Consider the following 60948-nt stretch of genomic DNA (forward strand, 5'->3'; position numbering starts at 1 on the left):
CGCATTGTGAACAGATGGCATAACCACGTGCCTCGTAGAGAACCACAGCTAAACAAAAGCACGCTTCCACACAATTCAATCCGGGTCTCGAGGCGTAGAACCCACCGCGGTCCATCGTCAGGTTGAAGCGGAGGTGCGCGAGCGAGAGCCGCCCCACTGCGAGGCGTCCCACGAGGAACAAGGGGCGAGGAGAACGGGTGAGTTGGAGGAGCCCCCCCCGCTGCCAGGGTCCCGGGCCGCCCGAGGGTCCCGTCGATTTCGGCAAATCGATCCGCGCGAGACGCCCTCCGGTCTGCCCTCTCTCCCTCTCCCCCGCCGTCCCGTCCCGCTACGGGCCGCTTCTCGGAAAAGAAGTCGCTCCCTCCAGACTTCCAGAAAGCGGGCTCGATTTCCTCCCGCGCGAGCTCGTCCCTTACAAAGGGAAAGGCCGCGCCACCCTCACCAGCAACCCTGATCATAGCAATCATCATTCTCGCGGACAAGGTTCCCCCTTGTCCGCGTCCCGAAGCAAATAGGGAGTTTTCGCAGGCCGTTTTCGCCATTCCGCAACGCCCTCCGCAACCCGGTACGATACTTGGAACTCTACAGTCAAGGCTATCGGCGCGCAGGCGCAGTAGCGGCTTCTTCATTGCGGAGGGCTTAGCGGACGGCGAAACGCGGTCTACGAAAGCTCCCTTGAGACAGCGCCATGTAATGGTCGCGCAAAAGACAGCCTGAAGTCTTCCTTGTATGATATGCAAAACACTGTCTGAGGGTTGGAACTGCGGGTTGGTTTGCCTTGGAGGTGCTTCGACGCCGGTTTACGCTGCGGATGAGAAATTCAGTCGGTGCACCACCGCCGTCTGGGGCTTTCACCCTGCATCGCGTAGTAGCGATACACACGACTGCAAGCCCGACTCTATGCTCATCCAGATCGAAACGGGGCGGGGACTCAACCCATGGGATCTCTCGGCTTTGCGGTGCGAGCTTTCGCTCCACGTGCTCCGACACGCGGTGCGCTAACGAGCTCGGTCACGGATCCCCCCCGTCCGTGTCTCCTTCTTCGTGACCGTCTCTATTTTTGCTTACGAGTTTCCCCAGTCCTTCTTGAAAGTAGACGGCGATTAAAACGAACTCCCGCGACGCCGTTTTGTTTTAGACGCGAACCGTGGTTGCTAAACGCGCTCAGTGAATAGTGCCAGTGATTAACCGTCCCGCTCTTACAAAAACTAAAAACAAACAATATGCAAAAAAAGTTGCACAATTTAAAGGGATATTGGACCGAAATTTCGAGCTCACAAAAAAGGCTGGGCGGATAGCCTATCCGCCCAGCCTTGTTCAATCAAAACGAAAGTGACGACCAGAACATCGGGCAACCGTGACTCATGAGTTTTTCACGGAGCTTTCGGATAGCTTGGCAGGCTGTGTTCGGCGAACACTTATCCCGCTGTTCTTAGAAAAAAATATCGTAGTACTACTAGTTACTAACTAAACGCTAGTAACTGCTTGTCAAAACTGTCACTATACGTTCTCAGTAACTGCAGTTAGTAACGTTATTAGGTCAAGAAGCGTGTAACGGTTAGTAACCTCATCAATAGAACCTAGTATCTTTTGCTATACCGTTAGTGAATGGCACCAACTCTCACAAGACCTGTAGTAACCGCTACTACCTACAAATTAGCAACAAAAAAAAAGTATTATCGCTGGGATAGATTTCATTACCACGCTGGGTCATAATACATGCACATTTGCACACATATGATAGATTTAACAAAGGCAAAGAATTAGAAGTTAACACACACACACACACACACACACACACTCACACACACGCACACACACACATGACGACACGCTAACCCAATCGCTGACCCCAATGGCTACACACGCGTCCTTCATACTGATCGTTCTAAACAAGTCGGTCGGTCAGTGACCACCTCGTCCGTGACCGATGTTACAAAGTTGGTGCCGCTTCCGCGCAAATATCGTTCTCCAAGAAGGTTGCTAAACATTCCTATGAATGTATCTCTTACCAAGAAGTAGCGGTATACACGCAGAAATTATTTGCAACAGTCGATAAAACAGCCCTCCCGTAGGTTCCCAGCAGCCATGTCCCCGCTTTCCCGGGTGGCAGCGGCCGCAACCACAGTGGTGGTTACTAGATCAAACTTTCCAGCTAATAACAGCCGCAGTTACTACCTGTCGTGCGTTTCAGTTAGCAAATAGCTTGTAAACAATAGTAACGGTGAGGAAAGAGTAGCAACTGCCGCAGTTCCTTACCTTCACTAGCTTTTTTTTTTTTCTTTTTTTTTTCTTCTTAGATTGCGTCGTCGTTTCAGTCGCTCTAAATGCAAGCAACGCGACTGTAAGAACCAGCCTTCGCGTTAACAAGGCGCCGTGACGTCCTTAAAGAAACTCAGCTCGTGGCACATGTCTCGTACCATAGCCTCCTCTATATGCACAAAACCTGGCAGTTCGACGACGGAGCCATAGAGAGCCCGGTCGCACATTTGGAGCGCGAGGATCTGCTAGCACAGCACATTTCTTGGGGAGCCTGGTCAACGCACAGCTTTTGGAGCGGCGAGTACCCAAAACATGGTTTTCAAACTCGACGAGAAAAGAAGCGGTAGCCCGAGGAACGCGAGAAGCCCGAGCGGACATTCCATCGCTCGGGAGAAGTGTGCTTCGGCGTCTCGCCGCAGCGGGGCGCCCGTCACGTGGCTCTCGTCTTATCCCGTTGTCTACTGCTCTACCTTTTCACTTTCGGCGGCCGCGTCTAGTGGCGATCTGCCAGGCAACCCTCTCTCAAGAGCGCGCGCCGCCCCTCGTGAGGTGACACAATAGAGATCAGTGGGTGACAGACGGGTTCATTTCGGCGCAACACGCTTATCCCTGTTCTCTGCTTCGGGGCACGTAAATGAGCGTGTCCCCACTTTGACCGGAATACTGCGACGCCATCTTTACCAGTCGATATTTCCCTGCATTCGACCGTTCGTGGAAACGAGGAGTCGCACCACCCTCTAAAGCTGAGGTCGAAGTGCTTAGACATCGTACCGTTTTCAGATACTGTATGAGGCGCCTTTCTTTCATCTAGGACACATTAGTCGCTCTCTGCAGACCTGTTCCACGCATTATGTATAAAGCAGACATACGTGTGACTTATAAATACCAAAACTCATCTTTAAAAACAAATATTAAAAAACTTACACAGTTGTAATATTATCTCCTCGTACCTACTCCACGCGAATCTTCCATTTGCTGAAAGCAGTGCTGTAGGGCATCGAGTGATAAGCCCTTCGTGAGCTCCGTCGCTTTTGCCTGCACGGCATCGACAGAGTCGAACCTCGTTCCTTTCAACCCAGATTCGATCTCGGGGAATCGAAAAAAAAGTCAGATATGGGGCCAAGTCAGGTACGGCGGATGTTCCAACACGGCGATGCTATGCTGAACTACAGGAACGACACGACTGACGTGGCTTTGTGTGCCGGCGCGTTGCCCAGAGGAAGGATCCACGAATTGCTCCTCCACATTTCATGCCATGTCGTTCCTGGCTCAGCAGAGCATCATTGTGTCGAAGCATCCGCCCTACCCACCTGATCCGGCCCCATCGGACTTTTTCATCCCCAAGATTGAGTCTGCGTTGAAAGGAACAAAGTTTGACTCTGTCGATGCCTTGAAGGCAAAAGCGACGGAGCTCACGAAGGGCCTATCGCTTGATGACGTACAGCACTGCTTTCAGCAATGGAAGATTCGCATGGAGCGGTGTAGGGAAAGGAAAAGAGGAGTACCTAAAAGTAGACATTACAATTGCGTAATTTTTTCAAATACTTGTTTTAATCGTGAGTTTTGGTATTTAATAGCCACATTCGTACTTCGGACATGCTTGAGGACGTGGCCGCAGGTAAGATGGTCATCGTGTCTACGGCGGAAACAGCGTTTTTTGTACCATGTGGGGAGCCTGGTTCACACACTTGCGACTGGTTACGACCGGACAGGCTACAAGCCGGTTTTAAGCCCCATTAGGGCTGCTTATGACCGGATGCGCTGCCGCGCATCGGTCGTGAGCAGTTCGCAAGTGTGTGACTGCTTCTGTAAGCAGACGCGAGAGGCTTAAAACTAATTTTTAGCCTCTCCGGTCGTAGTCACGCGCAACCGGTCGAATAAGCAGTCACAAGAGGCTAAAAAATAACCGGTTTTTAACCTTATCGTGTTTACCCCATTAGCTTTTAGCGGTACAGCCACCATCTAGAAGAAATCAGCGGCCGTTTAAAAGCGGGGCATAGTTCGCCACATTCATGCATTATTTATATAGATATATGTATGATGCGCGTAGATTAACGGCGCAGCGTCACCACTGGCACCTTTCCAAAGCAGCAATGTGTCGCGAAGTGAAAGCAATAAGGGTCCTCCTTGGACGGTCCCTAAAACATAAAAGGAGGAACGACCTCTCCCGCTAACGACGTCGCAAAAAGACGGACTGAAGGAGAGAGAAAGGGAAATAATAAAGGAGAAAAAGAAGAAAAGGAAAAGAGAAAGAGAGATAGGGCAAAATGCACGAGCAGACTAATGAGCGGTCGGCGACAACCTCGACCGGAAGTAGTTGTCCGAGGGAGACTCGCTTTATTCGTCACTTCCGGTTCTTGTGCAGCTTCCACTTCCGGTCAGACGCTGTCTTCCGGTCGAGGACTAGCTCTTTTCCGAGTAGACCTTTGTCTTTCTCAGACGTTTTTTCTCCGCACACTTCGATTTTTTTTTTTTTTTTTTTTTGCCGTAGGAGACGAATGCAAGCGCTGTTGCTGTTCTCGCTTACTCTCTTCTCCGCAGGGCAGATTGTTTTCTGGTTCGAGGATTAAATAAGAGCTGCGTTAAAGTCCTAGTTGGTCGCAGACTGCGCAAGAATCGGATCAAAACAGTCGCGTTTTTAAGCGTCGGACTGTCGCGCTGCCTTCCCCGTCCAGAAAAAGAAAGAAGACCAAAACCAACTGTCCAGAGCCGAAACATCTCACGGGAAAAATACGAACCCCAATACAGGCTGCTGAAAAGACCTATTAGAGGCGAAATGTTTCCGTGCGCCGCTCTATGTATTTATCCCTTCCTATCTCAGACGTGGCGACCCGGATCTGTCGAATGCCCGTGATCCTGACGACTTATCCCTCAGCTGATAACGGTCAGTTTGTCAGCGCACGCTCGAAAGCAACAATGTCAAACTTGATCCTCAGAGCTGAGAGAGAACAAACTCTCAACAACTACGCCACAGTAAGCTCAAATAAAAAAAAAAAAAAAAGAAAGACGTTTACAATTACATGTAGTGCCGAATTAGAGCGCAGCTCTTGAAGAAGCGGAGGGGAGGGTACTGAGAGGAGGGTATGCCCGTCCTCCTCATCCGTACCCTCTCCTCCTCCTCATCCCTCCCCCTCACCTCTTCCCTTCTCCTCCTCCCCCTCCTCCTCTATACTACTCCCTCCCCTCCTCCCTCCTCTTCCCCGCGCGTTGCTTCATGGGGCGTTTCCCATAATGCAACGCGAGGGAGCCTCGTGACGCCAGGAATCCCGCGCGTTGCATTATGGGACATTTCCCATAATGCGCCCCGCGGTTACGCCGACGCTGCTCAAGCCGGAAACGGGCGCCTAAGAGCTGCGCTCTAAAACAGCTACCGCAGCAACGTTTGCCGGGATAGATGTCTATCAAACCAACGAGAAGATGAATTGCGGAGAGGAAGCCACGTAAAGAGTAAAGCGCGATGAGGCTGGCACGTACACACCTCTTCCGTTTACTTTCGTCCCCATTCAACATATCCGGTATGGGCGACGAAACCAATAATAAAAGATTTCAACCTGCATGTAGTAAAAAGATAGAGATAAAGCAAAACAACAATGGGTGACGGTTACGCTTATATCCCGAGTGTCTTCTATCTGCGTGGAGACGCCAGAACGATGTTTTCGCCCATACTGGAACGGACGACATTCAAGATGCCGGCGCCCTCAAGGAAAACGTGTGCGTATACTATCTCGATGTATTTCCACCGGAGAGGCAACACTAAATGTGACGTGATGCGCGAGTGCAGCGCAGGGGCAACAACAAAGCTGAAGTGTCCTCACTAGAGGTTGCAAAAAACATCCGCCAGGCGGCGATCGCCAAACGTCTTGGCGCCACTAGAAAAGGTTTTGGTCGTGACGTCACGGAGAGGCGCCACCAAAATAATCTTTGCTCGTGACGTCACAGACAGAAACCAGAAAAGGCCACCCCCTTATGTGACCTCCCGACGTCACGGCAAATTAACACCACTTAGAAGTTAGAATAATCACAAGCAGTGTTGCAAACTCAAAAATTAAAAACCCGTAGTCGGAATCCCGAAAACCGCTAAAAAACCGCTAAATCCAAAACACAGCGCAAAACGACTTTTTACACACTTTTTTTTTTGGCTTTAATTCTTGACAAAGTTATAAGAACAGTATAGATCCTATCAATGCTATCTTAAAGGAAGCTTTCCTTTTGTTTTGACTAGAAATCTGTCACGCCACTCGACAGTTCACCCGGGTGATCCGAAGTCGAAATTGCAGAGTGAGCGCATACGAACATGGCAATGGACCCTTTAGCAGTGCGTGACTAGTCAGATCCGTTCAACTCGTAGAGTCGTCTGCTACCAGAGGAGAAAGGTGCAGCGGTCGAAACATGATTCTTCGCTGCAGCGTGCGCGACCAAATACACATTCTTCGCGGATAGTTCTGTTTTGAAATAGCGGCACCTTGCTCGTCTGCTATCACCAGGAACCTCCAGCAGCCAGTCTTCAAGTTTAGGGTCTTATAGCCAGTCTTTTCTAAACTTTTGAGCGTAGTTCACCACGCCCATTTCACGAAACAGTGACAACAACGTCAAAGGAAAATTGGAACATTCATGCTGTTCAAACGTGCGCGCAAAAAACAGGGAGGCACGTTCCGACATTCGTCGCCTTAATGTTTCGATGACGTCACAGGCGTTACTCTCACAAACCAGAACATTACTGAGAGTAAGCGAAGACGACTGTGGCTTATTATCCTTGTCTTTATGGATATGAAAGGCGCATAGTTGACAGTAAATCGATATAATTTGTATATCGCTAAAAAACCGCCAAGGTTTCATAAAACCGGCTAAAAATCCCGCCGCCCGCAAAACAATAATTTATCCCGCTAAACAGAACTAAAAACCGCTAAGTTTAGCGGGAAAACCGCTAAATTGGCAACACTGATCACAAGCTGCGAACGGCCTTTTCCACGGAGCGTCATCCCACCCGGATGGCGACAACTCGGTAACTGATCTCGACGCCTTGCGTCCTTCCACGCCTCGACTGGACCTCACTTTGATGATGTCGAAATGTTCATCACGCTCTTAAACGCGTCGAAGCTGACGGTGTGACATTCCTCCTATTTCCGGTAAAGAAAACCGTATGAATCATATGCCCAAGACGCCACGGTAAGCGTTTGGCCAATGGTGGAAGACGGGTCGCAGCGTGACGCTTTTGGTCACGCTGCGACCAAAAGCGTCGATACGGGTGCACCGAGATCATTTCGTACGCCACGCTGGTAATGTCTTCGCCAAAAGCAAAAAAATACACTGAAGCAATTGTGAGCAACGAGTAGGATTGCGCCAAATGTCGACTATAGTGCTACAATGTGCACTATTTTTCACGATATTATTAGCGCTTCTCTTTAAACGAATGTTGTCGTGGTACAGCCGGCTTCAGTCAGCGCGTGCCGCTCTTGAAGCTGTTCCAGCTGCAGAAAGATATTCAACTCCCAGCACACGGCTATAAAGTATGTAGCCGCGTACTCAAGCCCGTAACTCTATAAATCATTTCAAGCATAAGCGAGAATGTTTCCTGCGACACTAGTTTTCTCGGCACACAGCTCGCGCAAAAACACCTCGAAGTGGCTGGCCTCTATTGCTGCCCGGGAGCGCATTTTTTTTTTGTTGTTTTTTCTCCCGTAAAAACAAGGGGGAAAAAGAAGCTTTCCGCCGCACTGTTCCTATACAATCGAATGCGGAGCACAGATTGCTACCCATTGCAAAGAAACTTTCAACCTGGAAGCTGTGAAAAAAATAATCTCGATCGCTGGCGCCCAGATCGTGGCTATCCGCGTCACTTGTTCGCCGGTGACTTACACGGATAGGGAAAAGTAGGGATTTTTTATTGTTGCCAGGACAGCCTCCTGGAAACCTCGCGGAGTAAGTTGAAATTTCAATACCTTTTTGGGAAACTTTTATTTTTATCAAATATCTTGGCTATTAGACGAGAAAGGGTTATTGATGCGGTCTGCCCAATTCCAGCCAAATCGAAGACTACAAAAAGAAAACGGCGGAGCTCCCTTTTAACCTCATTCCATTACAGTGGTACATCGAAGGGCGGAATCAGCAGGAGTACCGCGTCCCGGAATGGCGTCCCGTGCAGGCCACACACGGAGGCCACCCTGTCTTTCGATCCAAATACAGGCTCCGCGTTTATCAAGCCTCTGTCACGCCGCTAATTACATCGCATAGAAGGCGTGTTTTTCCCTCATATAAAAACGGTTGGCAGAAGCATACGTACGTACGTATGCTTCTGCCGTTTTCGTCGTCGCGCAACACTCTACTGTCAAGGCCATTAGGAAGTTTTCGTAGACCGCGCTGGTCCCCTCCGCTAAGCGTTCCGCAACGAAGAAGTTGCTACTGCGCCTGCGCGTCGATAGCCTTGACTGTGGAGTTCCCGCTATCGTAGCGGGTTGCGGAGGGCCCTTGCGGGACGGCGAAAACGATCTACGAAAACTCCCCGGTGAAACCGATCTACGAAAACTCCCTATTGGCGCGCAGGCGTAGCAGCGGATTCTTCGTGGAGGGCTTAGCGGAGCGGGAAACGCGGTCTACGAAAACTACGGCAAGGCGCTTTAGCGTCAGTCACACAGGTGCGCCGTTCACGCTGCGACCCGGCACGCGGATACAGTTGCACAACGTGTCCCCGCTGTCTCCGAAGGGAATCCCCGACCGATAGACGGCTGATCGCCCCTCCAGATACCCGCCCTCCCCGAAATAGACGACGCCCGGCCGCAGAGAGGAGGAAACGGATCACTCCGAAAGCGCCACGAGCAACGCTTCACCCCAGCTGAGTGTGTGCGTGTGCCCTATCGCGAGCAATGGCAGCGTGAACAATAGTGCGCCGTGTTTCTTTGGCGTAAAGACCTGTTGGTTTGCTTTGCTTATACAAAAAATGGAGCAAACAAGACTAAGGATGAGAGAAGACGTACACGGACAGAGCGCTGTGATATGTTTGTCTTTTGTCTCAAGCCGGGGTCACACTGCTCATACAAAAAACAGCCTGCAAACACGAGTCAGCGCAATATCCCTGGTTCGAATGCCGGGTGCCCAAGTTTCCCCTCGAACTCATTGCCACGCGGCATTCATCTCGCGGTGACTCGCATTCGAGTCTCCATGCAGACTGCCTTTCGAATGATGTATAAGCGATGTGATTCCCGACTCTACAAGTAGCGCCATGGGTCGACAGCGTGCGTTAGGTGCAACCATGTAAGGCAGCGTTCGACACTGCAGCACTGCAGCGTTCGAGAATGCGTGAACCACTGTCGTTTACCAGCGTGTGCCGGCATCTATCGACGCGCGGTAAAAAAAGTGTCCGAAGGAGATAAACATTTTTAATAAATAAAAGAGAAATGCAGCTCCCACACACAGGGTCCCATCAAAACAGCATAAACGCGTTTTTAATTATTCATTCGTTGTTACAGATGCTTATTTGGCAATGTAATTCTGTCAGACTATAGCGTCTACGAGCAACGTGAAAAAGCGTAATCACCTGGAAACGAAACGCGACCAAACAATATTTGATATGGCTCGAAGGCCCTGCCCAAACTTGAGAGCTACACGCCTATGCACGGGGCTCGTGTTTCGGGCCACCACTGGAAGCAAATGGCGGCGCGGCGTGAAGTCCCCCGATACAATTCACGCTCCGGTTTCTCGCAAGTACCGCCAACACCGCCAACCATGTTCTGCGGACGCGAAAAGACACGTGCCACGACGAGTGGGTGCTCCGCCGCCATTCGCTTCCTAGGACCGCACGGGGCATGGACCTCGCGCATTGGCGCATCTTACGCTACTTGTTGGACGAAGGCGTCGAGCAGCTCGAACGCAGCACCAGAATAAGCGACCCTGGGAAGCAAACGGCGGCGGAGCACTCGTTCGTGACGCGTGACTCGCGAGTCACGAATTCGTACAGCCATATAGCCTTCTGTATACTAACAAAGCCTGGCAGATCGCCATGAGACGCGGCCGCCGAAAGTGAAGAGGTGGAGCGGCAGACAACGGATGAGAGGAGAGCCACGTAATGGGCGCCCCGCTGCGGCGAGACGCCGAAACACACTTCTCCCGAGAGATGGGACGTCCGCTCGTGCTCCTCGCGTTCCTCGCGCCGCTTCTTTTCTCGTCGGGAATGAAAACCATGTTTCGGGTCCTCGCCGCTGCGAAAGCTGTGCGCTGAATACCAGAAATGCTCTCTGCTACCAGACCCCATCGCTCCGAATTTGCGACCGTGCGCTCTATGGCTCCGTCGTCGAACTGCCAGGCTTTGTGGGTATAGAGGAGGCCATTGCACAACATTGGTGGTCGGTAGTTGCAGGAAACGTGAAGCGTGAATGTTTTCGAGGAGCTTTAGGCGTACCACGGCGTCCGCGGAACGCATCCCCGACAGATGGTGTTCAGCGTCCTATTCCGTCCGTGCACCGAGAGGGGTCCCGAAGCGGCGACAAATGACGTCGCAAAGGCACCGAGTGTCACGCTGTCGGATGCCGCGACCCTGGCGGTCGGACGTCGAAGTTCCAGCAAAACTTCCCGAGCAAACGTAGAGTGTCGCCGTCGTCGCGGCGTCCCAAAAAATGACCGCCTATAGCTTCCGTGAACTGCCACACTGGAGAGCGACCAGCAGCAGAACAGGCGTCTGTCACATCAACCACCGCTGCTGTGACACCACCAGGATCGCGACCGGCGACAGCGTGACGCTTCAATGACGTCATCGGGCGAAAAACGAGGAACCATTTTTTGGGGGCACGGTAAATTACTCACCAGTCGGAGACCCGTTCCAGGCACCATAACTACCGATCGAAAACTTCCGAGTAGCGCCAGCCAAAAAAAAAAAAAAAAAAAAAACTTTTCTTACTTTTTTTATTCTATAATACCGAAAAAATTGGGAACCAGCGTAGCAACGAAATGACTCTCCCTAGAAAGTTTGCCATCAAATGATAGGAACGTAAGAAAAAAAAAAAAACGATGTGGGGTTTTCGGCGCAATGGAGGTTTCGTCTAAAAGAAACTATACTTCTCAAAGTCGTAACTGCGCAACGAAATGTCTATAGCTACCACGGTCTTTTTTCTTCTTCATTTTTACGCGTTTTTTAATGGGAAAAAAAGAGACAGACGGGTGCGGCGTCATGAGTCATTAGAAACGAGCGAAAAAGAAAAAGAAAAAAACCGACCCGAGCTTGGGCGCCGCCACCTCGACGCTGCTTAAAAATAACGCACAAACGATCCGCTTCGAAGACTCGGCGTGCTGCTCGTAGAAGCTCGGCAAAACACACCCATTACTTACGGCACAGTGGTAAGTTGGGCTAGTTGGTGTAGCGTAGTAAAACGGTAAAAAACGGCGCGAAAAATGACACGGACAGGGAAGGTGTACACACGCAAAGCGCTGACTTTCAACTGTTTATTTTGAAAAAAAAAAGACGCCGACCGGCGTGGTCGCGTACTATTGAATGCGTCACATCGCATCACATGACCACCACGTCGAAAACTGCCGATAAACGCAAGTTCACAGTCATGTAAACTTATCCAGGCAGCATTGACACTTTGCTTATTGAAATAAAAAGGCTTCCATAAGCTCTCTAGCCGTCTGTTGGCGATGCTTTCCAAGGATCCTGGTGTCGATTACAACGGTGGTTTACACCCACACCTATCGTAGTGCACCGCGGAGTTTCCTGACGGTGAAGTCCTCACTGAGCACGGATGTTCACGCAGTATGTCATTTACACAACGGCCTGTTTGGCCGGTGTACACCTTCTTACACGTCAGCGGGATGCAATAAACCACCCCTCCCACGCAAGAAACAAACTTACTTCTGTGCTAGCACATCCAGGGATAGGGGTCCGGCCTCTGTACACCCTTGCACACAAACGTCCCAGCTTACAGGGACCCCACAAAACAACATACGTTCTCTTCCCCTGTCTTTCTTCTTCGACACCGTTTCCCTGCTTTTACCGCAGTCTCGGGTTTTCTACATCAGGAATGCCGTGCCGCTGTGCAACTTTTTTTTATCCTCTGCGCAACCTTGCGGATGTAGGGCACCACAACAGGATTCTGTGTATTCTTCCTACCCATATTATCCTTCGGATTACGTACCCTCTCCAAGAGCCTCTTGAAAAGGGTTTCGGACCCCCCTTCCCCCTTGACCCCTTCTCTGGAAACAACCCCCAAGAAATCTTTCGCAGCGGCGCTTACGGTCTGTACCCTTGTGAATACAATAACAACAGCAACGATAATAAGGATAGTAATAATAATAATAAATGTTCAATGTACTATCCAGGAACAACCTACTGGTCTTGGTACAGCACACTTGAATTAAAAACACCATACGTAAAAAAAGCGCAGAACATGTTTTACACTAAATGAACAAATACAGGACACAGTTGCAGTTCGAAAAGAAGTACAGAGCACAATATAGAGACATTACCAAAGCGTCCAAATTTTAAGCCAGAGAAAGATAGTTCCCTACCGCGAGGGATACACATGTATACTCTTTAGCCGCGTTCAAATATGAACAAGTTTCTAACAAAGTGGTCAAATTCCCTGCTGTGTACGAGCTAAAAATATCGAGGATTTCAGAGTAAAGGATAGAATACTCAGCCTGTCTAAGGATCGGGGTTAACTAACTAAAGTGTCGACAGATATAAAGAGATTATTATTATTACTATTATTATTATTATTATTATTATTATTATTATTATTATTATTATTATTATTATTATTATTATTATTATTATTATTATTATTATTATTATTTGCACGAAAAGGTTACCCTGGGTAGCGCGCGACGCTAAGCAGAAAGGTCAGAACCCGTACGAAAGTGCGCCTGCCAACCCAACAACCAGGATAGAACATCGAAATAAACAATAATAAAAAATACACAAACATCGAGTTCAACGGGGTTTCACTTCACCACTGTCATGAAGCATGCAGGCAAATACAAGTTTTGCTTACGTGAACTCAAACAGATGGCCGTGTCGCGTCACAATACAATTAAATTACTTCCCTCGAGACAGGCACCCTAAACCAAAAGCCCGATAAGTCCCGCCTCTCCAACTGACAGGTTTGAAGATCACAGGTGTACGAGGTCGGGAACGCCACGGTCGGCGAGTATACAACGGCGGCGTTCGTCCGTTCCCGATTGTTTCGAAATGGAGAGTAATTTATAACCCGCTAAGTAATGGCGGTATACTTCGAGGAAAAGGATACATTAAACAGCACCGCGGGACTTGCACAATCTAAAGCACCGATGTTTTTCTTTGTGCCGTTTTAGGTGTCTACAGAAAACAGCTTGGTTAACAGCGACGTGATTAGTTCGAGTAAGTTTGAAACACCTTAAAAAAACAGCAAAAAATCATTTGAAAAAAAAAAAAAGGAAGCGCCGGAAAATACAGGGATTAAAAGAAAGATGGGGCACTTTTGCATTTGAGAAAAAAAAAAAAAACGCTTGAATTACGTTCATTTGGCTTTTAGAATAACAGATATCAGAATTATATTTCAATGCGACGCGTCGGAGAGCCATAAGAGCAATTTCAAAATAGGGCTGAAGCCCCGCCTCGAGCCTTGGGCAGCCAAAAGATCCGTCGATGACGTCACGTCCAGCGACTTTCTTTCGCCTTTTTTCGCGTTTAACGATATTTGCGCAGCAAATGGTTGGGGTATTCGGGTTAGCGGGGTAAAAATATACCTGAATTCACTTCAAACTCATTTTATTCACGAAGCTCCGTAGCTTCCCTTTAAGACGAAGGGAAGCAGGACAAGGCGCACTCTCAACTGAAGTTTATGGTAAATAACATGTTAATGTCGCCACCAGAAAAGCAAATTCGTCATCCTTACCTGCTCAGCTTGCGTTTCAGAAATTCGAACTCGTTAGGACGTGTCACTTAAACATCTCTTGTCTGGTGTAACTAATTCCAACTGCCTCGTGCAATTCTCTCCACACTTCATCGTTGTATCTCGCGGACATTTTAGTGTCATTGAAGGCCGGGGTGCAAGAGCATCTGTTTCAATGAATTGCAAGATGCCCCGAAGGAGTCGTTCTTGCGGATGCGACGTGCTCTTTTGGAGAACAAGTATATGCACCCCCCCCCCCCCCCCCCCCCCCCCCCGTTTTTCTGTCTCATTCATTCCCCAGTCAAATTCGTGAGTTGGTTTCCCCAACTAAAAGACAGCGCTTCTTTCCCTTCCCACTCCTGTGCAACCACTTGCTGGCATCCACTGCAAAAGCATAATTAAATTGCTAAGGTAATTTCATTCCTTTTCCATAGATGGCATGTTACACTTTAGGATTATAAGAAATCAGCACATTGACGATAAATATGCCGTAATATATCCGACTGAACTCCCTAAGGTTAACACCAGTAATGTTAATTTAACCTTAATTTAAACATCACCGATTGAGCCCCCAAATAGTGTGTGTGTGTGTGTGTGTGCGGGGGGGGGGGGGGGGCTATAGAAAGCTGTTAAAATATAAGAACTGCTTGTGCAGCCCCGCTACACCCGATCAACAATGACAAAAAAAGAACACGGACAAGTTGATAATCTAACTGCAACCTGAGACCAGAAAAAAAAAGAGAACTGCACAGAAAGATTTAAAGGGAGCTATTGTTTTAATTAAATAAAAAAGAAGACAGTTACATACCAACAACAACACTCTCCTAATTGTTAAAAACACCTTCTCACAAAAAGAAAAAAAAAGCGGACAAACGAACGGATCTATACAAACTGCGCTGGGTGACTCCGAACTGAAACCACAATAAAGACGGTTCACCGGCCCTTTCCCAATCTATACCCAAGTCAACGAAGTATCCTTACATCTCAAGGTAAAAAAAAAAGGAAAAAAAGAAAGCAAAGCTACGAGTAATGGTGTACACAAATTGCCAGGATGTCGCGATCTCGTGATGTCAACTCCGTGGGTGTAGCTTCTCCGCAACGCACCCATGCTCGGTGGGAAGCGCACTCAACGGAGCTATTTAGCTCGTCCGAACAGAGTATGAACAAGAGAAATCACGAAACTTTCGTGTACTGTGTCATGTTCCATACAAAGATAAAATCGAATAATACGTCACTCTAAGTAACAATCAGTGTTTTTTTTTGTTTGTTTTTTATTTGCGCAGTTTTTTTGCAGCAATCCAGCAGTGACCATGGATCCTGATCCATTGGCTCTGTATGGGTCTGGCAGTGGTTGTGAATTCTAGCCCTTGGATATGGATGTTGATCGCAGTATGCATTGCCATTTGTATCGTTTTTGTATCAACAAAAACAAATACAAAAATGAACACAGAGTAGCGACGCCTGAGCCACTAGTATCTGAATTGACAAGGTGAAACAAACTTTTGACGCAATAACGTTGCCGAAAATTCTCGAATACGTTTTAGAAGCAGAATGTGACAGAAAAAGAACAATGGCGTTATAATCACATCACTTGCATTTCGTTCCAAACAATTTCTCAAACTTGTCATTGTTACCGTCACAATGACAAGGCAGAGAAATCGATTCGACAAAAAAGAAAAGTAGGCCCTAAATAGCGCGATGTCTCGCATGCTCATGTCACAGACGCGCCACTCCCACGTACACATTGAACAAAAAAACAAGCGTACATGGCAGGGCATTGAAGTATCACACTAAAAGCCGACGGCTCCGTTCATGAGCCATTGCCATGTGTCTACCGGCTGCAGTCCTACGCAAAAACAAATGCGTAGTCTTGGTGTAACAAATTTTCGAAACACTGGGCGAATCATCACGCCCAAATTATATCGAGCCCATGCGCTTCGTTGAAAACTGAGCCGGTCGGCACTGATTCATTATAAAACAAAGCGAAAAAAAAAACAAAAAAAAAAACGGGACACAAGACACACAAGCGCTTGTCTGTCGTACGTGTCTCTTGCGCCCTCTTTTTTGTGCGCTCTGTATTATGAGGAATCTATACGCTTACGTACAAACCGAGGGTACTGGTTTTAGCTGCGACGATGCCGAGGGTGTACCAGTCACGTGACCCTTTCCTGTGTTTTTTTGTTTTTTTTAATATTTGCTTGCGACAAGCGGAAAAAGGGGGGGGGGGGGGGGGGGGGGGGGGGCGTCGCTTTGTACCAGGCACGTCATTGCTTTTCCGATGGCTGTCCAAACAGCTGTACTTCTCGTCTGTTGTCCAATAAAAACTAAACATCCTTGACAAGTGCTGATTGTTGGGCAAGTTGGTATGTTTACGTTAGAAAACATGATTGCGCTTTGAAGACGGGGACATAGGAAGGACAGACACCACAGAGCGCTCTGTGGTGTCTGTCCTTCCTATGTCCCCGTCTTCAAAGCGCAATCATGTTTTCTAACGTAAACATTCTTTTTTTTTTTAAGTGGAGAGTTGTATTAGCGACATCAGATCCCTGGGTGTGTGGAGCGTGGGGGTCGCGACGTTACAATTTAAGGCCTGTCCATACGGGACACTTCACAACTCGTAAGAGAACAATTTTTTTTTTTTTTTTTTTTGGGGGGGGGGGGGGGTGGGTTACGTGCCAAACCAACGACGGGCATCTGGCACGCCCCAGCGGAGGACTGAGGATTAATTCCCGTCGGCGAGTAGCTAAGATTCGGAACCCCAGAGCCTTTCCTTTCCCCGTTTTCGGGACCTGAAGAGAGGCGGAGGCCTCGCGCGATTGGCCGACAGCCAGCGGACCTCGTGAGTGGTTGTCCAGACTCACGTGATGCGCATGCTCAAGGCCCCCGTGGAGGACACGGGCAAAATATGACCACCCCCCCCCCCCCCCCCAAAAAAAAAAAAATGGCCGCAAGCGTAGCGCCGCACGATTTATGTCGGAGTTGTATCGCCTCGCGATTTGTGAAGTATCCTGTTGGAACGGGCCTTTACCCGCTCAATTTAACGGGGAACTGCTTTTTGCTTAATATAATGGCGATATTTTTTTTCGTTCTGACGATTAAAAGCGCTAAAAAGACAAAGACCCAGTAAAAGGAAACACACACACATCGAGAGCGCACTTGAAATTGAAGTCTAATCCGAGTTGATCAAACAGAAAAAAAAACAAAAAAACATATATGCCTGATCAACAGAACACCCATGTCATGTACGCACATCGTCCTACTAATCACCATTTGCTCTTACTAGCTCGGCCTATCAAAGGACCGTAAATACGCCACTTCTGAATCACAGATGGCAGTCGATGGGGCGCTCACGCACGTATACCGTAACAGCACCCCTTTATAAAATAGGCTTTTGAAATTTCTCTCGCCACTTCGTTTCGGTTCCGTCCCAAGATAATTGTTTCCTGAAACTTTGGAAAACAATCGCATGTATTGCAGTGCACCGCAAGATTACCCCCGGACGACGATCTCATTGCCAGTCCGTGCTCTCTTGGTCGATCGTTTTCGCAACGTCCGGACTGTCTTATGCTGTTAAATTTATCGTACAAATTGTGACGTCATGCATGACGTCACGTGATGTTCCTTAACGCTGTGACGCAACGTCAAACATTTCCCCGATAAACATAGAGGATACATTTTCCCACTCATTTTAACAAGTACAACAAAGACAACAGAAATGTTTGTAATGCAATTAAATGCAAAGGTGCAAGCGAGCTGGACAAGAATGACGAAAATAATCCCTGGAGAAGGGGATGAAGGACAAACAGAAATCTCCGAACACAGCTAGCTGATTGCTGCGCGACCGAAAAAAGAAAATCCACCCAGAAATGTGACGATCGTGTTTCGACAGGGTCGGTCTGCCTTTCAGGAACGGATACAATGGTTTACGCTGCAGGTTAGAAATTTTGCCGGAGCAGAACGACTCTAGCCTGGGGTCTTTAAAAAAATACTCCGACGTTTTTTTTTTTTTTTTATATATAGTTTTTGATTTGCGTGCAAATTTGCTAAACACACCAACAAACATCGCTGAAATAGTGACCTAAATATTAGACTAAAAAATATATCGTCTTTTTTTTTCGCGAAGTTATTGAATTTGCGATTTTCGTCCTCACCGTAATTTTCAAAGTTAAAACCTCTGAGAAAATATGGTAAGGATGCAGGCGAACTGGTGAATATTAACCAGGTTAAATTAACCTGAGACTGGGGTAGAGAAGAGACAAAAAAAAATAGACAGGGCGACGTCTCAAACTCAGCTGCGGAGTTTGAGACGTCGTCCTGTCTGTCTTCTGTCTCTTCTACCTTATAATGTTTCTTCTCTACCCCAGTCTCAGGTTAATTCAACAGGCCAAAGACCTCTACTGGCAACAATGGAAAACTGACGTCAGGGGAAGGCATGGGTTCACTCTTTGCACGGTAGACTTTGTTCCCAACTGATTCGAAGCAGTTTCATGGTGACCAATGAGTGCTATGGAGGCTCGCTCCAGCACCCGCGCAGCAGCCCGAAACAAATGCTCGGCAGAGTCCATTTTGTAGACTGTTCGCTCGACCTGCGAGCCCGTCTTCCCCTGATGCCACGGCTTTGAAAAGCGCGGGTATATTTGAATGTTGGTTATGGCAACATCTTTACTTGCCGATTTCACAATTTAAGACAAAATGTAATAATGAAATCTCGTTCACGGAGAAATTTTGGAGACCAGGGCCCGTTTGCTCGAAGCACTAACCGCGGTTAAAGTTAGCCGCAGTACCTAGGAGAGGGATTTTGAAATCACGTGACTGGCTCGGTAGGGATGCGGGGAAACATGGCGACGCCCCAGTGAGTGAGCGCCACTCGCTTTGGAACTAATATGTCGTTGTAGCTGCAATATCGGGCGCGTTAGTCAGCAACGAATGGGGCAGGAGGCTTTCGCTTTGCCTTACCTCACTTAAACCGCAAAGCATGGGCAATGACATCGCCGCATTTTTAGATAGTGTTTCGATTCTGGGCACTCCTAAGCCTAAATAAACGCGATAATTGTCGGCATGGCAACGTCTTTGGAAAGCGGATTGCTTTGATTCAATCGGCCGGGTATTGATAGCACACAAAAGCAGACAGCGTCCCAACAGACTTTCTTCTATATTATCCAAGCATCGCGAGGAGAACGCTGGAGGTGTAATTGTACGGTCCACGCGCGCTGGCCTTCTTGTTATATTCGAAGTAAAAAATCATAATAAGGCTTTAACGAACGCGCGTGCAAGGTAAAATTTGTTTTATACTTTTTGCTTTAGAACGGTTACTACTGCAGACGCCAGCATGTGCGACGCGTGCAACTACAGTCGTAGCATGCACCACGGTGCTTGGATAATTTAGAAAAGAGGTCTGTTGGGACGCTGTCTGCTTTTGTGTGCTATCGACAATCCGCTCTCCAAAGACGTTGCCATGCCGACAATTATCGCGTTCATTTAGGCTCAGAAATGCCCAGAATCGAAAGACTATCTAAAAAATGCGGCGATGTCATTGCCCATGCTTAGCGGTTTAAGTGAGGTAAAACAAAGCGAAAGCCTCCTGCACCATTCGTTGCTGACTAACACTACCGATATTGCAGCTACAACGACATATTAGTTCCAAAGCGAGTGGCGCTCACACACTGGGGCACCGCCATGTTTCCCCGCATCCCTACCGAGCCCAGTCACGTGATTTCAAAATCCCTCTCCTAGGTACTGCGGCTAACTTTAGCCGCGGTTAGCGCTTCGAGCAAACGAGCCCAGAAGCTAAGTTTTCAGATACCAGATTTTCTGAACCAACTATTTTAGACTTTCTGAAGAATGCCAGGTCACCCCTTTAATTATAAGAAAAGTGTGAAAGAGATTTTATTAACAGATGAATAAAACAACAAAAAAATACGTTCTAAACTTCTGGGATGATAAAAGCATGTGATAGCACAAAAAAAGTGTAATTTTTTAAAGATCTGTTGAAGCAAAATGTAATATTATAATTAACTAGCCCATCTCTGTTCGTACACCACTGGTTGTTTCTTATTTGTTTTCTTTTGTATCTGTTTTTACTGTATAGCAGTGAAAGCATATCCCTCTCGTGTCTCTTGTTTTGCTATACCGCTGTTGCCAAAAAGGGTGGCGCGGCCTCGTCAGGCACTTAAAAGTGCCTTTAGCCATGTACCCTGAGACTTTCTGTAAGGCTGTCTCAAATAAACTCATACAAACAAACAAACAATAACATAACCATTCTGAGCTTGGCGGTACGAAATAGAATACCGGAAAGGGTAAAGACCGGTGATTCCGAAAATATAGTCAATTGGTATAGCTCAAAGAATCGCCGGCCGAGTACCCGTTTAACGTGCTTCAGGTAGTCATGTCACGCGACAACGCAATGTCCACACGTTTGCCAAATTTGGAATTGTAGTGAATAATGATTGCGTGTAATGTGCGGGTAAACCTTTTCATTTTTTGTTTTTTAGAGGCGCACAGAAGGCCTTGGTCCCTCACGTAGATTCGCGAATGGTGGTCACGTCCCGGCACTTCCGGAAGTGTGTTTTTCTGAGAGACGCGAACGTTGGCGGAGCGGATCGAACATCGACCAAAGGGAAACCTAATAAAACAGAGTCGATTTTGAGCCACGGTTCATCTCAGTGCAATATCGTTTCAAAGCGAGCACCGAAAAAAAGAGTAAAATAAAACAAAATCCACACGTAGGTGAACGTCGAGTGATCAGATGAGCACTACAAATATTATATTTGTAACGACATTTCTAGCAGAAGGCTTAAAACACGATAAAAAACAGAAAGGGGGCGAGACACACTGCGGGTGAACATTCTTTCGACTAACATAAATTAAAAAAATAAAACACCGTTCGTTGCGAGTTGAAAGAACGGACCCGTCTGCGCCTCGTCCTTTCTCTGGTTCATAAGTTTCTGCTGGAAGTGTACCAACATGTTTGCGCGGCAGTGTAAAATTACAGTGATCCGATTGGCCCGAGCCGTTTTGGAGCAGGAAAAAGTACTTTCGGAGCACGAGCACACACCTCATTTGTATTCGCACAACCGCGAATACTACGTGTTAAGATTCGTGTTTAACTTGTGAAGCGCCTAAAAAAACGGGGAAGACGAGACAGGACCAAGCGCTAACTTACAACTGAAACGTTTATTGAAACACACTTGATCAGGTGCGGCGCCTTAAAACGGCAAACTATCCCAGAGAGTTTTTTTGTTTTTTTTAAGTTGCAAAAACCCTAGTTTTAAAGGTAAAAAAAGAAACGCAAGGGAAGCGGCCGAAAAAAGAAAAAAAAAAGAAAAAAAAAAGACAAGACCCATGGTAATTTCCTACGTCCACGGGCTGTCCCACGGCATAAAAAGACTCGCCGCACACTTCGAGGTGCCCGTGGTGTTTTCTGCACCGTCAAAATTGTCCAGTTTCTGCTCATAAATTAACAACAAAAAAGAAAAAAAAAAAAAAAAAGAGGCTTGCGCCAAGAAACACGCTGCGCAGTACATTGAATCCGCAATGTCAGCTGTTTACGAAATACCTAGTACTTGCGGAAAAGCGTACATAGGGCAAACGGGGAGGTGCATCAACGATAGGGCACGCGAGCACGCCCTATCTGAAGTTCCCCATCGGGTAATCTAGCAATTCACTGTGATAGGTGTCCGTGCGAGCCTAATCTTGAAAAAAACAAAAATAGTTGGAAAACTAAAAAAAACTAAACTGAGAAAGAATTGTTTGAGGTCTACTGCATTAGAGTAAAGGGCGAGGGTTGCTGCGTGAGTGCACCGTCAGTTGCACTTAACTGAGAAAGAGTTTTCCTTTTTGTGTCGGGAGCCTGAATTTGTGTACAAATAGTAAGTGCGTTTTAATAAACGTTCAGTTGTAATTTAGCGCTTGGTCCTGTCTCGTCTTCCTCGTTTTTTAGGCACTTCACAAGTTACATGTACCATCTAGCCCACCTATCCATTTTACTAAGATTCGTACGTTGGCCTGACCAACTAAGAGACACGCCTACTTTACCTTCTCACTTCTGTGCCAGGGTTGGATCCAGGGGGGGGGGGGGGGGGGGGGGCCCTCCCCCCTTTTCGGAGGGCAATCTGACATGGGTGGACCCGCCGGAAGCGCACATGAAGACTCCCCCTAGAAAGAATAGTATCTCTACAAACTTTCCGCCCCCCCCCCCCCCCCCCTCCCCCCCAAAACAAAGTTCTGGATCCGCCCCTGTTCTGTGCACCCTTTTGTTAGCATCAACTGCACGGCAGGTTTCATTCCCTCAAACACAGAACTAGCTGTCTGGTTGCACATAAAAGCACTATGCATGGCAACAAGATGCTGATTGATGAAGGACAGTAGACTCCTAGGAATGGTTATTGTAGGCAGGAAATAAAACAAAACCAACTAGTATATTCACCTGAAATAATGTTAGAATAGAGTAATCTTGAGTACACAAGTTGATGTTTCATTCAAGTTCAAAGGTTGTAATATCTTTAACTTAAATGTAAAAAAAGAAAAAATTGTCAATGGATTATGAGCAAAAAAGACGTTTTATACGTAGAACTTCATGATAACAAAAAACGGCATGTGAACGGTATACAAATATAGCTTTTAAAAACAATCCAGCCGAACTGGTTAAAGGGGCACTGAAGTCGATTCTGAGATCGTCCTTTGTGGTGACAACTCAATCAAGCAAAGCAAATTGTTGTGTGTGTGTTTATACAGCCTAGAACTTGGTCTGTCTCAACGGGCCACTTCTCTCCCAGCTGTAGATGACAGCCTAGAACTTGGTCTGCCTCGCCAAGCGACTTTTCTCCCAGCTGTAGATGAGGAATTTACAGTACAACCTTTAGCGTGCATCACGAAGTAGTGATACACGACCGCACGCCGGTACGATGCTCATCCAGATCGAAACGGGCAGGGGTAAGATTGAACCCAGGATCCCTGGGTTCTGCAGCGCGAGCTTTCGCTCCACGTGCTCCGAGCTGGTGTGCGCTAGACCACTCGGCCACCGATCCCCCGACAACTCAATCTAGACGCTCTAAGCATCCGAACAAGCCCGAAATCACAATCGTGCGTAGATTATTTCCTTGTTAAAAGCGTGTTCAAAGATCGCGACACGCCCTCTTTGGGAACAATTTTCTTCCGAGCGAAGTGGTCGACGAACGGCGCTTGTCGTCGAGTTGCAAGCGATGGCTTCGCCCGCGGAGAAAAAGAGAAGTCTTTTCCCAATGTGTACCTATCAGACTCTCTTCGAAACGAGTTATAATAAAATCGCTCGGAATCTGCGCATATTGTAGGGCTTTCATTGGTCCACACAATGTAGTCCCCGAGAAAAAAAGAATCCACATGTTTCTCTAACGCCGTGAGATGAATATGCGGTTTTGTAATACAGGACTTGGTATATCCGGGAATTAACACCTTTTAAACAATATAAGATCAAAAACTACCTTTTAAAAAATGACTTCAGTGGCCCTTAAGGTATTTCCTAAGCTTCCTTCCACTACTTCGTATAATTTAGGTTTAATTCATTCTATTGTGACTGTACCTCGAACACATATAAAGCCTATATAATATATATATATATATATATATATATATATATATATATTTTACAAAAGAGTGACACATGAAAGACAGAACACAGACAGCACATCTGTGTTCTGTCCTTCCATTTCAACAAAAACAGCACATATGTGTTGTCTATTTTTTTTTTTTAACGAAAGAGTGACGCGTAAAATACAGAACACAGACAGCACATCTGTGTTCTGTCCTTCATATGTAACTCTTTCGTAAAAAAAAAAAAAAAAAAAAAAATGTATGCATTATAAACGCGCTTCCTAAGAAACAGTACCTATATAAGTTGGCAGCTAAACAAGCGAGTTGAAATTAAGCATAAAAATATAGAGGAGTTCATATAAGGTTTATTTCAAGTACCCTCAAAAAACGTCGAATTTGAAGGGGAAAAAAAGATATCGTCAGAATATCGCAGTGTATTTTAAATAACAGCGACAGTTTTATTCCGAAATTTTTACTGCAAAATACAGTTGTTCAACAAGCACTCACAAAGTTCTCCTCCTGTTTGATTTTTAATAAACCCGACGCCTGCGTGTTTAACATAACATAACCCGCTTTGGGGGAGTGCTTCGCCTTAGCACGCGGGTGCACTGCGGCGAAGCAAGATGAGCACAATCGCTATGCTTACTTCGCGGTTGCTGCTTCACTGTTTCACTCCCACCACACGAGAGCGCGGTTGGAAGCGCACTCGACGAAGCCGACTTACCCGCCAGGGCAGACTGCCGAATACAACTCGACATTGCGAAAATTCCAAGTATTGCCAAAGTTTGACAGAGAGATCGAATCGGATCGTACGTCATTTACGGCGATAATCGAAAGTTTCGAAAATACGCACAACGCTACTATATAACGATCCGGACGCGTAGCAAGGAGTAAGCTATTATATTTTCGGTATTCATAAAGTGAAATCAAGTTATGGAGCAATGTTGACGCAGATTCCCCACATTTTGGCTAAACGTAGCGGTCACTGCAGTTACTTAGAGAAGATGAAGTAACACAGAGAGCCACGGTTGTCTTAGCACGCGCGAAACTAAACAACACGGTAAGGAAGTTTCTCCGCGTATAGCGAGCGGAAAACCAATCACGTCGCTGCTCTTCGGGCACTCCCCACCAATGACATTACACGTGTGACATTAGGGCTTGAGAACGTAATCGACGCTGGGACACTTAAAAGGCTACTGAATTTTCGAAAAGATACACGCCATAAAATAACCCCCCCCCCCCCCCCCCCAAATTCACATAAAAAAGCGCAAACAATTAGCAAAAATATCTAATTATCTCTGCGATCCTTGCAGAGACAAGCACAAACGTTTCACTCGCTTCTTGTCCGCACATCGCGATTCTTTTGGTCTGTAATTGCATTCTGACCTTCGTCATTCGGCGGGACGATGAAGGTCATTCCAGCGAAAGACGAAGGTCAGAATACCTTTATTGTTCGCCTTCATAGGCTATAGACCCCTTTGGAAAGTCCCGTGCCCCTAGTGAAAAGGTCTGGAACACTGCACAATGGTGGAAAAAGCGACACCACAGAATGTGAGGTTCTAAAACTACATAAGCTAGGAATTAAGTGCCTATAGTAAAGTTTCTAAGGTTCCAACATTGGCGGTGTCTTTTGTGTCCGCCATTCTGCAGAGATTCCACAGCTTTCAACAGAAGGCACACTTTCGAAAGAGGTCTGTACCCGCGTGTTCCGTAGAAAAATGAATGCTCGCAAGCTTGGTTTTCTCATTATTTTGAAAGGTCAAATATGAGCCTGTCAAATAAGAAAAATGAACAAAAAGAGGACGCCCAGAAACTTTAAAAAAAAAGAAAAGAAAAAGTGCACCAAATGCCACGACCCTTGATCTTTTGTCAAAGCCATAATTTATGAGCTAACACGAGCATAACACTTTAGTACTCTGATCCCATTAACTGTTCAGCAGAATGCCACAACCTAACGTTTTCACGTTGTTCGTACAAAAACGCGCGCTAACGATCTAGTTTCACGCGAAGAAGAAAGCATTAACACCGCTCGGGCATTCCCTCAAATACCGTTTCGTTAGCGACCGAACGGATGAGTGAATACAGATGAAACATTTGAATCGGGCGCCGGCTTGTGCTACCTGTGAACAGTTGTGAGATAAAATACGGCAAAGCTGTGATAAGGCTACCACACTCTCCACGATTATAATTATTTTTCTCCCGCTCTCACACTCGCCGTTCGTTGAAAACAGGATAATCGAATTTATGATGTATCCTCTAAAAACCCACCAGCTTCTTGCTGCGAAACGCAGACGACACAAACGTATTTTTTTTTAATATTAAGTACAGGGACTTGGTTTAACTCGAACAAGTTTGTAGCAATTGGCTTAGTAACTTATCACTGTGGCCAAAATATGATCAACTGCTTCTTAACACAGATAAAACAAATTATGATATATTTAAACCAAAGAATAAGCTTCCTGTTCTATATGACTTAAACATTTTTTTGTGGCCAAAATATGATCAACTGCTTCTTAACACAGATAAAACAAATTATGATATATTTAAACCAAAGAATAAGCTTCCTGTTCTATATGACTTAAACGTTTTTTTTAAGGTTCAAATATTAAAGGCGTAACTACACACAAGTTTCTTGATGTGGTGTTCGAAGCAACGCTTAACTGGACTTCCCACATCGATAAAATAAGATGCCGTATATCGAGAACGATTGAGTCACTAAATAAACTCGGAGGATCCTTACCGAAGTGGTTAAAATTGCAACTATATTACTCACTTGTTTATTAATGGTATGGGGAACAACTACACCAACCAATATAAATAAAGTATTTTTACTGCAAACAAAAAGGCTGTCCGGTTTATTGGGAGCCTAAAGAGATATGATCACACAATGTCTTCATTTCAGGTGTTAAATTACTAACTATAGAACCAACTCTGCTCCTAATTTTTTTTATTAATATTTCCTATCAAATCAGACAGAACCAATCACTTTTCTTTAGCACGCATACAAAAATCCCTGGAAATTACAGTTTACGACATAGCCAATATATAAAAAGCAAGGTCCGCACTAATTATTGCTGCAACTGACATATCTCATTCCATACAACCTAAATACACACCCCACCATAGCTCCAACTATGGAAAATACTAGGTCAATCGAGACATTTAAGAATAGCCTAGTAACCTATATTTTAAACCTTTCGTGACCTACAGTTTGTACTCCAATATTTTATATTTTCTCATTTTTAAACCAAATTGATATTTTATGAAATGCTGATGTATGTGACACGTGTAAGAATTATTCTTTATCCCCTGTTTTTTGGGGTTTTTTTAGATATTTTTTGTTGAGTGCTGTAAAAACCTGGGGCTTGGGGTCCTGTGGGAAGACAAGCGTGTCTTCTTTTACCCTAGACCCCCCCCCCCCCCCCCCCCCCCCAGACTTTTTCGTCTGAAATACAATACAAAAGGTAACAGATACTTCACTTTTTCCGAAGGTAATATGTCGGACCTTGCTCTTTCTACGCAACGCCTGCGTTGCCTGGAGAGGCTCAGAAATAATGCGGCACGATTGAACGACCAATGTACGTGTCCATACACCAAGCATGTGTGCGTTTCTTTTTTTTTTTTTTTTTTTGTCAAGATTCCTTCGAAGATTTACACGGTAAGAAGACGAAATGACATCCCAATATCAGTGTGTAAGCATAAAAATAATAATAAAAAAAAAAAGCTCGCGAATTTCTGCCCCATGCGAGAGCGCGGAAACTTAATGAAAACCCTCCACAACCTTTACTTATTTTATTTTCTCTTTCTGCGCGAGAACCCACGTGTTTCCCCTGCAGCAACATCACACTTTCCACATGTTTCCTAAAAAGGTAAAAAAAAATGAAAAGGCAGTATTTTATGGTTATTAAGTTAGACAGCTTTCGTACGGGTTTAAGAACCCAGCCAAAATGTCGGCTGCAACGCGACCTCAGCTTCCCATTGTCTCCCGAAGAATGCGGGCCCCTTCTCGGGTATACATCTACACTTTGAGGACGCCGCTGCACACCGACGAACCTCGCTCCTTCCTGGACAATGTCCAGCACGGCGGACAAAAATTAATTACTCGACCTAAAAAAAAAAAAAAATGTATACAAAGGTATTTTAACTGAAATGACTCTGTATCGAGAAAAAAAAAGAAGAGGAAGCTCTCGGAGTAAGCAGACGTGTGCACGCAAAGCTCCTGCTCCCACCTGCTAAGCCTGACGAAGAATTTTGTGGCGGCCGGCAAGGCCGTCACGGCATGCCCACCAGAAACGGACCACAAGCTTCAGGAAACAAATGATACCACCATCACCACCTACACCACCGCCGACCCCGTGAACTCAAATAGAGAAAGGAACACCAGGAGAGACCCAAGACTCCCGGACCATATTTACTCAATGGAGATGGACAAAGAGAGTGGCGACGACGACGAACTCGCTAGGATCGCTACAGGCACCGACTGCTATCGGCATATACCCGGAGACAAGGTGGACTTCCTTAAGGTCAGTCACGAAAACGCACAATACCTTATTGAATGTCTCAACCACGCCGCGAGCATCAAGGAATGCATGAGCAACCTCCCGACCATCACAATGGCTGTGCAACTACTTCAAGCCATCGACCTGGAAACGCTGCGCAAATTCGCCGAACACAAGACTGAAATAGAACATTTTCTACAAAAGAAATCTTCTGGAGACCAACCAGCAGAACTGACTTTAATTGATCCTAACACAGCGACGCAAATGGCGAGTGTGCCTACACTAAAAGAAACTGATGACGTGGCGATGGCAACACAGAGTTCTGAATCGTCTTTGAATACCCAAGGAGATGAAGGCAGCTCACAGCTGGCGTCGAAAAGAAAGAAGCGAAAAGCCACCAGTGTGCTTTCTCAAGACCTGCTTCAAGAAGAGCAGGAAACAGAAAGAACCGACATTACGGCGGGCTCCAAAGACCCACCTGCAAACGTGACTCAAAAGACGATGTCACAAGCAGTCCTTATAAGACCCACCTGCAAACGTGACGTAAAAGAGTTCTTACCGAAGCATATTAAAGCCGCAGCCCACTCGACGGGCGTGACATCGTGGAACAACATAGCTATCAAATACAATGAAAAAGCCAACATTATCGCTCTCGTCACTAAAGATAAAGAGGCGGTAGAACGACTTACACAGATCACCGAAATCGGCACTCCAGACGGAGCTCTGAAGGTGCAGGCACTGCAAGCACAAGCCCCCAACCAATGTAAAGGGGTCGCATACTTTAGATACGCAAAAGATGACACCAACGAGACTATTCTTCCGGAGCTCGAATGCAGGACTCATAACATTCTGGGAGTACATATCGTGGGACCCATGAGGTCCACAGCCATCCTCACGTTCGAAGGTAACACAAGACCGCAGTACATCAGATACTGCGGAGTAACCTGCAAGGTCTACGAGTACAGACCAAGACCGATGGTGTGCCTAAATTGCCACGCGATTGGGCACAAAGCTGACATTTGCCCCAGCAAAATCCGCCGCTGCGGAGAATGTGGAAGGGCACACAAAGAAGGCGATAACTGCGGAATGCCGCCGGAATGCTACAACTGCAAAGGTCCTCACACTGCGATGGACAAGAGATGCCCGAAACGAGCAATTCCGCCTCCCGGCAAAAACCTCCAGCGAACGAAAAAGTCACAAACAAAACACGGAATCGAACAGTTTAGCAAGGATGAATATTCCTGGCCTCTGCTACCAAACACTAGTGATGCCGACACGATAACGCCCGGGGCGTCGGGCAAGCCGTGGACAATGTTAGTGGCCGGTACTTCGGCAGGAGGCAAAAGTTTACCTCCAATAAAAGGGAACGACCCTTTTTCCCACATCATCAAGGCAGAAAGAGAACGAATAGATGAAAAACTACGATCTCTTGAAGACAAGATGACAGAAATGAACGCAAAGATTACCGAACTATTCAAAGGTATGACGGGACTCATCAAGGCTTTCAATGCCAGAGCATAACTATGCGAAAGGCAAGAGCTACAACAAGAAACGAAGGCCTCCGTGGATCCTTCAGTGGAACTGCAACGGCATCCGTTCCAAAACAGCTGAACTCAAACTAAGAATCGAAGGAGCGGGTAAGAACGCTCCTCTTGCCCTATTACTACAAGAAGTAAATACTCAGAACATCAACATTACTGGGTACAAAGCATACCAGATACCGACAATCCTGAATCAACAGAACGGACTACACAGTCCTAACGGGACAACTGCTCTTCTAGTTAGGGACAGTATCCCACACTCGCACATCGACACGACGGATATTTGTGACGAACACCAAGAAATTGTAGCAGCGCGGTTACACACCGCCGAGGGAAAACTCATACTAGCCTCGGTCTACATGAGACCACAGAAGAAGGAAGACGAAAGTATGAATTGGCTACAAACCTTAATCAAAGAACGAAAATGTGATGAGGAAATCATCGTGGCAGGTGATTTCAATGCCAAGAACACTATGTGGGGATATCGACATAACAACTTAAGAGGAAAAAACATAGCAGAACAGGCAAAAACCGCTACTCTGAGACTTCTCAACAACCCGCATATACCCACCCGCATCGGACAAACATCAAGACAGAGTGACACCTCACCAGACCTCACTTGGGCTTCAAGTAACGTCGGGGCGCGGTGGACCGTCCTACCCGACAGTATGGGCAGCGACCATCTCCCCATCCAGATTGAACTGACGGCGGAACGACACTCAGACGCCAGGAGACAGTCAAAATTCATCAAATGGGACAAGTTCCGCAAAGCATTTTGTGATCTCGCGAACGACAGCGAGCTAGGCCTCCGAATCACGGAAGCCCTCCGAAGTGCCACCGAAATTTATCAAGTTAAGTCAGGCGACCCTGACCCAGACCTTCACCTGCTTAACCTCTGGGCCAGTCGTCTTCAAGCCCAACAACGCTACAGAAAGAACAAAAAAGACTGGAGATTCCGAATTAAATGCAACGCGGCGACGGCGAAAGCCAAGAGATACACCATCCAGCTCAAGAGATCTCGGTGGCGCAAACACTGTGACGGCTTTAATACCAAGGGGGGAGCAACCAAGATGTGGCGGACTTTTCGCGCCTTTACGGGCAAGAAAAAAGCCAAATGCACCGCCCAAAACCTCGCACTCAAATTGGGCATATCCGAGCGCAAGCTAGCTGAAATAGCGAGCGATTATTTCTTCCCACAACCGCAAAATCCCAAAGACGTCCCTGCAGACAGACCGGAGTACCATGATAAGATGGACATGGATGCTCCATTCAACATGGGAGAACTTATAGAAGCATTGCACGCAGCCAAGAACTCTACACCTGGCCCTGACCATATCACGGTTGCTGCCTTACGCAACTTACCTGAAGTGGGAAAAGAGCAACTGCTTCGGTACATCAACGAAGTATGGGAGACCGGGAGGATACCGGCGGGGTGGAAACACTCCACCGTGATACCTATCCCCAAAGCAGGCAAGCCAACCGATTCGATTCAGAACCTGCGACCGATATCCCTCACTTCTAATTTGTGTAAGATAACCGAACGTATGATCCTGGCTAGGATAACCTGGCAGCTAGAATACAAGAAACAAGCAGACGGCGAAGAACCGGCCTTTTCCTCGGTACAAACGGGGTTCCGGCCTGGCCTTGCAACCGTCGACAGTATCGCCCTAATACATAAGGACATACTGGCAAGACCCCCGAACATGTACCCAAGGACAATAGTTGCAGTCGATATAAAAAAGGCATTCGATACCGTACCTCACGATGCAGTGGTCCAAGGCGCCATCAACCGGGGCCTTAGAGGCCGCTGTCTAGGTTTTATAAAATCGTTCTTAGAAGGCCGGACGTACGAAGTCGTAGTCGGGGAAGAACATGGACCAAAGAAGGAGAACGTAATCGGAGTACCACAAGGAGCGGTCTTATCACCAATGCTTTTTAACATGGTAATGGCAGATTTAGCCTTCGCACTAGAGAAGGTTGAAGGTCTGGGTCATTCAATATATGCAGACGACATTACTATCTGGTCGAATGAACGAGACGTAGAAGAACAAAGAGAGATACTGCAAGAGGGCCTGGACATCATCCACTCTTTCCTACAAAGGGTGGGAATGAGGCTCTCCCCAGACAAGACAAACTGTGTTACCGTAGCAAATAAGAGAGGCAGGAAAGAGAACGGAACCTGCGACAGAATTCATCTAAATGTCAACGGCACCCCCATACAAAGAACCGACTCTGTCAAAATCCTGGGAGTAACCTTTCAAGAGGATGGCAGAGCAAGCAAATGGTATCGTGGAATTAAGAACCACTGGAAAGCTACACTGGGAAAAATCAAATTTGTTACGAGCAAGTCATGGGGAGCGCAAGAACAGACACTAAAAAAACTAGTCAGAGCCCTGTTAATATCAAAAACCACCTACGGAATTAATTACCTCCGCCTCAACAATGAGCAACGAAAGGGTCTAGAGGTACTTAACCGTATGGCGATGAGAGTCGTCACCGGGTTACCGAAATGCACCAAGATAGAAGAACTGGAAACAATCGCCGGAATGAACTGTCTCAGAGATATTGCTCAAGAAGATAAAATAAGCCAAGTACTTAGGCTGCAAAAGACTACAGCTGGCAGGAACATCCTGATGAAATTAGACATTGAGTGCCCGGACACACCTATCTCGATCCCCCCGCCACCGTGGGAGGATGAGACAGTCGTGGACACGAAGCCTTTACCACAAAACCTAAGCAAAGAGCAAATGGGGAGAAGAAACACAGCAGCTAAGAAACACAACTGTGACCTCCAAAAATTACTTGAAGACCCTGAGACAGATATATATTATACCGATGCATCAAAAGTACAATCTCAAGTCGCCATCGCAGCACACAGATTCAAAGACCAATTCACGGTCACAAGAACGCTAAAACCAAGAACGGGGGTAAAACAAGCGGAATTAATGGCCATCCAGCTGGCCATCGAAACCGCAGCTTTTAGCCCAAGCAAGAAAATCTACATTTACACAGACGCCAAGAAAGCTTTCGAGGAGTATCGTAACCCCTCGAGCAGAAGTAAGACGGTGCAAACCGTCAAAGCAATTGCACGCATCTACAGAAGCGAAGGAAAACGCGTAACCATAAGGTGGATCCCGGGACACCAGGAAATACCCGGGAACGACGCCGCGGACGCTGCCGCACGGGTCTCCCTCCCTCCTCATCAATTACCCGGCCTTGGCACTGACTTCGACGACGTACAAAAGTTGAACACTGGATCTCCAATCCAACCGGAAGGAGAAGAAGAAGTCGACCCCTTGGCACTCAAGGCTGTCGAACGCTAGGCACGCCGCGAGCGGCTCGGGAGCCTGCTCCGAGAAGACCCGCATCCCCTCCCAGCGGATAACTACACCCGTTGGGAGAAAATATGCATTAGAAGATTACGCACACATACAGCAATGGTTCCTAAACGCACAGCCATTTTCAAGAAAAGCAGATTGGCAACGAAACAGCACGATGCAGAACTTCAGGGCTCACAAGCAGGACCCTCGACCCAACCCAGGAACGAGAGCCTTTGTAAATACTGCGAGGAGACCGCCTCGGAGACCCACGTCTTCTGGGACTGTCCCCGCACTGAAGAGATGAGACGGAAAGCCCTAGAGGCATTGCCACACCAAATGCGACCGAATAGCCTTGAAGAATGGGTCCTGCCCACTGGATCCCCTGAGCATCGCAAGGCAACCCTCGATTCCCTCCTCACATACGTGAAGGAAGCCAAACTCACACAATTCATCTAAAAAAAAATATCATACCATAAACTCATCCGCTCAAAGAAGATGACTTAAGTCAAGATCGGCGAGCGTAAATCACCTTTTTATAAATATAATAAAGACATTTTCCAGCCAGCCAGACTCTGTATCGATCCTCTGAACAACAACGATTCGGAACAGAACTACTGCGACAATATATCCTTTTCAGAAGTGTGCGCCGTCTCGTAGCCGTCGCGCTAGTTATCCCAGTCCTGCCGTTGCCTGAGGAGCTCGTACTCTCAGAATCTATTGGACACGAGGGTGACGTCAGTGTTCGGCGATGACTCGGACCCAATCAGTCGCTTCGTGTCCGACAAATGGCGACCGCACTCTCCGAACAAAAAATAAAAAAAGAAAAGGTGTATTTTTCACTCTTTGTCCCATATAACGCGCCCCAAAACTTCAGTTGGACGTAAAGCGCCGCTGACGTCGAACTGGCGGCTTAAACTTCTGCGAGGGGCTCGATAACGGTGCGGTATAACTTATTAAATTACTAAAGCACGCATCGGTGCCTTCTTTTTGGCAGCTTCTTGCCGAAGTTTTTGAGCGCCGACCAAAGCCCTGCACGTAGACGCTGTTTACTTCTCAAATGTATTAAGTGGCTGCCATAGCTGCACGGTTGCTGAGCGTGAACTGACGGCGAGCTTCCACGGTTGTTAGGCAACGTGCATTGCACACGGCATCGAGATTCGCGGTCTTAGCAGCCCGTTCTGAGCATGACCAGTGAACAGCGCGCTCAAATATGGCGCCCATCTTTGCGAAACACGACCCAGAACAACGAGGCACGCGATGAAACATTTTTTGACAGAGAAAATGCGGGCGAGTTGGTAAACTTCAAACACCGTAAAAAGCCCAACACACACACTCACACACAAAGGGGGGAACATGTACTTTTTTTTTGTCTCGGAGTTTCACAACGTTAAACGTTCTCAATATTTTCGTGTTTTTCATCAAAAAAAGAATTAAAATAATAATAATAAGAAGAAGAAGAACTGTTGCGAAGCTGGCTTTCCTGCGTACTTATTAACCATCTTTCATGAACAGAAACGTGAGGGCGCAAACGGAGCTGGCGCGCAGATTACTATCCCAATCACGAGACTGTATGTTCGTGTCGTTTTTTGCTTCCTGCAGTCTCCTGGTTGAGTTATAACTTATAACCTCCTTCCATTCGTTTCCGACGCTGAGAAGCCCGCCCTCGGGCTCAGTAACTATATCAGCAGCTTTTTTTAGCGTACCATCAAAAAGTATCCAGCAGTAAATGTAAACTTCAAATGCTCGTCGTGCCCCTGCAGTTTTCTTTCTTTGTATATTTACTTGACTCGGGAGAGAAAAAAGGGAAAAAGGAGACCCTGCTCGTTGATTTGGATTTTTTTGTTCGTCAAAACGAAACTTGGATGCCAGGTCGCCAAAACGTATGCAGACGAACGCGTGCGTTCAGAAAGCAGCGATGTTCAATCAATTCGGGACACATGTAATATACATCGACGCCCGTCTTGCAAAAAGGTTCCGTCGACTTTGCCGAGACTTCTCCACGGACCCCGGTCGCTGCAGACACCAGTTAAAGAAAGGAATTCGGCGATAACGCACGAACTTTCACCTTTGCCGCCACAATCTTCGCCGTTACCCCAACAACGGCGGAACACACAGAACGCACCCGTCCTCTGATCCCGTCTTCGTATTGTTCGCCGTTCTCGATCCCCAACCCCGGGCGCAAGGCGCGCTCGCCTTACGCCCGGGGTTGACGAAAAATTGACGAAAAAAACTCGTTTATCACAAAGCCCGCAGTCGTGGCCCAGTTTCACGACGAAAATACGGCGAGTCGGGAGAGCTAGGCTCTCAATCGAACGCGAAGGTCACTTCGTTTTAGGTGTAAACACTTTTATTCCGGCCCTTTTATCGACTAAACGAGGTCAACGGGACCAATTCGTCGGGTTGGGAACGTGAAACCGCTTCGTTGGAGACATATGCGGCTCCAAATCGCGAACAGCTCAAATTTTCCCGGTGTGCTTTTATCGGAAATTACAGCACGGATGCAGTAGCAGACGAAACTCCGCACGAAACACGAAGCGTGCTGTCCGCTCGAAGCATCAACATAATTTTTTTTCGGGTAGCGGCGGTTGAGGTAAACTCTGTTTGCGGACAGGGGCCCGTGGATCGGGCGTGGAAGGGGCACTCACCTGTTGCACCAGGGGAGCGATCGTTCTTTCGATGGACTTTATCTTGATGTCCTGGTCCCAGGCATCCGACCCGCCGCCGGCCGCTGCCATTTTGGCCGAAACAGACGCCAGGGCAGGGCGGTGGCGCTGGCATCGCGCATGCGCCGAGTTTTTGCTTTGAGACCAACGACTACCGAGTTGAAACAAGCAACGATTCTCTTTCGGAACAGGAATATAACCGATTACTTATTAATTCGGCGTAGTGTTCGCGTTTTTAATTTAGATTTGTATTTTGTCACGTGACACAAGCGAAAAGTCTTGGGTAGTATCCATTGTGCTAGTACAAGCAGTATCGCATACATACAACCGCTGTCCTGCTCCCCAAGTGCGTACAATTGCGCACAAAGAATGCAATCGACATTCATATTTCGCTATGGTCCAGCTGAGTTTTTATATTTACGCAGATAAAAATTATAACAAAAGAGAAGCGTATTTAACGTGTTCTTAGAGCAAAACCTCTCTAAAAATAATATGAGTGAGGTAAGGGAATATTGGACGCCAGGAGAGGGTGACATTTGTGTATTCTTCCGCCGTCCCAGGTTCGTGTTTTGCACGTGGTTGTGTTTACAACGTCGACATGATGTTCGGTTGATCAAGGAGTCGCGGAGAAACGTGCATAAAAAAATGTCACTGAGATATGTAGGAACGGAAGATAGCCTTTCTGGTTCCCAAATCTGCAAGATACCCCTTTCCGCCTTCGTCGCGAAGAAATGGACGCCTGGCTCGCCGGCCGAGATCACTGTGGGCAACGAAACATTTGTGTGCCTTCTCTTTCCCCATCGCTACACGAGCGATGTAGTTTACGTTGACAAAACTGTCCGGCTACAAAAAACCTGCGGCGAAGCAACGATCAAACCGGGCCCAACGTGCGTTCACGTAGACACTGACATCAAGCTCTTCGGCAAAGCCGAACCGGCAACCGAGGTGGCGGTAAGCGTCGTGTTAAACTCGGTTCACGACCTCGTAAGATGGCACGGCGTCCACCGCGATCGCTTGCGCCATTGGGTCTCAAAACTCCTACGCAATTACCACGTCCGACCGGGTGCCGTTGTTCGAACTTGTCCGCGCACACAACCACTGCCAGGCTTGTGCTCGATCTACTCTGTCATCATCGAAGCGATCGGTTCCAACGTCGCCGTCTGCAAGGTGACCAGTGGCTCGAAGATCTCCGTTTCTAACGTAACGTACTTCTCACCCAAAGACCCGGTCCCGTTTCCCCAAGTTTGGGAGAAAGCGATGCTAGAGCCCGTGTCGCTTCTCAAGAAACTATGCACGTTCCCTTACAAGTTTCCCGAAACACTCAAATCGGTCGGGCTTCGTCTTCAACGAGGTGTTCTCTTAACGGGACCGCCCGGTACCGGCAAAACGAGCGTGGTCCGGAAAGTAGCGCATGACATCGGCGCCCATCTGCTAACCGTCAGGGGCCCCGATCTTTGCCGATCGTTGCCGGGCGAGAGCGAGGAGCTGCTTCGCGGGATATTTCGGGAAGCGGTGATCTTGAGCGACGTAGTGCCATGCATCGTGCTCATCGACGACGTGGATGTGTTGTGCGCCAAGAGGAGCTCCGGAAGCAACCAGCACGCCAACCGGCTGGTGACGCAACTGCTGACGCTTCTGGACGGGATGGAGGACAGAAGGGGTGTCTTTGTTGTGGCCACGACTAGTAGACCTAACGCCATCGATCCTGCCATGAGGAGGCCTGGCCGGTTCGATAAAGAGGTGAGCAGTTTGTCCAGGAGTGAGGAGAGTGACTACATGTTGTTTTTCCCTGAAGGAGAGCACATGATCGTCCGGACATTCATAGGATGTTGAACTGATACAGCGTCATACAGTGACCACATATACAGGGTAGCAATCAAACCGGTGGCAGTCAATTCGTCGAATGACGTTTCTTTGACAGATTGTTTCATCGACAGCTTCCTTCCATGCACACTGGCACGGCTGCTGGCAGACAGATGGTAGCTTAGCTCGCCAAACCCTTCGCAGTTCCCACGAGGCTTGCCATAAGTTCGAGCCTGAGATTGCATTCCATTTTCCATGAGCAGAGTGAAATGGGGGGTTGACTGCACATAGTGTGGCCTCTTTTGAAGACTAGGATTAGGGTTTGCGAATCTGAGCTCCACTATTTGAATCAATCAATCATTGAAAAAAACTATTGACTGATTGAAATAGTGGAGTTCAGGCCTGGGTGGCCTGAGCTCCGCTATATTTTGGCAAATTTATGCAATAAATTTTGCAAGGTCTTCCACAAAATGTTAGTATTGAGATTTTGATTTAAGAAAATGAATCAATAAAAAGGTTTTTACAAAACGACGCAGGTCCTTATATGTCCTGTGGACGTCCTATTGTGGGACTTGGGGCAGCATCATTGAGTGGCAACGTGTTGCTTTTCCCCCCAAAAAGTGCACAGCCAATCGACACATCCAGAACCTCCATATGACGTCGGGAGTGGTCACGGAAGTCCCGAGGACATTGTGGTCCGTCGAAGTATTGGCAGTGTTGTCGCTCAGGCATGCAAGACTGCATTGTATGAGAGATAGTTGATGTCATGCCTGCCAGAACTGTGTTGCGCACTGGTCAACATTGTTATCAGGCAACCTGGTGCATGCTTCTGAGTCTTCGAAAGTTGACTCAAGTTCTCTCGAATACCATGCTAGAACAACCTGTGACATTATGTTGACTGTTACAGTTGCTTCTGGGTGCACTGTCAACAAAGGAGAGAACGGACATCTTGGAGATGGTTGGGCTCCAGCTTGGTCTTGGCTTGGATCACCTCGTCCTCCCGACTTCTGGTTTTGTGATCAGCGACATGATGGCGCTCCTACGCGAGTCTCTCGTGGCAGCTATGAAACGTGACGTAAGTGACTTCGACGTTGCCTTGTGCCGGACCTCTGCTTTAGAATGCTGTTTTGTTTCGTTTTTGTTTATGAGAAAATGCCACAGCTCTTTTTAGTATCACCTGGAAAGTCGAGTTGCCAAACCTTGAGTATAATTCTGTCTGAACGTCTGCTGAAATAACCTACAAAGTTTTATATGTGCAAGGGCAACAAAATCTGCTAAATTTGGCAGATGACGTGCACTATGCCTGAGGCATTCTGATCTTTGGTTCCTTTACTTCTCCGGGCACAGCCCACAGATGGCATTACTGGTATGATCCGAGTTAGTTCATGAGACTTATCTGTTCTCATGCCCCAAGTGCCACATTTTGACATCGTCGTCTGCAGTCACAATGCTGCTGCCATCTGCCAGAGATTAATTCCAATGTAGTCTCTGTCACCCTGTCCTTGTAATGTTTTGCTTACAAACTTCAGCTATGTTTCCAAACAACATGTGCACAGGCCACAGTAGATGCTGCTCGTACGCAGAGTCTGATACGATGCAGACAATGTTTGTGCTATGACTGTTCGCGTTGTAGAGAATCAACTGCTTGTTCCACGTGGATGCCCATGTCATTGACATGCAGAGCCAATGGCGCACGTTGCAGCCAAAGTTTTTGTTTCAGTTTGTTATCATGTCGGAAACAAGATTTATGTGAGAAATATTTCGCTTTTTGGGAAACAGATGGTGGCGCGCTGTTCATTAATACTTCTCAAAATCCATTACCCTAAATATTTTGGAGTTGAGTGGAATTTCCCTTTATGTAATTCTGAAGCACCATCACCTATGCACAGCATCAGCTTTCGTGTTCCAGGTTGTCGAGGCTAGCAGTTTCCACACTTTTCCAATGCTGTCGAAGTTACTTTGCACAAGCACATGGCATCGTTTTGGGTCCCTTTCACCCGAGAGCTGGTGCGATGAGACGGAAGACAAAGCCACATGCTCTCATTGCAGTGTTGGGCTGCAGCACTGCAGAAACTATGCTTGCTTTGGTAATGTAGACCAAAAATGTTGATGCCAAGTATAGCTGAGTAGTACTTTTATTTCTCTTATTTATCTAGCACTTTGCATGTATGTAATACTTTTCCAAGACACTGTTTTAGGGTTATAAAAGTTACCTCTAGAAATGCAACCTGTGATATAGTTACAGTTACCATTAAGATTATTACAGTCCTTTGATGATTTCTTCAAAGTGACCAGCAAAGAGCCTGCAGAGAAGTGACTCACTATTTCTTATTCTTCTTATTTAGTAACTTTTTTTAATGCAAAAGCATTAACTGTTTCATGGAGCGAGCCAACGTCATCAGCTTTGAAACCGCGCCAGACGGCACCTTAAATCCTTTGTCCAAGTGAAGCCAGCTCCCAGCTATGAAACCATGCGAAAAGCCTAGCCAAATGGCGCCTAGTTTCCCCGATCTCAAGAGTGGAGTAAAGCTGATGAATTTTGGCTTCAATCCCATTGGCTGGCGCGCGTCGACGAGGTTCCCATTGGCCGATGCGCATCAGTGTCAACGACCGCCGCCCCATGTGCTGCGTGTTCGTGAGGCAGCGGCTCCAGCGCTCCACGCCTAAGATCAGTGCGCCGAGGACAGTGCGTGCGCTCGACCCTCGATGCAAGTACGCTGCAGACGAAGGAAGGGCGCAGAAGAGCGGCGTGCATGCTTTTGCATTCACAACTCATAAGAAGTGCTTAGGTGTACCTCGAGCTTTATTTTTTTTATGGCATGTGTAACTTTCTCAATTCTGTTTGTTGAGAGGAGTTAATTTATTTTCAACCAATGGCTCCTACCTGCGTTCAGCAATAGAAAATCTGCAGCTTTGTGGTGATCCATACAGGTGCTCTAGAGGCGTAACTGGTGGTTTCAGCAGATATGACCCAAGCCTTTCTGCAGCGAGCCATGCCAAACCAAGCCACAAATATGTTTCCTTCTATCCTTAACACAACCGATAGGGGCCAACCTGCATTGATGTAGCGTACAATTTGTACTCTACCCGACGGCTTGCTCTGAATGTTAGCTTGTTTGTGCCAGTGACATCGCTACCTAGTCTTGGCATTGGCAACCAGACCTTGAGACAAGTTCTAAACCATAAAACTTCCTTTTCTTTTAAGAGTCAATGTTTTTGTTGTGATCCAAGGACTGGAAGCAGATATGCACATAATAACCATACAGGTGTGTTACCATACCATAACGGCCATGCATCTAAAATGGTCCCAAGGTGGCAACAAGTTATGTCATAGGGGCCGTTGTGACAAGCTTTTGGATGTTTTGCAATCCTGGCAGTTGGTCGTAGATGTTCTGACAAAAAGGGTGAGCGGACGCAAGGGTCGCCGTTGTCCCGTCTCGTGTCTGCCTTAGTTTCTGTCGACCATCTGGCTGCAGAATCAGCTACAGGAAAACAGCCGTCTGCCGCATCTTCCTCCGCTGCTGTACAGCTACAATGATCCCAGCAGGCAACAGCATTGTTAACTCGATGATCCGAGAAGATGTCGTTTTTAAAGCAGCAAATAAAAGAAAGACTTTATTACGGTTAATAAGGTTAAAAGAATGACGAAGAATACACTGCAAGGTTTTTGACGCAAGCTTCTTTTAACAGTGTCTGGAAGCTGAGTGCACCATAACCGTACCACCTGTTGTTCTTACACACTGTCAACGTTTGCTGTCTCCCACTGCAGCCATCAACTCAGGGCGAAGCCGCTCTGATGAAGGAGGACTTCGAAGATGCACTGAAGCTGGTGAAGTCGAGCCTGAGCAGACGCCTCGAATTCGCAGTCGAAGTCACAAAGCGCTCCAGCTGGGACCAGCTGGGAGGCATCAGCAAAATCCAGAAGAAGCTGAAGACTGTACATTGCTTTCTTTTTGTCCTTCCCTCAACAACATTTACATCCAACGGACATCCGAAGGATGTCTATGCAGGGGTCTTAGGGATAAATGATAATATTTCCTGGAGAAGGGGAACAAAGGGGACAAAGGACAAACACAAATCTCCCAAAACAACTCCTAATTCGCTCAGTTGGTAGAGCGCTCCTCTGGAAATTGATAGGTCCCTGGTTCGATACCAGGACCAGGCGGAGTTTTTCAGCGTGCACCAGTCACCTAGCTTTGTTGGAGATTTGTGTTTGTCCCTTGTCCCCTTTGTTCCCCCTCTCCAGGGATTATTATCGTTTATTCTGTTTAGCTCGCCTGGACCTTTGCATCAATTAAGACTTAGGGATGTACCCTAGACGTCTGACTCAGGCGCTGAAAATGTCCCGTGTGAAATGTCAAAAGGCTTTGAACAAGGGGTGACCAAAGTATGGCTTGCATGCCGCATCTAGCTCTCTGCGGCTCCAAGTGCAGCTTGCAGCTCCCTGATAAGCATACTGAGAAATATCATCATCATCCGTTTGTTTTATGTGCTCATAAACAGCCAAGAATATTGATATAGAAAAAGAAAGCTTGCATTTTGGCAGCCTTGCGCTAACGTACGTACACAGGACCGACCGGATAAAGGGCATCAGGGTCAGTGACACAATCAGTAATCACTTAATTAATTTAATTTGCTGTGGCCACCGACTGAGACGAAAGGAGAAAAAAATGCCACATCCCGTTTTTATTGTGGCTCGTCACCTAAATGGCTCGTTGCGTGTCCATCTGGCCACCCCTGGTCTGGACCAGTAATTTTCAATCCTTCCTCAAGGCATGCCAGATTTTGAATGCGAAAGCATTAACTGTCTCATGGAGCGAGCTGATGTCATCAGTTTGAAGTGCAAAAACGGCACCTAGTTTCCATTCGCTGGCATGTGTCGACAAAGCTCTTATTGGCCGCTGCGCTCGTCAGTTTCCATGACCGCTCACCCCATGGCGCTGTCTGTCCATCAGTGCGCCAATAACACGGAGCGTCCAAGGTCACCAGCGGAGCACAGGCGCTGACTGGCAACGAAAAGTATGCAGCAGACAAAAAAGGGAGCGGACAAGCAGCTTGCATGCGTTCACATTCAGAACTCAAAAGGAATGCTTAGGTGTACCTCGATCTTTTTTGACGATGTTGTGAAAAGGAATCGGAAGGTGGGGACTGGTCCCGCGTGTGGTTCCGGAATACTCGACGGTTATAGCCTAGTGAAACCCAGCGCTCTAGATCACAAAAGTAGTCGCGGTTTTCGTAATCTCGCTGTCTTTCCTGCAAACTTGTGCCACATGGCCTGTACTTCCGCAGTAATAGCCGATTGGTGGTTGACAGTATCACCAGGGTGTGCTGCAATAGAAAAAGTGTATTTTTTTTTTCATGGCTAGAGTTATAATGAAAATAGTATTATCATTTACATCACCAGGTGGTCTATATACGGGGCGTTTTTTTTAAGGCTTTACAGATTTGTTTTAAAGAAGCCGTAAAAGCTACACTAACGTGGCCTGTGCAGGTGAGTTAAACGGCCAGGGGGACATAGCATCGGGGTCAAATTATCACAATAAGTCAGCTGCTTAACTAAAATATGTTAATTATCCTTTGAATTAGTAAAAATAATCATATGGTCCCAATCAGAAACTTGCTGAGCATCATCGTAAACCCCCTCATCAGTCAATTTTAGGAAGACGCAGAGCACACGAAAAGAGCAGTGGACCGCTAACGTTACCGCTCATGCAGAAGGCGCAAATCTACCGGCGCGATAACATGCTCAAGCGGTTTTTCCGTCTCTTGTCATCCACGTTATCTCACCGTTGCACGAATAATAACTTTAGTGCACTGCTGCGTTTCACGTCCACCCAAAGTGTTTCTAAAAATGACTGATTTAGTGATTTTCGATCATATTTTGCAAATTTCTAATTGGAACCTTATGTTTATTTTCAATAATTAAAAAGTGAGTTAACAGACTTTAGTTAATTATTCAACTTATTGTGATGATTACTCCCCTATATTATATCCCTTTGGTCGTAGATCTCCCCTGCACAGACCGTATTAGTGTGGTTTTCATGGCTTTTTAAAACAAATCTGCAAAGCCTAGAAAAATGACCCCGTATACACCAGAATGCCGTTTATCAAGAAGCCTGCATTTGCCCACACCAGGTGTGGGCACCGCGTGTGCGCAGAAACGAGATTCGCGTGACATAAAGCGTCTGCATATATGCAGTGCCAGCAGCAGTACACCACAGTGGCGTGAAATCGGACAGTTAAGTTGGTGTATTAACGGGACTACCGTAACATCCCGAAAGATGCCCCACCACTTAAAGATAACCCACCCCATATTTCAGGCTTGAATTGCTATTCTATTTTAAATGTAGAAAAAAAGCCCATTCCTTGTAATTGTAGTGTGTGGATCGACGATGGCCTCACGGTAAATGTGGCGAGTTAGCCAGGGTGCGATATATGCAAACATTGCTGACTGGGAAGTACAGTCATCTTTGCTCCCTTGCCTCTGGCTGCAACAACAAGCTTGGTAGAGAGACATAATCTGAAAATAGCTTCCTTTTTTTTTACTTTTCTCGAGCGCACGTTGAAAGTTAGCCCACTCCTTATTTCTAGCCTATTTGCTCTCGATTTTTGGGTGGGCTACCTCATCAGATATTACGGTGGTAAATGTTGGTCCTTTGCCAGGCTCCCTTCATTTCATTTCTTGCGTGGTCAAAGTTCAAAACAGAGTGTGCCCCTGTGTTTACGGCAGGCAGTGGAGGGTCCCCTGCTGCGGCCGTCGTCCTTTGCGCGGCTGGGGCTGGCGCAGCCGCGCGGCCTGCTGCTGGTGGGGCCCCCTGGGTGCGGCAAGACATCCATCGCGCTGGCCGTGGCAGCCGGCTGCGCGGCCTCCACCGTCTTCTCCGTGGGGGCGGCCGACGTCTACTCCCCCTTCGTTGGAGACTCGGAGAAGGTTGTCGCCAGCGTGAGTGGCGGCTCGAAATATCCTCGGCTCTTTCCTAAAGTGTGCAAAGAAGCGACTATGATAGCTGTTTTAGAGGCCCACACTTTTACGCGTATCTCCTGTTCATTTACCGCATTTTTCGGTCTATAAGTCGCACCTTTGAGTAAGACAAGCTGTTTTCAGAAAAAAAGTTAGTATAAATATGGCACCTACTATAGGTGTGTATGGCAGTGGCAAATTTAGCTTTGTCCTCCGCTTCCTTTGCCACAAGCAGAGCCATACGTTGAGAAGCTGTCGCCAGTGGCTGTTCGGGGAGTTGCACGCTAATCGATTTTATACGCACTTTTTAACGGATGCGGCGTGAGATTCACGTGGTGTGATGTGACGTTGCCGTGGCCATCTGGCGAGTGCAGTGCGAGACTTGTATGTGCAGGCGTCCTCAACACATAAAAGTGTTAATCGGTGCGTTGCAGCAGCGGGCACAGCTCTTTGGTAGCACATTCATCTCACAGTCGGCGGACCCGGGATCGAATACGAGCAGCGTTTACGTGCTTGGAGAATGTTCTTTTTCAAGCATTTGGCGATATTGTAATGAATAGAAACATAAACTCGATTAATAAAACTTAAAATTAGCGTTTAATGCTGCAAACTTGCGCCGAGAAACATAAAATAACAAAGACCATTCTTTGAGGCGACAGAAGGATGACTTGCTCGAGCAGCCATCCGAAGCTCCTTTTGTAAGCGCGTGGGTATCTAGAAGTTTGCGAGCTCGAACAAGCAACAAAATTCTCGAGTCACCTTGGAACATTCCGGTCATGCACACAAAACACAAATAAAAAGGGCGAGCGCTGGCAGGGATCAAACCCCGGCCAGCAGCATGGGAGTCAAGCCCGCTGTTGGCTGAGCTATTTGCACGTGGAAATATTGATAGGAAAAGCCCCTGACAGTTATTCCTGTAAAAAAAAAAAAGGGATAATTAAAATAAGAGCACTGACTTGACACACCAGAAAAGACAATTTTATTAGACGTTTCGCCTCCCATGCGGGGCGCATCTTGAGTAGTTACAAAGCAAATGCAAGGTTCAACTTCAAGTCGACGCTATTCATCGGGAATGTCCGTATAAGCTTCGTGGAGAGGGCCGCGGTTTTTGTTACACACGGTGTGTCCGTGCGGACAAACCACGATTCTAGGAGTTACCAGAGCCTTTATCTATTCTCCCTTGCCAAAGTCGTAGCGACTGCAAAGTTAAAAGAATGCTCTATTGTCCACGAATGGTCCGCAAGTTCAGTCTTCAGTCGCGTCACATAGGATGCGTACGTGACATTGCGATTGTGTTCTTTGAGTCTGGTCTCTCTCCTCCGTCTGGTTTCACCAATGTAGGACGCCGGGGATATCACTGCAGGGGATCTTGTAGATAATGCCTCTCTGGACGTGTGCCGGGTTTGGGTCCTTTGGTTTAGAAACGGAGTTTCCAATAGTTTTAAATGGCTTGTAAACAGTTTGAATGCCAAGGGGCCCCGAAGCGCGGCTCAGAGGTCCGGAGACTCGATTGACATAGGGATGCGCACGACATTCTTATTTCATTCTCTTTCGCACGGTTGCACATTTTGTTTCATTTGGTTGTCGACCTTATGAACAAACCGCTTTGGGTGATGACAATTCTTCAAAATTTTCTGTAAATGAGTCATCTGATTTGCGCCATGGAGCTCGTTAGATGGCACAGTATTTGATATGCGTGCAAACGATTGCACTACCGATTTCTTGTGTTGCACTGGGTGATGGGACAAGAAATCCAAAAAAATTATCTGTTTCACATGGTTTGTCGTACACACTCGTTTCAATACTGTGTTTCGGTCTCTCCTCATTACACAGACATCTAAAAAGGGCAACTTGCCATGATGTTCTGCTTTAGAAGAAAACTGTACCATGGGGTTTTCTTGTGAGGCAGACCAGCATGGCAAGTTAGGCTAACCTGCTGCGTTCAACGCTTCAAAAAGTATGAATATCGCAGTTCACCTCGAAGCGAATGTCGAACAGCGTATTATTCACAACTAGTATTTGAATATTCCCACAGCACTAATAAATTACATTTCGGCTCTACTTTCTGTAAACCAGGGGTTTTCAAACTTTTCGTTTTCAGAAATGCCCATCTCTCTCAAACAGTAACCAAGAAACCTCTTCTGGTCCAGGCATTTGCGCGACAAAGTAGTGCCCAAGCTTAGACTTTGTAAACAATAATGCACATAATTGGGGAGCGTGTGGCACACGCTTACACATCACTATAGTCGGTGACAGGTGAAGAATGATGTGGAAGCTCCTTCCACCCCTTTCCACTTCAGCGGAGCAAACGGTAGAGAGGAGGTCGCCTCCTCTTCGGCAAGCGCTCTGCTAAAGTGGAAGGGGGTGGGAGGAGCTTCCACTTCGTTCTTGACCTGTCACCGACTATAGATGGTTCACACCATAGTGCTAAAGTGAAGGACCTGGGATGGCCGCGAGGAAATTTGCAAGCTAGGGGAGCCTTTAGAGGTACTCCAGAGAACCCAGCTTGAGATCTCATGCTCTGAACCAGGCTTCGATAGGACGCGCCCATTCTCCAAGACAAGTGTCAGCGAATGCTGTTTGACCAACTACAGTGGACCTGGTGGTATCCCTACGCCCCAGTAACGCAGTCAAGCTGCACTACGATGCCTGCAACGCGTACCCCACCCATGTCTTTCTTCTATGCCCAACCACCAGGGTTGCAACATCCGACAACGTGGCGCTGCAGCTTTTACGACGTCATTCGTCACCACTTCAGAATTAATTTGGATGCTCGGGCGGAATGGGACACTAAACGGACCCATCCCAGTCGCCATAGCGCCACTAATGGGCCTTTGCACCGAGTTCGTGCTCGTTTGTTGCGGCGTACCAAATGCATTCTCACCGGCCAAACCGCAGGTGTTCCACCAGGCGCGTCTGCGGGCGCCCAGCGTGGTGTTCATGGACGACCTGGACACGCTGGTCGGCCGGAGGTCGGCCGAGCACTCCGGGGCTCAGGACCGGGTCCTCTCGGCGCTTCTCTGCGAGATCGACGGCATCGGTACTCGTTTTGTGGCTCTCACCGCTAAAGAGAAGACACTCAATTATATTTTGTTTGATAATGAAACCAACTTCTTTCGAAGAGAATTAATTTATTTACCGCAATAATGGTCTTGCCAGACTCATTATGAGTGTCGCAACTCAAAGTGAGTTGTGAGAACGATTACGAAACGGGGTTCTATTTTGAGACGTCGCATCGACCTTGAAATAGAAGCATGTTTCGGAATCTCTACGAACTCAAAGTGAATCTCGCAATAAAAACATTGCACTAATCTTTCTTTTTTTTTTTTAGAGAAGTTTGTTATATTGCTCTTTTTACTAGGGGTGCGCAAAAATATTGAAATTTTCGAATACGAATAAGACGAAAAACGGGCTTTGAATATTGAATCGAATATTGAATATATGTCTAGTAATAAAAAAAATTGAAAAACAAGAGGTACTAACAGCAGGTTTTATTGCCTTTTTAAAATAAATCAATGCAACTGCATTTTACTGGGCTGCGGCAGGCTAAAGATATGGTGCCTGGAACGTGTCTCCGACTGGTGTATTTACCGCGTCCAAGAAAGTGGCCCCTCGATTTCCGCCTGATGACATCATAGAAGTGTCATGCTGTCGCCGGTCGCGACTCTGGCGGCGTCCCAACAGCAATGGTGTTTGTAGCAGATGCCTGATCTGCTCCAAGTCGCTCTCAAGTGTAGTGGTCCACGGAAGTTTCGGCAGCCAGAAGTTGAAACGCCATGACGACAGCGACACCCGTGTTCGGTCGTGCTACTCGCAGCTTTCTCGTTAGCATTTCTACGACCAACCGTCAGGATTGCGACATGCGACAGCATGACACTTCGGCTTCTGTGACGTCATTTGTTGCCACTTTGGGACCACTTTTGATGTATGGGTAGTATAGGACGCTTAACACACCAGTCAAAGACGCACTCCAGGCACCATACTAGAGATACTTCTAGTAATGCACTCATTACAAATTATCGTGTAGGAAAATTAACTGCTCAACTTGTTCAGAAAGTAAGTGGTCCCTATGCACAATGACAACATTTCCGCCAGTAGAAAGACCCTTTCACTCGGGAAACCTGCGAAATTTCACTAAAGTTCGAAGAAGTTAGACTTATGGACAGTGTTGCCCGGCTGCTACATGAATATTTCGAATTTTGGGAAACAAATAATTTAGAAAGTACTTTATTTTATATTTCATAAAATGTTTACCAACGTTTACACCATATAAAAGCGAAAATATGCGCTTTTAACGCTTTCATTAGTTATTAATATGAACCAGTGATGCCAATATACCAACAAATATTGCACTTTTCCTCCGCCAGGTGGAGTCAACTAGTTGTTTTTAAATTTTCGCGCATGCGCACAAAAGTCAAACTTCAGTCGTACCTTTGTCGAACATCCGTTGAAGGTTATAAAAAGTCTAACTTGGTCGAACTCGAACGTGGGCGGGTTCGCGACAATCCTAGTTTTGACTGCGCGGGAGTGGCAGGAGTTGTTGTCAATGGCGATGCAATGTTCTGCTCGCACCTAGCTTTTTTTTTCTTTTTTTATGTTTCAAACATTTATACGAGATAACTCTCTCGAGATTTATTTTATATTTATATTTCACCATTGAGGTTTATTTTATTGTATCAATTTATAGAATGCACAATTACATCACATATTGCTATAACAATGCCACACAACAAACGGCTCGGTGAAAGAGAAACCGCAACTGATCCTGATTGCTGCCATCGGACAGGTAGAAAATTGAGCAGACCGATAACACACGCATCATACGCATTTCTCAGTGAACAAACATATTCATAAGGGAATGCGTGGCAGGCAGATTATTCATTACTTGCTCGAATACTCACAGTTTTTGCGAATATTCGCCGTTTTTTCCGAATATGCCATTTTCGAATCGAATATGTTTCGAATAAGGAAATTATTCTATTCATATTCGAAATTTCGAATATTTGCACACCCCTTCTTTTTTTACTGATGTTGAGATCATTGAAGTGTTGCTGGTTGCTCATTTCATGCATTGTTTGTGGCCAACCAGTTTGAATGCTCATTTCTAGCGGTTAGCCCTGTTTTTCATTGCACTGCCTTTATGTGTCCTGTCAAGTGGTGCATAGCTATGTTTGTAACATTTAGAAGGGCATAAAAGAACCCTGTAAACTTTTGCTTGTTTATTCTAACCTTTCTAAAGTTACAGACACTTTTTCATGTGCTATCGGAAGAAAAGTAATTTGTTACGAACGTAGTTAATCCCAGCAAAAACAGTACTGTAATATCCAGAGTCATCGTTCATCTCCGAGTCATTGCCCACCTCACTTTTTGGGTGAATATAGATTTCCAAAAAACACAGAGTAATCACCCGTCCCCACAAATTCCCCAACACGGACTCCGCGATCCACAAAGATTCATCCTAACTGAATGACGCAGCTGTGGTCCTTATGGCTGGAGGACGTCCGTGACAAAGTAAAATGAAGGAGGGAAAGACACTTCGCTTTGTTTATGCATTTCCTCCTGAATTTCCACAACACCAAAGTCAAAGCACCATGCATACAAAAACAAAACAAAAAAAAAAAAATTGGAAAGATAACGCAAGCAGTAACCCATTCAGGGATTGCGAGGTCTGGAATGTAACTGCGGAGTGTAAGATCAAAGTTCGTCTCCACCAAAATGGTCACCGCAGGTCACCACAAGCCTGTTCCTTCTCTCTGAACGTCGCAATTGTAGTTGGTAAGGTTGTGCAATGTCGGAAACAAAGCCGACGGGTAAATAAAGACTTGCCGGAACCCCTCACACAGCCGTTTGTAGAGCATCCCATTTCAAGCTTTGTATTCGTGGCGCCGTCCACGCTACACAGCAATGCTGCCTCAACCCGCATTGATAGCACGCCGCGCACGGATGCAAGCATCAAACAAGATAGTTGCACAAGAGCCTCCTCCTTGCATTTGATAAGGCGCCCAACCTGGCCTTACACCAAAGCGTTTGCCAACGCGATCACGGGCTTTCCCGCTCCCCAGCATCGCTCTTTGTCGCTTCTTTCGCTTGCTTGCTCGTCGTGCCTAGTACCACTAAATGAGCTGCGCTTAGAGTCTAGGCACTCTGTTCCTTGACATTCTTGTGGTGCTTGTGCAGAACAGACGCAACTGCCGATTGTCATGATTCAAAAGTGCGACTTCCTCAGCATTAGCTTCGGTGTTAGGAAGCTCATGTAACATTGCTTTGCTCTATGGCAGGGGTGGCCAAACCGTGGCTTGCGAGCCGCATGCAGCTCTTTGCTGGTCCAAGTGCGGCTCGCGGATCCCTCGTAAGAAGACCCCCCCCCTTTTCGCCCCTTTCCGCGTTTCCCCAGGGGAAAAAAAAAATAAAGGATTTCAGAATAAAGCACACTGCAACTTGCTGTTTGAGAGCCTTGTACTCCCAAACGTGCAGTCGTACAGCTTTGTGCCCCCATACGTACTACACCCCCCCCACACACACACACAGACACACACTCCCCCGCCTCCCTCCTAGTCAGACGAGCACGTCCCCAAAAGGGGAAATGGAACGCGTTTTAAATCAAAAGACAGGTTGCGGTTTGGTAGTCTCGTGCTACAGCTATCTTACATACATTTGGACTGCTTTTGACTCGGATAGATTGAAAGTAGTTTGAGTTTCGTTTATTGCTCTGGACAAAAGTTTGACCCTTGACCGCTCCCCCCCCCTCGCCCCCCTGCGGCTCTTGGGAGTTTCGTGGTTTTGTGTGCGGCTCTCAGGCCGGGTCAGCCTGGCCACCCCTGCTCTATCGTAAACTGTTTAAGCATTAGTGGAGGACGGAAAAGCGTTTCCTATGATTTCAGATGAAGCTTCTGATAACTGACAACCACGATTTTAAGCCACAATATGTCCAAGTGTCGTTACTTTGAAGCACAGTTTATTTACGCTTGGGAGAAGAGTCTGTTGGTTCAAGTCATGGATGAAGAAAGAATAAAACAATGAAAACTGGGACAACACAACCACATCTTGTGGTTGTGTTCTCCCAGTTTTCATTGTTTTATTCTTTCGTCATCCATGAGCTTATTTAGTGGTGCTAGTCACGCCTGGTTGGGCATAGCAGTGTTAGAAATGTGCTTTCACAGAACAAACGTTCATGCTTTATGCCGATCGGCGGTGCTCATCGTGCGTATGCAAGCAGGGGACCTTGGGATAGTTACACATTCTTTCGTGAGCATTTCTTACATAAAACAATTAGGCTAATTCGAGTTTTGAGTTTAATGTATCTCTTGTGCAGCTGCGTTAGATATGTACAGAGCAATGGGCGTCTTTCTAGCTTTTTTTTTACAGAGGAGCTGTTAAGGGCTAGGTTCCCCAGGATCGTGTCCGTGTATGTCGACACAACCCTACCTGGACAGCTACCGCCATCTATAAGCGACGGCGGCAAGCACACAACCAGTATGGTTTCTGCCGTCGCTCATAGATGGCGCCAACCTTTCCAGCTATAATAGAAGAATGGATAGTTGGGCACGTTGGTGGGAATTCATTGTAGGAAACAGCGCGAAAAACAGACGAAAACGAAGAAGAAGCACACAATGTATCGAGTACAGCTCCGCTTGTCTTCCTTCTTCACGAGAGTGGAAAGGCTGAAAGATTTTTAAACTTTTTTTTGTGCTTACCACCGAGGCATGGCCCACCCCATCTTTTTCTTTGAATTTCAGGCGGCAGCAGGTGGGCGACGACTTGGGATATCACGATATCTGGTTTTAGTTACTCTAGTATTTATTTCACATCTTCAGTGATTTCAATGCCACCGTCGCTTTTCCAGTTTTGTATCGCTTGATCTGGTAAAGCAATTGGGGATATTTTAATAAACATGCGAGGTAAGCTCCAAGAGTGACCCTATCCGTGGTACAATTACCTTTTTATTCTGATCACCCTTATCTGTTGACCCATTTACGAGATAAAAGGTAGTAGTTTCATTTTCCTGATTTACATCTCAGAAAAGTGGCATGCCGCAATGTTTGGTCGTGTTTTTATTGAAGATAAAGGCCTCGCATCATTGTAGTTTTGGGTTTTCCGTGATGCTGAGGGCACATAGTTTTCGTTTGAACTCTAAAAAGAGGAACTAAAAATAGACTTTACCCCTCAACGGCTTCCAGTATTTGGGAACTCTGATCCTGAACTTACGAATGTTGTCTTCGAAATGAAATTTGTTGCCTTCAAAACATAATTCCTAGTCACAAATGGCGCGGGAGCAAAATTGGAAAATAGTCAGTCCTGCCATTTGTTGCCGAGCCGCAAGCTAAACGCTGAGCGAGCCTGGATCGTCCAAATTGGTTGAGTGCGCGAGTCAGCAAAAGCGGATGAGCTCTACTCCTCCTGAATGGTTTGGGGAGGGTTCCATGTTGCCGAGCTAGGCTCGTCCATAACGGTTAAGCAGTTAATGCCCTTTTAACAGTGACAAGGGAAGGTATCAGGTGCTTCACTATCTTTTTTCTTGCAGGCTCTGGAATTCTTCATCGGCACACTTCTGATGTTCAGCAGGTAATCTTTTCACTAACACCTTATAATAAAGCATGTGGGAATTGTACCAAAATGAGTTGCTGGGTAAATTGGTTATACATGTTGAGTTAAACAGCACAAATAAGGTAAGGAAGGAAGAGACAACAGGAACGAAAGAGCGCTGACTCACAGCTGAGGTTTCAATGAGAGTGTAGTAAAAGAAAAAAAAAAATCAATCTAAAACTGTAAAAAAAAAAAAAAAAAAAAAAAACTTTCAATTTTTTTATTTTGGTGAAGAAGAAAGAGCAGCGGAGCAATAGCTTCTCTTCTCAGTGGTGGCTTTCCAGGCGAGCGATCGGCTCTTCTTTTGCTAGGGAATCTGAAGTGCTCGACGAAGTGGAACTTTAGGCGATAGCGGCCTCGTGGCGGTTGCGGAACCATTCGCGCTGCTGCACACATCACCGCTCGTTCCACTCCTGCTTTTCTTCCTTGGAAGAAAGGTTGCCGCAATCTATGAGCGACAGCAGCAACCAGTTGTCTGGTTGCCGCGGTCGCTTATAGATGGCGGCAGCTTTCCGCAGTTCAGTGTCATCATTTTTTTGCTGGTGGACACGATCCTGGGGAACCTAGCCCTTAACAGATCCGCTGTAAAATGTAAGATGTAAAAAAAAGAAAACGGAGTTCCGCTCCTGTTTATTGAACATTCAATGAACGCAAAACCAGCAATGTCTATCGATAAAGCATGGGCTAACCACGGCAGCGGTACAATCGTCCTGCGCCACTCGGTTCACAAGGAGCTAGTCCTTGTCCACGGGTCGACACTTGTCGTACCCGTGGCGTCTGCCATAAACACCCTACCTGCGCAACCTTGCACTTGCCCAAGTCCTACGCCGACGTCCAGGAGAAAGAGGCACGCACCCCTGGTGCACGGGCTTTCTATTGGTCAGAAGGGCAAACAGAGGTCAAGAGGCGGCTTTGCTCTTCCGAATCGCCCCGCATGCACGAAGCCACGGAGGCTGGCTTTTTGTGAAATCGCAGGATGCTAGAAGCATTATATATTCATTGCTTCACTTGCCTGCCGCTTACACAGAGACCGAGGTAACTACAACCACGCGGTGTAGGCTAACGTAAAACATTACAAACGAGGCAATAACAGACAGAATAATAGCGCACAATTCCGTGATCCTTACCCTATAAAGCTCTCGAACTCTGGCTTGTGGTCCTCACTCCGTAAAATGAGGGAACTCTGATCCATGTTCAGGACCACGTGGGGGTCATGGTGGTGGCCACCACCTGCCACCCAGAGGCAGTGGACGAGGCGCTCTTGCGGCCCGGCCGTTTGGACCTGGTTGTTTACGTGCCACCCCCCGACCTCGAGGTGAGTCTGGGATTGGTTTCTTCCCCGTTACTTGCGCCTCGGCCTCCATAACCCTCCATTATTAATTTGTTTGTTAGGGCACCTACATCGCCTGAAGAGGCATTTAGTGGGGACAGACACAGAATGATTGACTGCAAAGCAGAAATGAAACCTTGATTCCACGTATCAAGTTAGAATTGCACCAGATGTGGACGGAGGAACTGTTATCTGTGTTGCATGACTTGATGCAGTTTCATGACTCGAAGCGCTTGTCTTGTCCTCTCCCTTTCATGTACCTGTTTTCTTGCGCTCATGTATATAGGATGTTTAACCAACTAGCCTAGACCTTTCTTTTAACTTGACGCAGTGTTGGGTATAGTACATCTAAAAAGTACTCGAAGTAAATTACCAAGTAAATTAGAGGTGACATACACAAGGTAAAGTCGTAAGTACACTGGGTGCAATTTACTTAGAAGTAAAGGACTATAGATGTAATGTAATTTTAAAGTGAAGTACAAGTACTTTTTAACACAATCTTTCATGATGCCCAGTGTTTTTTTAACTCTGGTATGCATTGCCCCAGGAGTAATACAGGATGCATCAGTTATTTTCGGAAATGGCGGCAAGTATTGGATAGAGTCAAGTGGCCACAGAGCAGTTGTTTTACTCTCGCTGGCAAACTCACAATCAACTTATAAAGCACTTACTCATATTGGTCTTATTGCCACCATTACTTCACTTGGAGAATGACCGGAGGACATCTTGAAAGATGATAACACATTTTCACATGACAATACACATTTTTTTTGTTTTGAAATCGTGCAAATGTACTTGTACTTTCCTCGGAGAGTACCAGAAAAATATACTTCAAGTAAAGTACATGTTTTCGAAATCAACATCAAGTAGTGCTTTAAAGGGACCACGAAACGATTCTGAAATCAAACTTCATCCACCATACGTTCTGAAAGGTGTGAAAAGAAACCCAAAAATGGAGAGCCAAAAAAAGTTCTTCGCTATAGAACTTCTAAAAAAAAAAAACGGACTGTTTTAGACCTTCTTTCCTTTGAAAGCTATCTGCCTTTTCACTGCGATGCATCCGCAGAACTGAAGCACGTCAACCAAATTCATGTTGCCTATTGGGTAAGAGCCTACCTCACCAGCACCACGATCATAAACAACAAATAGCCGGCAAATGTTTGCTAAAAGTTTTGTTAAATAATATTCAGATCCACATTTTGTAGCATAAATAGAGATGTGACGAAAATTGCCGAATTTGATAGTGCTCGGAGCAAAGTGCCATCTATCGTGTGTGGTAACCGAAGCAAAAGAAAGACTCGACTGTGCCTGCGCAGTCAACCCGCAAGCGTCGTCTGCTGAACAGGTTTGCTCCTGGTCGCGCTTCCTTCGCAGAGCAGACTTTCGTTTTCTGGCTGCTCATGTAGTGTTTACATTGTTAGTGATCGATCGCTCGGTCGCCATGCCGAAAGGCTGCAGCCTACCGAAGTGCCCAAATTATAGTTTCCGCAGTCCGGTGGTTAAAAAGAAACAGTTGCAGTTTCACCGCTTGCCACTCGATGAACCACGTTGAAGTACTTGGTGCAGGCTCATTGGTTTGAGGTACCCCGGGTCTAAGATCATTCGTGTATGCTGGGAACATTTTGACACCGAGCGTGATTGCAGCCACATTCACATTGTTCTCTGCGGATGCGGGCAGGTTCCAAAAGCCCTCTGCCGATTTCGATGAAGAACCGGAGTCTTTGTCGGAAGACTCTCCACACTTCCCAACAGGCATACCGGCGTATGGGACTAGTCCCATGCTGTCGCTGTAGGGCAACATATCTAATTGCATTTCGCTCAACTGTGATGTGTCCACGGCTATCGCGGTGTTGAGAGGCGTCGATTCAGAAAATATTTCGGTGGCATCAGCGCCATCAGCGCAGTAAAACCTACCAGCACACCGCCAACTCGCCGCCGCTAACGCTCCCATTCTCGTACTGCCGAGAGAACTTTGGGTTCCGATGCCGGTGGACGTCACGACCATCAAACTTACGCCGCAGCTTAAAGGGTCGATATTTCATTCATTTTTTTGTGTAGAAGTTAATAAATCGAGACGAAAACGAATGCCTGTTCGGCATTCAGTGAACATTGAAGGTAAATGTAAAATTTATTTGGCAAAAGTAAAAAGGCCATTTTATGGTCCTTTTAAATACAATGTACCGTATTTACTCGAGTAACAGCCGCACTATTTATGAACAAGGCCCTTGCGTCTGCTTTCCCGTGGCACACATACACAGCCAATCATTGTGTTGAGCGAAAAAGACATGGCAAAAAACTAGAATGAAAACACAATTCTACACACATATGCCATCTTCACAGATGGTATCTTCGCACAAAGACGTTATCTGTGTCCTGTAAACCGCTGGAATCATGCTGCCGATCGCGGTGATTGGCAAGCCGCATGCTCCGCTGAAAAGTGAACCCTTAGGCTTTCTTTATAAACGGTGCCGCTATTACTTGAATAAATACGCTACCTAAAGTACTCCCCAACGTCACATGTCAGATAGTCACGTGATCCACTATTGGATCTGAGAGGAGCTTATCCTATTCTTGCAGGTGACCGTTCTCCGAACCGCCTTTGTTTTGTTTTTTTTTGCCTTTTTTATGTTTTTTTAAATTTTAGTGACCGCAGGTTTTGGAATACACCCGGACTCGCAGATACCGATATTGTTGCAAAAAATGTAATGTGAGAGTTTGAGACGAACGTATTTCCGTCTCTGTCTTGGAGGTTTCCAGCGCGGCCACGGTTTAAGTTCAGTCATGCTAGCTCCGAGATTATAATCAGAAATCTAATCTTGAGTGCAATTGAGTATCTTTTTCTAACTGGCTAGTCTCTAAGCCACGTCTGAATAGGTCCCAATTGCACTCTCATAAATACCACATTTCCCCGTCTGTGACAGGCACCGAGATAAGGGGACATGCCAGTACCATCTAAGTGGTAGCCCTGGAACTTCATTAAAGTAAAGCGAAGGTTATGAGGTATTTGCGAGATCAGATATCTCATAATATCTTGACATTGTCAAAAGTTTTTCAATACCATAATGATAGAAGGATGCACTGAATATGGGAAATATGGGCAAATGGCAAGTGTTCCAGAGCCACCCGACAGATGGCGGCACCTGCATAGGTGGCGAAACTTCCATCTTTCTGTTACATCTTTGTTGTGTTAAGTCGGGGTAAACTTTTTAGTCGCGACTTCTCCCGACTTTTGGGACATTTTTGCAAGCGCGAGGCTGCACTATAAGCTCGATTGCAACCAAACGCAAGTCTGTGACCAGCCTTTAAAGCCTATACTTATAAAAAAAGTGTGTGCAGGTCGCACCGTCGTATAGGATGTGCCGAAGGAAATTTTGGAAAAAGGCTGCGACTTGCACGCCGGAAAATATGGTAGGATAAACCGCACAGGCGACAAAATGAAATGTCTCCTTCAAAGACAACTACTAGATGGTGGCTAGGCTCAAAGTAACTGCTTTCGAGATTGGCAGACTCACCTGGTAGCTGATTTTTTTGCCGAGACCATTGAATTGTGGCTCTCGGTTTTGATGTGCAAAATTGCTTTTTGTTTTTTTTTGTTCTTTTTTTTTTTTTCACATTCAAAGGATTTGTGTATTTGTAAACAGTGCTACTTTTGTTTCTTGTCGCGGAATGTTTTGGAAATCATATCCCCTTCTCTCGTCCGCACAGGCACGTCAGGAGATCCTCAAGATCCGCTTCTCCAAGATGTCACTCGGAGATGTTGACGCGACCGCCGTCGCACGGTCTACGGAACATTTCACGTCTGCCGATCTCGCAAACCTCTGCCATGTCGTAAGTTCTCCTCATAAGTTCCCACCAAAGAATCTTTTATGTATTTTATACAACAGTTACGCTCGACCGACAGACAGCTCAAGATGCCACAGGGCACCCTTGTCCAACAACGCCCTGTGTGGTGTCGCAGATAGTTCCGAGCTAATCAATCTTTTATACCGACTTTACGAGAGGAAACGGCCACACATGAATGTGATGTTTGGTTTGTTTAGTATGCTTAGAGTCCATAGATTGAGTTACAACCATAAATAATCTATCGCAAAAAGTGGTTTAGTGTCCCTCTAAGACACTATACTTCAATTGGCTCTTCCTTTTTCATTTCTCACAAATAATTTTTCTTTGTCTACAGGCTGGACTGGAGGCTCTTTCGGAATCTGGGTTTGAGGCGCCGTGCGTCGAACAGCGCCATTTCGAATGTGCCCTCGCCAAGGTCAACCCTTCGCTTACTCCGCAGATGCTCGAGGCCTTTGAGAAACTCTGTGCCAAGCTGTGCAGGGTCAGGTGACCAGCAGCCAAACGAGCAGGCTGCAAGAGGCACACCACAAATTGGAACAGAGCTAAGTGTTGCCATACTGTGTTTCACTATAACTTGGAAAAGGGTGAAGATCACAGCCCCAATGACTCAATCGGCATGCTGGAGCGAAGCGTGCAACAAGGGTGGAAGCGCTGCGCCAACTGCGCCGTTGTGCGCCAGTCCACTTTCGCTGCCCCATGCTGCTCTCGAGCACAAACGTTAAACCAAATCTTGCCGAAATAGTGTTTTTTTTTTCTTTTTCCGAGTTGCAAATGTTTTTGTTTACTGGTTACCACGTTTACCTTCTTGTGTTTGTTTAGATATAATTCTTAACCGATGTGGTCGTGTCGACGTCAGGGCGAATGACTGTCATCCATATTGTTTGAACCTTTGAAGATGCTAATGAAGTGCCAAGCACCCATTTTCATCTAAAGAGAACGACCATAATTTATTCCGGACCAGGTAAATAAACGCAGCATTTCGTTTCCTTTCACGGTCTCGTATTGAGGAGCTGTCAAGCGCCAGCAGCACGAGGAAAAACCGCTCAAATGAACAGCGCAAGAAAAAAATTTTGTTTTTACTGTTCAGAAATATGCCGTATTTGGACGAATACGACCGATATGAAATAAAAGTAATGCATTTATTCCTGTTCATGAGCACGAGCTCCATAGGAAGGCCTACACCTCGTACCAGTGCCTTCGAAGCACTTGTTTGAGCGGGGTACTTTTGTGCCTTTAGTGCAAAAGTTCTGCCAACAACGTGTAAGTGTCTGATCTCCAAAAATGGGAGGGGCTCTGTCAAAAGTACCAAGGCATAAAGTTGTCATTACTTTCATTTTCTTTTTTTTGCAGAGTGGCGTTGAACATGTACTCAATATACCGCATGCACTACATCGCATATATAAACATAACTACGAGCTTGCTAGCGTGCTTTTACCGATCATCTCTCGGTAAAGCGATAACTAGTCTACAAAATTAAACAAATATTTGTCATAGGTAATTTTTTTTACCCTCTGTTTAGGACTTTTTTTTGCTGAGACCGCTTCTGCGCTCATTTTTGTCATAAACGCAACAATAAAAGCGATACTTGGCTGTCTCGTCTGTAAACTTTTTCTCGTAAGTGACTTCTAAGGCAAATACGCGCTGTCCACCGAACAGCAAGCCTGTACAAAGACAAGGTGAATGGTAGGAATGTCCTGCTGAGTGACGTGAAACTGTCGTGCTAGAACGGATCTAAGCAATTGACTGTGCTCTTCAAGTTACGAAGAAAAAGTAATATTCATTTGAGTAGTTTTAACTGTTGCGAGAAAACCTTCCATTTTATGGTCTTAGTACTTGCTAACTTTGTCAGTCACTCTTTTATGAAACTCCCGAGTTTTTTTTACAGCGGAGCTGTTAAAGGGGCACTGACACCCCAAAGGTCGTATTTATTTTTATTGTCTAAAACGATGCAAGTTGCAGTCATAGACACGCAAAAAAAACCGCAACGCGAAAAAAAATTTTCTTGCGCGCGCGCGCTCCTTTTTATTTTTGGCGTTTGATTTTCCCGCCTCTCGCCTCCTCGCTTCTTTTGATCGGTGACGTCAAGAATCATGAAATTTAGAAGCTTTGTAGGCGATATCTCTATAACATTTAATTACGGCAATCCTAAAACATGTTGTTTAACGCAATTGCGAACGCACTACGGCCCTTCTTTTTGAAATGCCAAAAATCGGGAGTTCGTTGTGGTGCCGTCTCCTGGATTTGTATCCTCCAACGGAAAACAGGCGACACCGCTCAAAACCGGTCCGCCGGAACGCCGCCGCTCGCTCCTTTCCTCCTCGCTTTGGGTCGCCATGGCAACAGCAGGGAGTGGTGAAAAAAAGTGGACTCTCAGGAATCCGCAATTTTTGACGTCAAGGCACCGGCGCCGATCGCGCGGGAACTTCGAATTCGGCATTTGGAAATTGTTTTTTTACTTCACGAATACTGAATTCCCAAATTTCAAATTTTGAGGGTAATGTCCCGGCATCGTTTTCAATCGTTTCGGATAATAAAAGAAAATATCATTTTGATGTGTAAGTGCCCCTTTAAGGGCTAGGTTCCTTAGGATTGTGTCCGGTATGTTGACACAAACTTACCTGGACAGCTACTGCCATCTATAAGCGACGGCGGCAAGCACACAACCAGTATGGTTTCCGCCGTCGCTCGTAGATGCGGGCAGCCTTTCCAGCTATCACA

The 60948-nt window shown here is 46.5% G+C and overlaps 1 protein-coding gene across 1 annotated transcript; it reads left to right on the forward strand.

The window, feature by feature from the left end:
- The first annotated feature begins 36220 nt into the window (after nucleotides 1–36220).
- On the forward strand, nucleotides 36221–59835 carry LOC8053994 (cell division control protein 48 homolog B). Its single transcript, XM_042288903.1, has 9 exons — nucleotides 36221–37450; nucleotides 38421–38588; nucleotides 41283–41450; nucleotides 44244–44456; nucleotides 47373–47514; nucleotides 52996–53036; nucleotides 54256–54372; nucleotides 58093–58215; nucleotides 58565–59835. Exons 1-9 carry the CDS (start codon nucleotides 36356–36358, stop codon nucleotides 58718–58720), a joined length of 2223 nt encoding a protein of 740 aa, XP_042144837.1. The 5' UTR covers nucleotides 36221–36355; the 3' UTR covers nucleotides 58721–59835.
- Nucleotides 59836–60948: the final 1113 nt, after the last annotated feature.

The sequence above is a fragment of the Ixodes scapularis genome, unplaced genomic scaffold (genome assembly GCF_016920785.2).
Source record: "Ixodes scapularis isolate PalLabHiFi unplaced genomic scaffold, ASM1692078v2 PGA_scaffold11__112_contigs__length_91849675, whole genome shotgun sequence".
Lineage (NCBI taxonomy): Eukaryota > Metazoa > Arthropoda > Arachnida > Ixodida > Ixodidae > Ixodes > Ixodes scapularis.

Coding starts and splice junctions, on each gene's coding strand:
- LOC8053994 (XM_042288903.1), top strand. CDS start 36,356: ATGTCACTGAGATATGTAGGAACGGAAGATAGCCTTTCTGGTTCCCAA. Junction 37,451..38,420: donor CTGGCCGGTTCGATAAAGAG/GTGAGCAGTTTG, acceptor TGACTGTTACAG/TTGCTTCTGGGTGCACTGTC. Junction 44,457..47,372: donor CGGAGAAGGTTGTCGCCAGC/GTGAGTGGCGGC, acceptor GCCAAACCGCAG/GTGTTCCACCAGGCGCGTCT.